The sequence below is a fragment of the Microtus oregoni genome, unplaced genomic scaffold (genome assembly GCF_018167655.1).
Source record: "Microtus oregoni isolate MIOR12 unplaced genomic scaffold, Mior012 000048F_ref0000485, whole genome shotgun sequence".
NCBI lineage: Eukaryota > Metazoa > Chordata > Mammalia > Rodentia > Cricetidae > Microtus > Microtus oregoni.
Genome location: NW_024543222.1, coordinates 10,942,268 through 11,012,468, shown reverse-complemented (window position 1 = coordinate 11,012,468; position 70,201 = coordinate 10,942,268). Strand labels below are relative to the sequence as shown.

The following is a 70,201-nucleotide window of genomic DNA, read 5'->3' as shown; positions in this document are numbered from 1 at the left end:
GTGCCAGTTGATTCGTGTCTCACTGGCTTTTGTGCTCCTTGAAAGCACAGACATAGAAGTTGAGGTGACAAACAGTCTACTCTAGATAAACACTTCTTGAGAAATGAATGAGTGGGTTCTAGACATATTCCTGCAGCCTAGGGTGGTTCTCCCAGTCGCTCCATCTGGTCAAATGTCAAAACACCCGCCACAGGCACAGCCTCCTAAGGGCACCTGCCCTCCCCCATAGTGCTTCCTCCCACCACAGCCAATCCACCTAGCCCCTTCCCTGCACCTAGCCAGTGACCTGCAGCCCAGTCTCACCCTTGAAGATCCCGATTCACATGTGAGCTCCCTAGGGATAGGGCTGCTGTGGGAAGGTGGCCTGCCCCTTTGGCCAGGGGTGATGGCAGTTTCTGCCTTTGAAACCCATTAATTCCATTGTCATGACTTCTGCTGACCTGTGGCCATCCAGAGAAAGCCTCTCCCTCCTTGTACTTTCTTTTTCTTTTATCCTTTTAAGAAACCCATGTGAGCCAGGCAGTGACAGAGCACGCCTTTAATCCCAGCACTCAGGAGGCAGAGGCAGGCAGATTTTGAGTTTGAGGCCATCGTGGTCTACAGAGAAAGTTCCAGGATGGTCAGGGCTACACAAGGAAACTCTGTCTCAGGGAGAAAAGAAAAAGAAAAGAAAGAAAGAAACGAAACTCATGTGGCTTCTTTATTATTTTGTTTGTTTGTTTGTTTGTTTTTCAAGACAGGGTCTCTCTGTGTAGCCCTGGCTGTCCTAGGAATCACTCTGTAGACCAGGCTGGCCTCAAACTCACAGAAATGTGCTTGCCTCTGTCTTCCAAGTACTGGGATGAGAGGCATGCACCACCACTGCCCAGATGTCTCCTCTTTCTTTAACTGATGAGGAAGCTGAGACTTTTTCTGAAATCAAAGACCAGGCTATCTGCCTGTCTCATTCAGCCTTCACCATGTCTAATTTCAGGTTCTTCACCATGCTCTATGTCCCACGCCACACAGTAGACACACCAACCTCACAATATGAAGGACTATGCCTCCCTCAACCCTTTTTTGTATAATAGTCACTCAGCCCCCTGTCCATTTACAAGTTAATGTCTTGAGCATTTGATGTGCCTTGTGATATAGTAAGGCTCAAAGGCTTCACCCTTAGCAGCCCTGGAAACCGTGTTTGTTTGGAAGTATGCTATATGGCAACAAAGCCTAATTTCATAAACCATCTGATAAGACATTTATAGGGGAGCAACACTTGGCCAGCATCCCAAAGAGTCGTATGTGCAAGAGCCTGGTGTTGGGCAAGAGTTTGAAAAATGGGGTGGGAATTGCAAGTGGGGAGTCCTGGCCTCCCTTCCAAACGGTTTATGTCCCTGGTCACAAGCAGTCCCCTTCGGTGCCCACACTCTGGGTTTCCTCCCTGTTCTCTGGAGGGAGGGTCTTCTAGACTGTGGAGAAAGGATCCAGGAAACAGCTGCCACATTCCACACTCAGCCACGGCTGCAGCTGGATGAGGAAATTCTTTCTCTTTGGAATTTCACCTCGTTGCTATTATTTTACCAGGTAAGAATAGCCATCTAGGACGCTCTTCCTTTCTTTGGATGGTGGTAGTGTCTCCCTCCCACAGGTCTCTAGGTGCTGGTATCAGAGGCAACACAGGGAGATGGGAGGTGGCAGGCTGCTTTGTGTAAGCCCTTTATCTCTATCTCTCAGTGCTTCGTAGCTCTAAGAGTGGTGGACAAATCTTAGGCAACCAGTAAGTAGCTAATCTCTGGCAACTGCGGAGTAAAATGTGAAGCGACCCACAGATTCTTGATGCCCAGCCAGTGACACTCAGTGTCTCACACGGGGACATGGCTTCCATATTCCTTCCAGGTCTGCAGAAGGTAGGGTGACTTCAGCATAAACCTGGGGTCCTCCTCTGTCACTTACAAAGGCAAAAATGGGGTTCAAACCATTGTTGAGAGAGTCTAACCTCAGGCACTGGCTAAGTTTACTCTCAAATAACACAAACATAAAAACTTTGTACCAGAAAATGTTCACTTGTTGAACAGTTATGGTGGTAAATAATCCATTTTCAGAGGGCAAATCCCTGTAACAGGCATCCTCACTGTGCTGTTCTGGAAGACAGAACCCACTAACACCCAACGTGGTTCTCTGCTTTCCACACACGTGCCATGACATGAGTGTATGTGCTCACACCACACACTCTCACACACACACACACACACACACATACACACACCCCTTTGGTGGGGAGCAGTGCCCTCTGTGTAACACGTCTGTCATCTGTCTCAGCATGAGAATGAGCAACAGCCTGACCTGCTCCAGTGCCTATGCCAATGTCAGGTACCTGACACTTCCACAGCGGCTCTCAACCCTCCCCACACTGCCACCTTTTAATGCAGGTCCTCGTGTTGTGGTGACCTCCGCAGCCATAGTATTATTTTGTTGTTACCTCATATCTGTAATCTTGCTACTGTCATGAGTTGTAATGTAAATATCTGATATGCAATCCTGTGGAGATAGTGACCCACACATTGAGAATGGCCGCACTACCAAGCTCTGTCATCTTCCCTGTCGATATTTATTGATATTTATCGCTCTCTTTGCCCCTTGCTTTGGAAACAGATCAAACACATCATTAACCGCGCCCCTTCCAGCACACTCCTCCCTGCCCCTTTCCCTCTCTCTCTCTCTCTCTCTCTCTCTCCTCTCCTCTCTCTCTCTCTCCTCAAAAGTTCTCCTATTAAGACAGAAAATTTGCTTCATGTGGATGCTGGAAGACTGAATGCAATACTTACATGTACTATGCTAGGCAGGGTCTAAGACTTGGAAGCCCACCAGAAATGGTGATAGGAGTGATTGACACAAGGAGGTGTGTTAGTTGCTTTCTTGTTGCTATGGACTGCGGATGAGCAGACTGCTGGACTAGCGTACACAAAGCCGTTACTGGGGACTGGGGATGAGCAGACTTCTGGGCTAGCATGCATAGAGCAAACCCCACCCCACAGAAAACCGAGCGTGGTGGTACACATCTGCAATCCCAGCATGCTGGAGGCAGAAGGGCGGAAAGCACAAGGTTATCCCAGGCAAAATAGCAAATGCAGGCTGGTCTTGAACACGTGAGACCCTGTCTCACAACAAACTCTCAGCTGGAGTTTACAGTCTGTAATGATGGGGAGGGGTCAGTGAGTGGCAGGAGCGTGAGGCAGTGTGAGGTCACACTGGTCCCCTGGTCTCAGGAAGCAGAGCATTGAATGCCTATATTCAGCTGGCTTTCTTCTTTGTGTTCAGCCCAAGGGAGAGTGGAACCCCAACTCAGCATGCAGCTTCCTCTTCAGGGGAATCTTTCTGGAAACACCCTCATAAACACGACCAGAGGTGTGTCTCCATGGCAATCCTAACTTCAGTCACGTGACAGTGACAATGAACCTTCACAGGGAGCATTTACTTTTCATTTCCTCCATGTGCTCTGACTCCAGCCTCCCTAGCAAACTTTGACTCTTTCTGCATTGTCTTACTAATAACCAGGCAAGGGCTGAATTCAAGCCCCTGCCCGGCCTATGCCTCCCCACCACTTGGGCTTGTGTGATCACTGGGGTCGCTCCCAGCTCAACCTGGGACTGGTTCATCCATGACCAGGGCATAGTAGGTGCTGAGGAACCTGAGGCACCCACTCTCCTTACCTGCATGCCTGACCATATGACGGGAGCCAGGGCAGCCTACGGATCTGGGCACAGCTTCTACCAGCCCTGCAACCTCATGCAGTGACCTAGTCCCACTGCAGTTAGTCACCTCCTGACGTGGGGACAGAACATCTCCCTGACATGGAACAGCACTTAGCTAGCCCTGCTCTGCCCCCCTAGTATGATACACTACCTCAGTTTTGACAATTACACTGGCGTTTCAAGATGAGGAAAGGCTAGGTCTGCTAAGTAACTATGTCTTGCCTCAAAACCCCCCAAACTGAGTGCCATTGACAGTCCCCTACCAAGCTCCCACCCCAAGCTCTATCTGTCTTCATGTCTACTCTAGAACTCATTTTCCAAATGTAAAGAGTTACTCCCTGGCCTCAAGAATGTGGTGTAACTGACCTCATTGAAATAAGAATCACATTATAGCAGCTGGGGATGGCACTGCACAGCTGTGGTCCCAGCGCTCAGAATGCAGAGGCAGGAGGATGACCATAAGGTAGAGGCAACCTGACAGGGTTACATATCCTGTCTCAAACAACAACAACCATTGCACCATTCCAGCTTATTGTGTCTTTGAATTGACCAAAGGAAGATAAGAGGTTACATTGAAGCTTTTCTAATTAAAAACCAATAGGAGTTTTTAATTTTTTTTGTTTTGTAGAGCAACAAATACTGCATTAGACCAACACTGTATGTAGGTAATTGAAATGCCTCCCCTTCAGTGGGAACATGGTCATGGGTGATGCAAGAATTATAGCAGGTGCCCTTTGTTCCTGTGGAACTGTCCAGTGTGGACATAGGAGTCCACTGCCCTCCAAAGCCCCTCCATGAGTTAATCCCCACTGTCTCCCTTGGGTAACACAGAGATGCTGCTCCCAAAAGCCATGGAAACCAGGGTTGAAGGATCCTATCCAAAGGGACCACAAAATTCCAGGCATCCCCAAGTGTTTCTGTGGGAGGGAGAAGTGATATCATATTTGCAGACAGAAGCAAAGTCAAGCTGGCAGCCTCTCCAGACATCCTCAGACCTGAGCTAGTCAGGATGGCTAGGTGGAAGTCATACCTCTGAACATTATGAAGGAGACATGTTCCCAAGTTCACAGAACAACAAAGCTGCAGCTTTGAGCTTGGGCTGACTGAGAGTCATGGTATGTGGGTTGATCCACTGAATTAGTGAACAACTAAAATCCCCTTTCCTAAAACAAATGACTTAAAAATTTTGATTCCTAGTATTGATAAAGTAATAAAAAAAGAAAGAAATGACTTTACAGTGGGGTGGTGGTGGTGGTACACACCTTTAATCCCAGCACTCAGGAGGCAGGAGCAGGTAGATCTCTGAGTTTAAGGCCAGCCTGGTCCACAGAGTGAGTTCCAGGACAGACAGGGCTACACAGAGAAACCCTGTCTCGAGAAGCCAAAACCAAAAAAGAAAAGAAATGAATTTACAATTGTCAATTCTAATAAGAGCTCTTGAAAGGGCAGTGCAGGGAAAGACCCCAGGGTGAATCAGCTGGGATGGAATCTCTTGATGGTGTGGGTGTTGAGACGATATTGAAAATCAGGGGTTTCTCCAGAGAGATTGCTGGAAGTGACTCGAAGCATGTAGTTGCTGTCCAGTGTGATGTGGGGACTGCAGGCAGGTAACATAATGACCAGAGCTTGGTGGATCGTGACACTTGGATCCCTACTCAGTGTTCCTCGCCCCCAGTGTGTTTGTGATGTGCGCAGCACAGGGGGCACATAGTAAGTGATGGCTTCTTATCCTCCTGTTGTCACTGTCGCTCCTCTGCCACCTTGACTCCAACAGGGATTAGATCTACCTCTTATCCTAAGGATGGGCACCAGGGAAGTCCAGGAGTCCCCTTCCCTGGGGGACCTCAGATCCCGCTGAGCTGCAGCTGACTAACTGACAATTCCTTATGCCAGCACCCTGTTGTGTGACCAGGACTCTAGTCAAGATAGGACTTAACTCAGGCCAAGGTCACTCTGCCACGTCAAGCTGCAGTTCAGGACCCTGCATGAGGACTCACAGGGACCCTCTTGCTCTCTGTAAACCAAAACAAGTTCAAGTTCTTAACAGCGATGAAGCTTGAAACCACCAAGGACCCTAATGATACATGTGAGACCACAGCCATTTGAAGTTGGAGAAACTGAGGCCAAATTATGAGACTTACCTAAGACCACACAACTGGAGTAGATGTACGTCTTGTTTTGTGTATGCAGTTCTAAGGACTGTAAACAGGGTTTTACAGATGTTAGACATGAACTTTTGTCCCTGACGACATCTCCAGTCCTAGGTGCTGTTTTCATGCACAGGTCATTTCAATCACACAGCTGTTTTCCATTGAGGCTGAATCGTTCGTCATAGGTGGCTGTGGTGTTTCTGGATGAACTGTTGTTGCGGCTGTTTTTATGAGCGTGTCGTCTTGGAAGCTCTTTGGGAGCAGGGACGTGAGCTGGATTCAGGTCAAGTCAACAGCTATTGACCTTTCACTCCACGCAACTTGTTTCTTGGCCCTGGTAGCTGTGTGTGGGTGACGTGGTTTCTGCCGTGAAGGGTCCCTTGTGTTTTAGCCCGGTACTATTTCCCCACAAATGCTCGGGAAATTTCAAGTAGAGGCTAGGGAGGTGGTTTGTTTGGCTAAATGCTTACCATGCAAACATGAGGACATTGGGTTGTCCTGGAAAACCCATTTAAAACAAAAAAGCCGAGCATGGTGATATATGCTGTATCCCCAGCTCTGAGATGGCAGTAAAAGAGCCCCAGGGCTTGCAAGTCAGCAAAAATCATGAGTTCCAGTCCAAGTGAGAGACCCTGCCTCACAATAAGGTGTTCATAGCAAAGGAATCGCACCCGAAGTTGACCTCTGGCCTACACACTTGTTAAGAAATGTACATATACCCACTGTCTTAGTTAGGGTTTCTATTGCAATGAAGACACCATGACTACAGCAACTCTTACAAAGGAAAACATTTAACTGCTGGTTTACAGTTCAGAGGTTTAGTCCACTATCATCACAGCAAGAAGGAAGGCAGCATACAGGCAGACATGGTGCTGGAGCTGAGAGTCCTTCCATCTTGATCCAAAGGTAACAGGAAGTAAACTGTCTCCCTGGGTGTGACTTGAGCATATATGAGACTTCAAAGCCTGCCTCCATGATGGCACACTTCCTCCAACAAGACCCTACCTATTCCAACAACATCACACCTCCTAATAGCACTACTCCCTTTGGGGCCATTTCCTTTCAAACCACTACACCCACCCCCCCAAAAAATGTGTACCCAGGAGTCTCTTTAGATGCCAATTTTCTTGCAGCCATCACCTCCACATATGTACAAATAGGCATACATCCAGTCCAGATGTTCTGAGGCATGAGAATCACCTGCATGTCACAACTTGTGCTATTCTCTCCAGTAAAAGGAAGACATTCATTATATAAAAGATTGAGAGTCAAAGACCATGAAGATGGCATCAAGTTCTACTTCCAATAGTGGTAAAGTGCTGTCTGTTGAGTTACTCATCTAATATAACAGTAATAAACTTGACAAAAAAAATCATTTTAACAACCCACAGGAGGGGCTGGAGAGATGTCTCAGAGTTAGTTAAGAGCACTTCCAGAGGTCCTGAGTTCAATTCCCAGCAACCACATGGTGGCTCACAAACATTTGTAATGAGATCGAGGGTCATCTTCAGGAGTGCAGGCATACAAGCCAGCAGAACACTGTATACATAATACATACATTACATACATACATTCATCTTTTTAAAACAAAACACCACAGGAAAGAGGCTAAAGTGGATCACACCCATCCTTTGAAAGCAGGGATCTTCACTGAGAGCCATATTTACATAATCTTTTCTTTGAGAACAGTCTCTACTGCAGGATGCAGGGAGAATAAGAACTCAAGGCACCATAAACAGGGACCTGCTAAACCTATGTGTGAACCTCGTTTAACTCCTTGGGTGACCCCTAAGCTGTTATCCTATGAACTGCCGATGTATAATAATGGAATCCCACAATACAGGTATCTTTCTGTACCTGTCTCTTTTGTTCAACATAGCAGCTATGAGTTTTATCTATATGTTCTGTATTAGTAGCTCATTCCATTTATTGCTATGTAGTATTCTATTGTATAAGTATCCATCATTTATATTGCTTTTAATTATACATAATTATTTGTATACATTTACTCCTGATGAATATTTGAGTTGTTTTCAGTTTGAAACTTTTATGAATATTATTGTACATGTCTTTTGGTGAACATGGGCAGTCATGTCTCCTGAAAATAGTTTTAAAAGTAGAACTACTGGGACCTAGTAGACGTGTATATAGTTTAGTAGATATTACTAAACAAGTTTCTAAAGTAGTTGAACCAATATAGATTCCTATCAACAGTGTATTGCGGGTTCTTCTCGCCTTAAGTCCTTGTCAACACGTGCTATTGTTGTCAAATTTAAGCCCTTCTGGAGGGTGTCCAGGATTAGATCGTTGTGGCATTAATTCACATTCCCTCGCTGAGGAATCGTATTGGACGTGTGTTCCAGCACCTGCTGTAGACTCCGTGTGTGGCAGATACTTGGTGTCTGTTGGATTTGAGGGAGTCTACTTTCTTCCTTGAAGTTCAGTTTTGCAGGAATGTGGCATAGATCTGGAGTCAGAATTGAAAACGGTGTAAAGATGGGATTATCCAAAAAACTACAAAGAAACAAATAAATAATTAAGTAAATGAATGAATACATCAATAATGTCCTAAAGAAATGGAGCTGCCCCCACCATAAAGCTCTGTCTTTGAAACAGAGGCATGCTGTCTCTATCTTTAATCCTGGGGCAAAGGACTGAACACTGTCCAACTGCCCTTCACTGTTTCTCAGGGCGAAATGGCCAGCTGCTCAAAGTTGCCCTTATACATTGGCTCTGAGAAGGGAAGCGGCTGTCCATGGTCATTAAACCAGGATAGTAGCACAACTAACCCAGGGCATGCAGCTGATTCCAGTCACATGGCAGACCTAAGAGGCAGGCTCCAGGGCATGCTGCACTCAACACCGTGGGCTCTGGACCCACTGGGTTGGAGGACAGGACCGTGGGCTCTGGACCCACTGGGTTGCAGGGCAGTAGCTTATTGACAGGTGGCAGATTTGTGGAAGGATTTGCTTGGGCCATGGATTGGAAGGACTGCTTTTCATCCCCACCTCAATATTAATCACTTTGCAAACCGCCAGCCTATTAGGAGCTGCATTCCTTGGCGGCTGCTGTTTGAATCAGGCCTGTGCGCTCCTGGAAGGCTGGGAGACAATGCGCGGCTTCACCAGACAGGATTACAGGGGGCTTTTCTTCCCTGCCCTGGGCTGAGGGGTTTGCATGCATTTCTGCTCCAGTGCAGCATCTCCAAGGATGTTTTCACCTGCTAAGAAGGATGCTACCCACTGAGCTATTCAGAGTGGGTAAATGAGAAAATGGGTTAATAAAATTCATGCCGGAGAAAAGGAAAATAAGATTAGGGGCTGCTGTTTACAGGGAGATGCTTCGCTGGGCCCCAGGAAAAAAAAAATAGAACAAGACAATTTTTTTTTGACCCAAAGGACACCATGCTCAGAATATCACCACTAATCCAATTTCCCTATTCTAACAAGTGTTCTGCCAGGACCTCTTCACAAGTTCACTCCTTAGACCAGCTACTTCCACTTCATGCATGCATGTTCATCCTCACAGGTAGGGCTTGACTGCACAGCACCCACCTGTCCTAACACGAGTGGACTGTGCTGTGTTCAGTGTTGTGTTTCTGTATAACCGTGGTTTTAGGGCCCCTCACGTCCAATGGCCTCAGACCTATGAGAAAGTTCTCAACCTGTGGGTCTCGACCCCCCTCAACTATCAGAAAACACAGATATTTATGTAATGTAGCAACATTACAGTTATAAAGTAGCAATGAAAATTATTTTATGGTTGGGTCAGCACATCATGAGGAACTGTATTAAGGGGTCGCAGCATGAGGAAGGTTGAGAGCTGCTGCCTTAGAGAAACACTGGGAGCTGGATATACTGGTGCATGCGTGTAATCCCAGGGCGCTTAGGGAGGTGCCAACCTGTGCTTGGGGTAGGAGGCGATAATTCATCATCCAGGGACTATGTATGTTCAAGTCAGCAGCCAACACCACATGTCTGGCCCTTTTCCATGCCGGCTTCTTTGGCGAGCAATGATAATAATCTTTCTCCCTAACTCAGGGAGGCAAAGGAAGCCACAGGGAAGCTGAGAACTAAGGGTTTCATCCACTAAGACTTTTCCCCTAAACTTTCAAAACTGGAAGGTTTTTGAAGAGTTCCAAGCATGTTTTTGCAAAGACGTTAAAAAAGAAGAAAGGTTAAATATAAAAATTGAAGCTTGGCAGGCAGAATTCCCCGAACTCAATGCATTGCTTGTGGTATTTTGAAAAAAAGAAAAGAATTCTGCTTTGAAAATGTCATACTCTAAAGAAGTTTAGGAAGTTTTTTTCTGGGGGAGCTGACTCCGATTTAGCTGAATAGATGGTTTGACTGTTCTTTCGAGCCATTTCCAACGGCTCCAAAGGCTGCCTCTTTTTGAGAACAACAGAAGACCTACCCTACAGGACGTTCCAGTAAAACAGGGTAGGTGGGAAGACATTTCCATTTCAATGAAAAAGCGAGATAATAATTACAAAAAAAAAAATGCCAAGACGCTAAGGCTCATACCCAATCGCCTCCTCCAAAGATGTGGGGACAGCTGCCCTTCTACCGCTCCCAGAAAACTCCCCATGTGACATCAGATAACTCACAGGTGCTCCGCAGAGGCAAGGGTCTTGTGGCTAGTGTTGCCATTGTCCAGTCAGTGACTGTTTCAGGGACAGCACATAGCCTGTCTTTAGTCTCCCCCCTCACGTGGCCACACTTCCTCCAACGGCTCCAAAGCCGTACCTGACTTTGTCTCCATTGGTGTCAGGGGACAGGCGTGGCATCAAAGCCTTGGTGTGCTGGCAGCTCTACTAAGTTGCCTGCCAGAAGGGGATGGCACTAGCTGTGGCAAGGCACAGGGGACGCAGGAGCAGGCTTCTTGATAGGCAAGAGGGAGGGCGTGGCGAGCAGGATGGTGGCGGTGGCAAGACTCATCTCTGCTCTTTGGCAGTGTGGCTTATGTCCCGCAACAACACCTGCCCCTCCCTTTCCAGATGGATCAAGATGCCTGGAAGAGCTTTGACCAAAAGGGCTTTGGGGATGATCTAGTCCTCCTTCCTCAACTTAGAGAAAAATCTGGTTGCCCAAGAATTTAAATGGCAGCCACGTGGTGCTGGTGCACGCCTTTAGTCCCAGCACTCGGGAGGCAGAGGGACATGAATCTGAGTTCGAGGCAGCATAGTCTACAGAGCAAGTTCCAGGATAAACAAGGCTACATAGAGAAACCCTGTCTCAAAAACAAACAACAGAAGAATTGAGATGACCTGGCCAAGACCTGGCAAGTAACCAGTGGTGACGCCTACTACTGAACTGCTCGGGTGGCCCTGACACCGAGTGGCAGGTGTGTCCGCTGAGGCACCCCCTTCACTTGAACACGCCCTTCACACACACGAGCCGTGCCCTGACCAGCAGCAGAAGCAAGTAGACAGAACACTGTCTGCATAGCTGTTCCCTTCCAACACCAGGGCTAAGACGGAAGCACGATGTGTACAAGATCCAGCCGCAGCAACGCACAGTGAATCCTGTCTTCCCGGTAGTTTCAATCCCAAGGCCAGATGCACTCTCTGCTTGTGGGGACCTCTCTGACTAGCTGACTCTACTGGAGGATACGTCAAACCCATTTTTTTCGCATGTCCTATTTCCCATGTCCTACCATGAGCTACTAATGTCATTTCATGGATCTGTGAAAGGTCACGGGGTTCTGAACTTCTGACAGACGGAAGCACATTTATGGGCACCTGCCTGGCTAGTCAGATCCCTGGGGCAGGTAGCCTGTGGCACATTCTGTCAGAAGTTGAGACACAGCATTTGACTTGTCCCAAGTAGAAATGTCTCTTTCACTTTCATTTCCTGTTCTGTTGGTTGTAGGGTCACAATCCACCCACCCAGCCTGAACCAGCTTTTCCTCTTCCTTTGGGCTGTCAGCAATGCCTAATAGAATTGGGTCGCATTTCTGGGCTCAACCAGGAGGTGTCGCTATTTAATACGGCCCCCTTGAGTTTGGTACCTCTCTCTGCTCAATAAAACTCAATATTCCGTTTAATGATGCTATTTTTTTTAAATATTTATTATGTGTACAGCATTCCTTCCTTGTGTGCCCGCAAGCTAGAAGGGGGCGCCAGGTCTCATGATAGATGGCTGTGAGCTACCATGTGGTTGCTGGGAATTGAACTCAGGACCTCTGGAAGAGCAGTCAGTGCTCTTAACCACTGAGCCATCTCTCCAGCCCTAATGATGCTTTTTTTTTTTTGTTTGGTTTTTTGGTTTTTCGAGACAGGGTTTCTCTGTAGCTTTGGTGCCCATCCCGGAACTAGCTCTTGTAGACCAGGCTGGCCTCGAACTCCCGAGTGCTGGGATTAAAGGTGTGCACCACCACCGCCCGGCTAATGATGCTATTTTTAACAGTCCTATGAGACAACACTTTTGTAAAACGAAGGACCTGAAGCTCTGTTTCCCCTACCTTCTGTGGCTAACAGCAATTCTTCAGTGGTCTGTTACCATGACTATGTGTTCGTGCCTTGTGTTCCTAGCTAGAACTGATGCAACAATGTGAGCTACTCCTGCTCCCAGAGAACCCACAGTCTCCAGAAATCCAGTCTGACCCATTCTGTTCTCAGAGGAGAGTTAGTAGAAAAACAATAATGAGTGTGCTCGTTGCCTGACTGTGTGCGAGAGATGGTACACACTTCTAAGACAGGAGTTGCCGCCTCTCCCTAACAGCCCATAAGCTTGAGGCCTGGAGAAGCTGAGTGACCTGGCTAAGCAAAGTCACCTTCAGGCAGTCTGGGGCAGAGTCAAGCCTCTGGCTCAGATTACACTTGACAGATAAACCCCGGCCAGGCAAGAGGGCAAGCGCTGTCCAAGGCCCATCTCTGCTTCTGACCTTGGACAGTTACAGCCCTCTAGCAAAGCCACCCTGATGGGAGTCTCTCACACCTCCTCCCATCTCACACAAAGCTTGCTTCTGAAAGCAACAAGAAAGATAAGCCTTTTTCTTGGTTCCTAAGGGAAAAATTCTTTTTGGCCTGCAGCTCCTTCTGGAAAAAAAACTCTTGGTAAATTCAGGTTTAGCTCCAAGTAGTAATCAAGAAATATGTCATATAAACAAACAAACCCTTCCAAGATGCAAAGCGTGCATTCCCAAAGAAACATATGGTCAGTGATATTCAAACCTCTGAGTTCCTAGCCCCCAGCGCACTGTCTTCCACAAAGCTTACCGTCCAGCCAGACCCATAATTGCACATCAGAAGGCAGGCTTAGCCTTTCCTGAGCTGATAATTAAAAATTGTCTTGTGTCCTATCTTCTTGTTGGGAGGAGTGAACACCACAGCATTATCAGAAGCATTTTAGAATAACCCAGGGCGTTTTCAAACCCCCTTTTTTTTAAATCAGTCCCTCCATAATGGTTTCTCCCCCTCCTAATGTAAACATCCCCAAGCATCTTATTTTCCAATGTGCAAATATTCGGAAAGCCCTCTCAAGTGGGAAAGGGTGCAACGAAGAGAAATTACGATTCTGACAAATGTAGCCCAACTCAGGCTGACGGTGCCTTTTAAATCTTTCATTTCTTCCCAGAATGTTGAGCACTTGGACTCTTGGCAGGAAAGCCAATGAAACCCTGGGGTCCAACTCGAAGCTCCTCCAGGGCCTACCTAAATCATATTATGAAGCGGTTTTTATAGATCTACAATAATTACGCTTAATTCGAAGATGTTTGTTTTCTCTTAAGCTAACGTTAGCCTTCACGTTGATTGAGAGCAGACGCATCCCAGACTCCTAAGCACCTTGGACTCACAGGTCATTCTTGAGCACCTCTGTACCGAGAGGGAAATCCTCAGGGCCCAGGACATCCACCCCACCCCACCCCCAACATTTGTCCCAGCCTTTTACATTCCTGAGGCTTCTCATTGGCTGGACCTGAGCACGTGAAGCTTCTCAGCTGACGAGCCCTTCTCAGTCTGTTCCAGTCCTCATAGGGACGGGTGCATCCCCTGGTTCGCTTTGAGTGGTGTGCCCACATCTGTGACCTCTCTGCCTCCTTTAAATCCAAGAAATGGAAGAGTGACCTAAAAGAAATGAGGGCTGGGGCTTTAAAGGATTACGTTCTTGGAGAAAAAGTTCAGTCCCTGGGAGAAAAGAGCCCTAGGCCTTTGGAGAAACTATGAGAAACATTTTGATCTTTTCACATAAACCTCTCTACTTTTCCAAGCCCGCTGCCTTCGCCCCACCCCCCTCGCCAGAGTGCTAGCTAACTCAGTGTGTGGATGAGAAATAAAACCCCAAGACTGGGGCCATTTGGAAGCAAAACTCTAACAGTTTCCAATTGGATATCCTAAGACCTTAGCCTTAGGGTTTCAAAAGCAGTCTGGCCTTCCCAGTGCGGACAAGAGGGCCTGTTTCAAGAAAGTCCCAGAACAGGACCCTCTTCCACAGAGTCCTAGAAAGCCCAGGACCCAGGACCCAGACAGGGACTCTGGGTTCCCAGTTCCCACATCCAGCAGACCTGGGTAGTCCTGTCTGTCTGACTCCTCCCAAATCTCCACGACTGGATATCCAGAGGCCCCACCTCGGTGACACACTGCCGGAGGAGTCTAGGTCTTTGTGGTCAAAAGCCCTGTCAGGGTCCAGAGCAGATGGAGAAGGGCGCTTTCCAGATGTTACAATAAAAGCAGTTTTTATTTTATTCTTTCTTTTATTTTTTTAATGAGGAGTGGGGGAGTCGTAACAGGACAAAACGTGAGTTTGGCAGCCCTCCTCCGGGCTGGCGTGTAGGATGTGTGTGCGGTGTGGGGGTGTGCGGGTGCGGAGCGAGGGGCTACGGGGCAGTTGGGCAGCTGCGCCTCCTTACTGAGATGGTTCCTTTCCCCTTCCAACGCCACTGCAAAACTGCAGAGAAAGGCTCCTTCCCCGGCGTTTTCATCTTCCCTGTGTAGACAAGCGTTCCAAAAGGGATTAAATAAAAGGGAGAAATGAAACACACATTTCCAACGTTAGTTAGCGCGCGTGCACCGTTTTTTCTCACCCCCCCCCCTTTTTTTTTAACAGAGAAGCAGGAAGCATAATGATCCTGAAACAGCCGCTGCCTCCGGGAACCCAGAGTTTGGGGGGCGAGAAAGGGAGGTTGCGATGTTTTCCCTTCTAGCTAGGCTCCATGTGAGTCTGACTTCTCTTCTGGCGGGAGAGATCAGGATGAAAGTTCCTCCTTCTCATACTGCCTCTTGGGGGACAGATCGTTTTAACAAGCCATTTCCTGGTGCGTGCGCACTGTAGTCCCCTGCCCCCTTGAAGTGTCACGCACCATGTCAGACATCAAAGCCCTAATTAAATCCATTCTTTAATTGTGTCTTTTGCTTCATTAACTTTCTCTCCTCCTTTGATGAGGGCTGCACCTCTCTGATGGGGGGTGCAAATTATCGCTTTCTCTTCATTTTCCAAAAGATCTGAAAATTACTTGCTGGATGGTTGTTGTTACACACACACACACACACACACACACACACCTCCTTTTTGTGCCTTCTTTAAGTTGAGGACACAACCTCTTCAACCTCCCCCCGACCCCCATCTGCCCCAGTCGACCCCCAGTTAAAACGGTATTCACACCTTTTCCCCTCCTGGCTCTTCTACTCTTACGAAGTTTCCATTGATTATTGTCCTGAAGTTCCTTGGTCCAGTCATAGATAAAAGGATAATGACTTCAAAGGGAAGAGTTAAGAGTTTAACCCCAAGCTAAGAGAGTGGACAACTAGGTAATTGAGGGTAATAACCCTTCACAGACTTGCTTTCAAAGGATCGCCAGGCTGAACTCTCAGGTGGCTTTAATTTTATTAACATTTGTAGCCACCAACTTGAGAAGCCGGTCTGGAGTCATTATGAGCTTCAGGGCTCCAGGTAACAAGCGCTCTGCCCCTGCCAGCAATCTAGGTCCTAGTGTGGGTCCGAGTGGGCACTTCCCGGATGCAGCATAGCAGCGACGGGATCTCGCCCCAAACTTGAGGGTGGAACCACAGGCCCTAGGCCTCTGGGGGAGGGGAGGAGATCTAAGGTTCCGCTGAGCCCCACCCGTTGGGGATGGCAATCAATGAAGAGGCTTTCAAAACACAAGCTCTGGGAGGGAAAAGCATAGCTTCTTGTTCTGTGGGTGTGGGAGGGCCTCGGTCGTCAGGAAAACCCCCACCCAAGTCCACTCTTTACCCATCTGGGGACAGAAGTGGGAAGAGGAGTTCCCTTCTGCACCCTCCTGCACCTCTGAGGTTCCCTTCATAGAGCAGCAGACCCGGTGAGCAGGGCCCAACATCTTTTTCTTTAAGGATGAGAAGATAGCCAGCAGGCCAAAATCTTTATCTTATGAATGAAAGATAGTGTCTCAAACAGGTGAGAGGACTTGCCCGGAGCCCCAAAATCGTCAGCAAATTGATTGCAGTACAATTCTTACTCCCACAAGCCGATAAGGTTAGGGGGAGGGGTGCAGAGGGCTGCATTGAACTAGAAAATCGCCCCCAGGGAGACCTGACACTCTTGAAACAAAGGTAGCATCCTACACCTGTCTGTGACCCTTCAATAAAGGGTGGAGGGATCCTCCCCGTTGTCATCACGGCTCTTCAGGACCCAGCCCTTGATTTATTGCGTTGTGCATTGACTGCCATCCCCATTCTCCCGGGCTGGAGGGCTTGAGAGTCTTCCAGGTCACTGCAATTGCCCGGCCTTCCCAGTGAATGGCTTCGGGCAGTCCTTTTGGCTGTTAAAAGTTTAACAAAAGGCCTTTGAAATGGACTCCACACTTGAACAGCTGCCCAGGGCAGTTACAGCCTTATCCCCGTGCAAGCTGCCGGGCAGGACTCTCTGACCTCCTTCCTGGCTTTTCTGCTAAGGGAGGGGCAGTTCCTAGAGCTCTTCACCCCTGCCAGCACACCTCTGCCCTCCCATCCTGGGCTTCTGCTGAGCCTTTCCTGAGTCCTCGGGGATCAAGCAGGGCTGGCCCAGTGCAGAACATGTAGCAAGGCTTCATAAATGTTTGCAGAGGGCAGGGGTCTGTTCTCAGAGGCACGGATCCCTTTGTAGGGCTGAGACTACTTTGTAGCCTGGTCCACCTGCAATACCTCCTCCCTCCTCCTGTTCGCTGCCCAAAATCTTCCTTCCTTCATTAAAGAAGTATGAGCGCTGCCCTGGCCAAAGGTTTTTGCGGCACTTCAAGCCTCAATGGACTTGTAATAGAAAACCATGCTTGGTCCCAAGGGGAGGCGAGAAAGGGCCATGAGCCCTCCAGAGACCTCTGCAGCCTCCCCTCCTGTCAAGGCCCACTGGTCTACAGCATCCAGTTCTTTGTTGAATAATGTCCTGGGAAGCTAGTGACTCTTTGGCTTCAGCACTTTCCAGCATTAGAAACTCTTTTGGTTTCTAATCAGCTGGTCACACTTGCTTCTTGCCTTTCTTCTTGCTCTTCTTTCTTCTTCCTCCTCCTCCTCTTCTTCCTTCTCCTCTCTCTCCTTCTCCTCTTCCCCTGTCTTCTGTTGTGGTGCTGGGGGTTGAATCTATAGCCTTGTGCATTCTAGGCCACTGTCCTAGATGACCCCAGTGCTCGTGGAGTTTTCTGGGTGACTGTCTTGCAGTCTTCTTCCCCAATAGCTGGGACTGCAGAGCTGTGTCACCAGGCCCAGTATTTTATTAATATTCAGTAAAGGGCATTTTGATGACTATTTCTGGGTTATCAGAGATCACAGTGTCCCCTGAAAAAGGACTGGTACTCTGTAGCTGGCGAAAGGACTGCCTGGGGCTGGAGAGCTGACTCCGTAGTTAAGAGCACACACACACTCCTCCGGATTTCAGAGGACCCAGGTTTAGTTCCCCGTACCCATGACAGTCAGTCCACAAGGTACCATCATCACTCCAGCTCCAGGATCTGCTGGCCTCTGGCCTCCTTGGGCACTGCACTCCTGTACACAAACCTATACTCACACACACAAACAATTTACAAAATTACCATCATCTTAAAAAATTATGAAAAACTTCTGAAGTCACTTGTACTGTGTGTATGCAATACAGAACATATCCCTCCTTGGTAAGTTACATGCCATGCATCTTCCAGAAATTGTGTGTGTGTGTGTGTGTACGAGTGTACATTGTGCATGCACATGTATATGTTTCTGTGTGTGTGCCTGTGTGTATAGCCATGTGTATGTGGAGGTGAGAGGACAATCTCAGGTACCATCTGCCTAAGAGATCTGCTTGTCTCTGCCTCCCAGACAGCAAGAGTGTGAGCACAGCACTGTGCCTACCTTTAACAAACAAAACTTGGCTTCTGGGTGTTGATCAGGTCCTCATGCTTGAAAAGCAAGCGCTTTACCAACTGCCGTCTCCCGGGCACCACACCTTCCAAATCACACCAGTAACGTTTGTCTGGCCACTTCCCGGCATTTGGTTTGATTATGAAAATTTATCATGGAGAGACAGCAGGGGACTGCGGTGTGATTTGTTCTAGAAGCAAATGTGACTTTTGAAAACCCCAGCTGATGATTTGTATAAGCACAGAAGCCTGTGTACTCGAAGAAGAGACAGCTTGGAAGTAACCAGAAACGTGCTTAGCTTAGCATAGTCTGCCCGTGTTTGCATACACGTGTGTATGTGCACACGGAAGCCAGCGGTCAACTTCAGGTGTCTTCCTCATTTACTCTCCGCCATCATTTTCTGAGGCAGCATCCCTCACCGACTCTAGAGCTCACTGATTTGGCTAGGCCCTCTGGCCAGCATCTTCCCTCTGCCTCTCCCGTGCCATGCAGGTTGCTGTGCGTGACCTTTTGTGTGCATACTGGGATCTGAACTTGGGTCTCATGATTGTGCAGCAAGCACTTTAGAGACTGAACCATGTCCCCAGCCCTCGCATCTTTTTCCCTTCAGAGACAGATCTTGACTGGTCTTTAATTCATGATCTTCCTGCCTTATCCTCCGAGGCACTGAGACTATCTGTCAACTTGAGCCACCATGCTGGTAGACTGTGCTGTCTTCACTGACAAACTCAGCTTGGCCACACTTCAGAGCCTTTAGGTTCCAGCTTGCTCAGAAGATGTGTACTAAAACACAGCCAACCGTCACTAATCTGACACCAAGAAACCTGCTGGTACTGACCCATTTGGCATGGCATTCTAAGAAAGAAACAGTTACACTTTGCCCTTGAAGGTTTTAGGGACTCAAGCTTTTGGCAAAAACAGCTTTGCCATCCAACCAGATGAGAACTTCAACATAGACCCTGGGGAAATCCCAGACAACCTGGAGCCAACCACAAGCCCCCAAGCCCCTCACTCAGTTCCCGCTGGGGCTTGAGAGCTGACAGGTGATGGAGATCCCCTGGACAATTCAGGGGCCACAGTCAGAGTTCTGATTTTTCTGTTGCAAGACAAAATCTTGCAACAAAGATAAACAAAATGTGACGAGGTCATAGACTTGTATATCTAAAGGGATGCGCCACATCTGAGGGCCCACAAGAGTGAGATCTGGTAGGTGTGAGTTGCCTCAAGTCACATCCCCCAAAGTGTTTATCTACCAGGAGCAAGATGGTAGCTTCCTATTCCACCACAACAGGAACGAGATTAACTTGGAAACCAAATGGTCCTGGCTGGCCTGGCCCTGGAGGGTGGGGTGGGACTCGTGGTGAGCACACTGTGTGTGACGTGCTGAGCTGGGTGGACAGGGAGCTGGCTCTTTGAACATTGCCTTTGATGTCTATCCTCCAGTCTGAAGCATAACTCACATGCCTGTGATTAATTGCATTTTGGGTGGAGACCCCATGCCTTCCTGATATCTGTGGCTCCAGAGAAGAACTGAGTCTCTGTCAGCACCGGGCCTTCATACCCAAAGTCCAGTTGTGTCACTTCCCATCCTGTGCTCGAAGTGTGCCGCGGCATCTTTGACCTGCAGAGAGCGGGAGGCGAACATCACTTTTCCTCCCTGCTCGCCCTAGCCTGACATTACTCATGTAGGATGTGGGGTATCATCTTGGTTTACAACATGCCTTGCACATTCTTGGAGAACTTGCCTAGACTGGACTCCCACTTTCATCCTTCTAACAGTCACAGAGATGAGTGGGATGGGCAGAGTCATCCTGGTGGTGGAGATGAGGAACCCTGAGTCACAGATGCCTGGGATTGGACCTTGCCCTCTGCGCACTTAGCCAGTCAGCGGTAGCGTTTGCTTGGGCCCTGGTTCTCAGTGCAAAGCCCTACTGTCACTATTGATGTGGTCCCCAGTTAACTGGTGAGGTCAGTGTGCGGCCAGCATTCCCTTCTTCACAGAGACCCTTGCCCCTTTTCACCAGGGAAGAGGCTCCAGAACTACAAGGTCACCTAGCCCTGGAAATGGAGCTGGTGTAAAAATCCCATTGGGGGATCTTCTTGACATTCCAGAAATGAACCATTCAAGCTCTTCCCAAGCACCCGTTCCTAGCTGGGTAAGTGTGGCTGTGGCTGATGTTCGTGAGCCGTCCTGAGAGGCCCCTCGAGTCTCCTTGGGGTAGTAGACACCTGCAGGGCTCTGCTTGCAGATAACCCCCCATCTCACCGTCATGCTGGGCTCCTGGCTTCTCTCCTGCGTCTCTGGTGGAAGCACCTAGAATCCACTTAGCTCACAACTTAGAGAGCACTGAGTATCTATGCTCTATCATCTCCTCAGGGCGGCAACCAGCGGCTGATAGATGCTAGTGCCTGAAGCCTATAGGTCCCTCATCTTCTGAGGGAATATGATGGTAGGCATTGCTGTCCTGGATCTGCCGATGGGTGGACCCGAGGTGCCCTTGTGAGATGCCATGTCCTCTTGGTCTCCTTCTGGGTTTCCTTCTTTTTCTTTATTCCTCTACAGGTCCTCCCCCACCCCCACCCCAAAAAATATTTTCTGCGAATTCACATGATATCAAACCCCACAGTGAGTTTCTAGGGAACCTAAGTTGCTGCAGTCAAATGTAAATATCTGAATGGCATCCCTTAGAGCAGTGGTTCTCAACCTTCCTAATGCTGCAGCCCTTTAATACAGTTCCTCGTGCTGTGACAACCCTAACCATAAAATTATTTCATTGCTACTTTATAAGCTGTAATGTTGCTACTGTTATGAGTGCAATATAAATAAATATCTAATATGCTACGCAAAGGGGTCACCACCCACAGATTGAGAAATGCTGCTTAGATTATGGTAATAGACTCCCATGGGGTCCCTGCTCCCTAAATCCTGCTCTCATTCAAGTTCAGAATAGATAGCTTTCCAAAACACACCTCTTAGCATATAGCACCCCACCACCAAGTGTAAAGTACGCTATCTGTTAAGTCAAGGCCGTGCATGCCCACACTCAGCCAGCTCTGATCATGCCTTGCTTTTGTTTTCTTTTGTTTTTGTTTTTTGTTTTCTTGAGACAGGGTTTCTCTGTAGCTTTCAAGCCTGTCCTGGAACTAGCTCTTGTAGATTAGGCTGGCCTCCAACTCACAGAGATTCACCTGCCTCTGCCTCCAGAGTGCTGGGATTAAAGGCGCGCGCCACCACCTCTGCAATGTGTTAGCCCCTGAAGTTTGGCTATCTGGCAGTTGCCCCCTCCCACCCCAAGACTGTTTCTAGATGCTGAGGCTTTGCCCAGGTCTAACACCATCCAGAGGTGCCCCTGGGCTGGCCTTGTCCCTTTGTCACCTTATCCAGGGTAGACTGAGGCACGTCTTACCTCCCGGTGCCTAGAACCCATCTCTACATTAGCCCTTCCTCTCCTGCTATCCGTCTGTTTTCCTGGGCTCATCCCCTGCACGAGGAGGACTCCTGTAGGTCACGGCCCACATCTGACCACTGCTGTCACCACCCATGAGCCAAGGCCAGTGCACACACAAGGTAGAAACCTACAAATGTGAGTCGGGTGAAACACGGGGCTGTGGATTGAATTGTGTCTCCTAAATTCAAACGGTGGAACCCCAGTCCTCCACATTTGCAGACAAGACCTTTGAGGGGTAATTATCTTTAAGTGAGAACAGGAGGGTGAGGCCAACATGCGGGGGTCTGTGCCCCTACAAGGAGCCGCATTGGAAGTAGCTCTCTGTGTCTACCATGTGAAGATTTGGCCAGAAGATGGCTGTCTCCACACCAGGGAGAAAGCTCTCACACAGAGCCGAATTGGCCAACACCTTCATTTTAGACTCCCAGCTTCCAAACTATGAGAAATAAATTCCATCTGTTTAACCCAGTGAGGCTATAACATTTTGTTATGGCACCACGGCTGACTAACACATATGGGCACAAACAGTCCCTGATATATCTACACCAACACACCTCTGCTAAAATCCTTCCTTGGGATGTGCCCGAGGCATTTCTGTTGTTGTTGTCTTGTGTGTTACAGAGAGGAGGAACCGAGACATTCCTGTCCCTTAATTTTATCTATCTGTTTTGACAATCCCACCAGACAACTGTCCTAAGATACATAAATCCAGGCTAGTCTAAAACCCATTGGGCTGAGTTGACAGCCTCTAAAACTGACCTGCTGGGCTTCAAGACCCTGGACTTACTGAGGCCCCAAGGCTTCCAGGACAGGTGGTAAGTGCTGCCCGCAGCTCAGGCTTGCACCACGGAACCGGGCTGCAGACACTTCACCATCCCACCTTATGCCTGTTTGGTGTCTGGATTTTATGCATCATTTGCATGTGGCGTGTAAAGTCTGCAGGGAAGGCAGGCATCCCACAAGCAGTATGGTGTGCTCAGCAGAGACAAAGGCAGTGAGACTTTGCAGGCTGGGGACACTAGCTTTACTACACACATCTTTTTCTGTCCTGGGTAAAGAGATCAGATAAAGTGGGATGTCTTGGCCCCTAGCCTGCTCCATCTGCAACCCCGTAGCCAGCATCTCCTGGGGCCCACAGACTCCCTGGTGGCGCCACCCGCCCTCTTTAGCAGGAGCACGCTGGCCTTGCTTTTGCTGCCCCTGCCAGCAGCTGGCACTGTCTTTGCCAGGAACTCTTAACTGTGGTCCCCCAGCCAAGGCTTTGTAGCCTCTTTGCAGAGAAGGGAGGCGGGGCTCTACAGTTTCCTCTGCAGAGAGGCCCAGAGGGCTCCCCTTCTCCCCAAGACCATTGTTCCCTAAAAGACACAGGCTCAGCTTGTGATCCTCACAGAGAACTCCCAGAAGCCGCCCGAGGAAGGACTAGATAGGCAAAGACCTCTTCATGCAGGAAGCTCCTCAGTCTTCCATGCAGAAGAACTGGGAGATAAACAGAAGGGTTAAATTCTGGGCTGAGGCTTCGGCATTCAATCGCTGTGTTTCCTGTCGATGGCATTATTGCCTTCCTACAACCATTGACACATGTTGCTTTCATCTGTTTCATTTCAAGACATGAGAACACTCACTGGAAACTATGCTTAATAGCTAAACTCAAAACATTTGCATCTCCTTCTGTGACTCTCCGCTGGCATGCTATGGTCTCTAGTGAGGCTGGTAGTGGAGATGCATACTTTTGTGGCCACCATTTTCAACCCAGGAGAGAGAAGCCACTGGCTCCCTGACTAACTGCCCCAGGCCTGTCTACCACTAGGACACAAGTCTCTTCCCTGAGGCTGATAGTTCACACCAAGTAAGGGTGGCTGGAAGTGTCTCCCTACCCTCCGCTCTGTCCAGCTCCTTCCCCCTCCTAGCAGAGAAAGGATGCCTGGTCTAACCACTAGATGGTCCACTGAGCCCACACCTATCCTGCTCATGCCCAGTGGTGCCAGATCCTTCACTTGTGGCTGGACCTTCTGAATGGAACCTCTGGAATAGAGAGATGAGCTTTTTAGGTGAGTACCTGGCTGCTATGGAGAGGGTGTAAGCCATGTTGTCCTGGCCCAGACCATGTATGAAAAGCCAGTTGATGACACTATGGCCATCACCACTTCCCTGGACCAGAATAGCACTAATAGTTGACACTGTCTGCAAAATATCATAGCCACCTGTCTCCCAGGCCCATGGGCCATTTACCCATAAAGAGACCGAAGTCAGTGCGGAAGAACAGCATAGCCTTGTTCTACAAGACAAAAAGGAACACACATTTACAAGACACTTACTGTACCAGTTTCCTTATTTCGTCTTTTTTAAAAACAGAGTAATTTATTTCCATTTAGTAGTTAGAAAAACTGAGGTATAGGAAGGCTGAGAAAGTTAGGCAAAGTTTGTACAACATTTTGGTGGTGACGTTGGACCTAAAATAAATCCAAGCTTGAGGTCTCCAATGTCAGTTTTCTCCAGCTACAGAAGAAAGCAAATCCTCTTCCCAGAAGTCAGGGTGGAGACCTGGGAAGAGGGACAAGGTGCACATGCCTGGTTGACCTGCACCTAGTACACACTCCCTTCCCCCTCGTCAGTTCCTAGCCTCATTTGGTTCACGCTCAGCCTCTTATACTCAGAGTGTGGGCAGTTAGGAATAAAGCTCTCAAAGTCTAATGGGCAAGGGCTGGCAAGATGGTCCAGCAGGTAACGGTGTTTGCCACCAAGCCTGACCCTCTGACCCCATCCCTAACACTCCTATGCTGAAAGGAGAAATATGACTCTTGCCTATTGTCCTTTGACCTCCGCCCACATTCTCCACACAGACGTCATCATGCCCACCCACATACAGGAATGAATAAAATTCACAAAATAGCCTGGCTGTGTGTGCTCAGTCTGGAGGAAGAATGTTCAAGGCCACACTCTGCCTCTTTTAAATCCCTCAATGAGGCCAAGAATCTGAGATAGCACACGTGGGGAGAACACAGGCTTCAAACACAGGGAAGCCCACCCAGGAGATGGCAATTCTGAGGTATAGAAAGCTTCCCACTTCTCTGTCCAGGCTGCGTCTGTCCTGGTTTGGGTGCACATATGTATGTGTGTGGGTGTGTGTAACTAGAGAGTATATGAGACCCACGTGTAAATACAGGCTCACCAATGGCAGCCTAAGAATGCAGTCAGTGCCAGGCAAGGGACGCCAAGCTGCCCTTCAAAGACAACAATTTCAAGTGGGGAGAGAGTGGCTCACACCTTTAATCCCAGCACTCAAGAAGCAGAAGCAGGTGGATCTCTGAGTTCAAGAGCAGCCTGGTCTACAGAGCAAGTTCCTGGACAGCCAGAGCAACACAGAGAAACCCTGTCTTGAAAAACAAACACAATAACAATTCCAAGACAGACAGGGCCCCGTTGTCAGGTGCGCACTGACTGGGAGGCTCGATGCCAACACCCTAAAGAGAGGCAGTGGGCTGTGCGCCTCTACACTGCCCTTGAACTGTAGCTCCTCTGAAAGCCTGGCTAAAAGTCAATAAACAAATAAAGCAGAGCTGATTTTAAACACATACCACGCCAGACTCACAAGAGTGGCTTTTCAGCTTTACTGTGGTGTGAAAGTAAACTCATATAACCACCGCTTTTCACGGTGAGCGCAGTGTCCCGTGGACCACGGGAGGCACTCAGAGGTACACACTACAGACAGGCTTTGTGTTCCATGATTCTGACCCACACCGGGCTGATGGAAGTTGCGAGCACCCATAAAAAAGCTAGCCAAAGCTACCATATTAGTAGGTCAGATCCGACCTGACATGGCGACACATGCCCATAATTCTACTACCACTGAAAGGAGGGATTGCAAGTTCAACCCTGCCTGGGCTGTGTAATGTTACAGGTATTTGAGACATTTTTGACTTAGGATATTTTCAGTTTAGGATAAGCTTATTGTGCTAGAAGTCCATTGAAAGTTAAGGAGCAGTCATATGAGCGTATGTGAAAACATCCCTGAGATTGGAGAGACGGCTTGGTAGGCAAGGGTTCACACCGCTCTTTGAGAGGATCCAAGTTCGGTTCCCTGAATCCACATGAGGAGGCTCACAGCTGCCTATAACTCCAGTTCCCGGGAGATCTGGCCTCTGGCCTCCGTAGGTCCCTTCACTCACATATGCAACACCTCCACATGCATACATAGAATTAAAAACAACGGAAATATTTTAGACCCGAGAGATGGCTCCACCTCCAGAGCCAGCGCCCACATGGAGTTCACAACTGTCTGTAGCTCCAGTTCCAGGGGATCTGGCTCCCTCACACACCACACACCGGCAGGCGAAACACCAATGCACATAAGATAAAAATAAATAAATATATTTTAAATAATAGAAATGAATACTTTTTAAAGGTTTTTAATTCAAAAGAACATCACCAACGGTAGGGCCCCCTGGAGGTGCGGTGGAGTCCCGTCTTTCATGATTTCTTATTAAAAACGACACAGACATCTTGGGAAGTGTAAGGCCATATTTCTCACCCGCAAGAATGCCCAGCACTTACTAACTGTTCAGCAAGGGAGAATGGATTGCATTTTAGGAATCAGGCCCCTCAGGGGGAAGGGGGAAACCCAGAAAGACTGAGCGAGGCAGTCACCCTTGGTTTCTCTATCCATGAGTGCATGGCTCCCCCGTCGCCTCTCTCTCTCCCTCTCCTCTCCCCCTCCCCACCTGTTTCTCTTAGCTCCTGTTCTCTCCTAACCTCTCCAAACCCCTGATCCTCCCACCTTTATGCAGGCCCCTTGGAGTAGCATTTCTTTCTTTGCTTTCAAATATTCAAAGTTCTGAGTTCCAGAGAAAAAGGCCATCGACCCAGATCATAGGCTCAGCTTCTCAATGCTACGTTCCCAGCCAGTTTGGGGTGGACTGCTTGTGGGTGACATAACCAAATGTAGTCTGATTGGTTGAGTTTGAGCGGGGGGGGGGGGGGGGGGAGTAGGGGGATGGGGGTGGACCACAGTGAACAATGTAACCGTCATCTCTCGGGAAGGGTGCCGTTCTCTCCCCATCTTTCTTCACCAGCCCCTCAATTCTGTATGTCTTACTTGCTTTGGTATATAGCAGCATCCTGCAGTTTGGATCTCAGGGCGTTTCCTGCATCATGGCTCTATCACCTGACCTGTCACCATAGAACATTCCGCCCCGCAACCTAGGAAGTCTACGTGATTTACTCAGACAATCCCTGCACGTCTATATGACCTGAATACTTTAGAAGTTGTTTAGGAATAGGCAAGATGATTCTGGACTCACTTTTAACTGTGTTCTGGGAGCCTGGTCCTTTTCATAGGGCAATTATGGTGGTTCCTTGGGAGAGGTCACAGAGTGATTGGTCCCTGACTAAATTTACACTGCCATTGTTTGGTTGGGTGGTTGACTGATCAGATTATTTGGAGATAAGGTCTTACTTTTTGTAGCCCAGGTTGCCCTGGAACTCATGGCAGTCTTATCTCTGCACGACAAGTGTTTGCATTATGGGCACAAACCTCCACAATTACACTGTTATCCCTAGTTACACCCAAAGCTCATCCTAAGACTACAGACTATCACTGCTCCCTTCCTGGCCAGTCTCAGGGGACACCAGGGACAGCTCAGGCTACACAACTCATGTAGACATGGGCAGGTCTGCCGCCTCATGACCTTTCTTCTCCCATCCAGTGAACGTGGCCGTCTCAAAGCCGAGCTCCGCCGTTCACATTCAATCCCTTCCTTGTCTGCATGAGGACCCGGGCAGCCTAAGGGGCCTGACTCATGAGGAAGCTGGAGCCAGAGCTGGAATACAGGCCTCTGAGCCCAAGCTGGGTAGTCACTGAGGTTCTCCTGATTATACACTCAGATGGTAGGAACTGGAAAAAGTAATAAAACACCTCCTTACTTTTTTGGCCCTGGTCCTTAAATATAGCAGCACCGGGGCTAGGGTTGTAACTCATTTTTGGGAGAATGCTTGCCTAGCTTGCCCAAAGCCCTGGGTCCCAGCCCTAGAATGACATCAATCGTGTGTTGTAGGACATTATTTTAAGCTGTGTTGCTTTTGTTTATGCTGCATTTGTTTAACTCTGTGAAGCTGTGATTCGTTGCCTGTCTAAAACACCTGATGGTCTAATAAAGAGCTGAATAGCCAATAGTGAGGCAGAAGCAAGGACAGGCACAGCTGGCAGGCAGAGAGGATAAATAGAGAGAGACCCAAGGAGCAATGAGAGAACAAGGAGAGGAGGATGTGAGGGGCCAGCCAGCCAGCCACCCAGCCAGCCAGCTAGCCAGCTACACAAGCCAAGCTAAGGCCGGGTATCCATAACTAAGAATAAGACTCTGTGTGTAATTTATTGGGGAGCTAGGTTGTGGGACCCTCAAAAAGCCAAAAGAGTAAAACATTGCACTACAACCTGTGAAGACAAGAAGCTCAAGAAGTTCTCAGTCATCATTGTCCTAGGCTTGTGAGTGAATCTGAAGTCAACCTGGGATATACTACCAGCTTCGTAGGTTTGCGTCTATTACTCAGAGTAGAACCTTAAGGCTGCAGCAGGGTCTATGAAAGAGGAACTAAGATGGGCAGCGCTGAGCCCTAGACTTCAAGGCAGATGAGCTCTGGGTGGCAGAACTCATCCGTCCATCCATCCATTCGTCTGTCCGTCCATCCTTCCATACACCCATCCAGGAAAGGAAATTTATGCAGTAGCTCTTCCAGTCCTGAATGCTTGCCCTGCCCAAGATGACATCAGTTCACCTTAAACTCCCTGACTTCTGGGAGGCAGTTGGGGAGCCTTGAACTGCTCATGTCCTCTCCTAATCTTTCCGCTGTGGTCAGTGGCTCTTGTCAAACTTGTACAAGTACGGAGAGGAGCGGAGCAACCTACACAGGGTTCTCCGCTTTCCCCTCACATCTGGCCCACTCTCTTCCAGTACCTCAGCTTTGCCAGATGGGGCCTCCGCATGGCACAGGGTGTGAGCAATCACTTCAGCTCCCCGGCACCAACCCATTCAGGGGGCGCAGTGCTGGGTTTAGTACGCCACAGCCACCATCTTGACATTCCTAACGCTGAGCCAGGCAGTCTACACTGTACAATCGGCATTGCATATTGGACCATACCAGGCAGACTGCAGCTAGGCAGTATAGCCTAGGCTACAGCTCTGAAATGTTATTCGACAGTAATAGTGTCTACCTCGGGGAGTGGCTGAGTGGGCAAGAGAATGAGGTGACTGGGTGCGGCCAGCCCACAGGAAGCGCCTCCTCACTGGAGCTGTCCCTATTGGACTATTATCTGGAACCTTTGGAAGCCTGTCTCTGCCCTTGATCAGCACACCTCTGTTCTTTCTTCCACCCCACCCCTCCCCCACTCCTCTTCCTTGATCCTCCTCCCCCAGTGAGCTCTGAAGCAAGGATTCAAATATATTGGTTGGGGGGGTGGGGGGTAGGGACCAGGCTGTCTGCTGGAAGCCCTTGAAGCTCTTATCAGAGACGAACTGTTAATGACTCTGTCTCCGGTTTATGGCAGCTCTTCCCACTCCTTTATGGCCTCTTTTACTGCTCCCTTGGTCCTGCAGGTTCAGACAGGGCCGCCGTTTGTGAGGGAAGATGGCGCCAAGGACAGAGCAAAGATGGCATCAAGGACAGAGGGTCTGTGCTGGTGGATGTGGGTTAGGAGCCTCAGACTCACTTCCCGCTGAGAACCAGATCTGGGGTTGCCTGTGGCTGCAGACAGGTCAGCCTAGAAGACTGTGGCTATACCAGCTATACCCAATACCACACTTCCGCGGCTGCATTTGATCACCGTGCCCAGGGCTCCAGGTAGCTTCCTAGGTTTACCCTCATAGGATGCATGTCTCTAATGACTGTTTTCAGTGCCAGCAACTGGGTGGGCACTATTCCTACTGTAGTATCTCCATTCCCTGGTCAGCTTGGAGGCGAGCAGGGTGTGCATGCAGGAAACGTAAGAAGGTTAAGGGTCATTTCATATAGGCAACCCTTTTTACAAAAGAGTTATTGGTCCTTACTGGTATTTTATGGATTGAGAAATGAATGTTTAAGAGGCCATACAACTAGGCTTGGGTTTAACTCGGTTGGTGTGGTGATTGCTTAGTTTGAACAAAGCCCTGAACTCCACCCTCTGGCACCAGATAAACCATTTGTGATTGGAATCTCTGTGCAGTCTCAACCCCTCGGGAGTTGGAAGCAGGAGAGTCGGAAGTTCAAGTTCATTATTCCTGAGCAACTACTCCTAAATCAAGGCCGTCCTAGGGTACATGAAGACCCTGTCTCTGATATATAATAATAATAATTAATAATAATAATAAAGTGGACATGCCACTTAATACAATGCAAAGAGCATTGCCATGATTATCATTCTGTGGGGCTTGGGGGTGGGTTGTGGGGAATGAGTACAAGAAAAAGATCTTTATGTTTAACACAGACACAAACTTGTTTCCACCCTGGACTATTTTCCACCTGAGATTGGCTCCATCCGGAGTCCAGAACTTAGGCACACTGAGGACTAAATGTCCAACCTGAGGGACCCTGATGAAGCGGCCCGTGGCCATAGCACCTTCGCTCTCGGAAGACTGGCCGTGAACCACAGAAAGATAAAATGAAAGCCAAGATCTTCCCTGCCTTGCCTTAGGAAGACATTTGTTACCAGGAAGCTGAGAATTTACTGCCAGGCAGTGGTGATGCCCGCCTTTAGTCCCAGCACTCCGGAGGCAGAGGCAGATGGATCTCTGTGAGTTCGAGGCCAGCCTGATCTACAGAGTGAGTTCCAGGACAACCAGGACTATAGAGAAACCCTGTTTCAAAACACACACATTTCCTGGGGGCATTGGTATCCATTTGGACACCACTTTCATCACCTTAGGCTACCTATTTTTATTCCCACTTCAAGGAGAGGAGGGGATAAAATAAGCAGCCCTGCCCCCCACACACACACACACCCTGAGGGGGGGGGGCATGCAAGGAAAACCCCTAGTGGGAAATGGGACCTTGCCAGGACGACTCCCTTAGTTTGGGTTTTTTTGTTTTGTTTTGTTTTGTTTTCTAAGATGGCTAACCCTACCCTAGTGTCTCCAGGGCCCCAGCTGCGTCCTAGGCCTTTCAGCGCAGCACCCAATCTAATCCCTACAGCTATGTGCCCAAGCATTTTACACCTGGGGAAACCAAGGCACAGAGGAAGGAAGGAATGATGGCTCTGCGGGGGGAGGGGAGCTGGGGGGGGGGAAACCAAGGCATAGAGGAAATAGAGGAAGGAAGGATGGAATGATAGCTCTGCGGGGGTAGGGGAGAGAGAGCTTCCCCCCGCCCCCCCCCTCTCCAGAGCATCCAAGCTTAACCCTTAAGCCCCTCTCCTGGTCATAGCTTTAAACTTTCAGATAAAGGAAGTACCTCCTGCCAAGTGTGGTGCTGCAATGTGCTGGCTGAAGCAAGAGGGTAGGATCCCCTAATAACAAGGGAAAGAAGGAAAGGAGGGAGGGGAGGGGAAGACCACCTCCTGCGTTCACATTCTCTAAACCTTCCTGGGCCAGTGTGGCCCAGCTTGCCTCTCTCAGTTTCTATGGGATTCTGGAAAGGGCAGTACTTCCTCTGACCTGGGCCCTATGGCCTCTCCTTAGCGTCTCAAGACCATATTGGTGCCCTCCTAGTTCACACCAACCCTTCTTTTGCATGCGCGCGCGCACGCACGCACGCACGCGCGCACACACACACCTACACCCCAAGTTTGATCGCCGGGTTATTGGTACCCTCCTCCCCACTCTGACCCTCGCCCACGTGGCAGGCTGCAGAGGGCAGGGCTCTACCCTTCTACTACGGGCAGGCCTGGCACCCATAACATCAGACTGCATCCTCTTTGCTCCCAGCCCCACAGGCTCCCTGGGAAATGACCAGGCCTCTGTTTGGTAGAGCTACCATCTCAGGAATGTGCAGATCCTCCACCTGGGGTTTAAGGCCGACTTCTTCGCACCTGCACGTTCAGAGGAGGGGATCCCCCTAGGCATGGGGGGGGGGAGGGAGTAGGCAGGAAGCCTGTTTTTGTTAGGATAGAAAAGAGCAAGAGTCGAGGGGTAGGGAGGGTCAAGTCTTTGACCGATGAGGCCAGTTTGGGTGAAGCAGGTGCAAGACCTACACCACGTGGGTGGCCTCCAGCGAAAGCGGAAGTGGACTAAAGACCTCCGACATCCCACCCAGTTCACACTCCCCACCACCGGGTGGTGGGGCTTTACTGGCGAGCGTCTTCCTCGGTCTTGACCTCTAGAAGCGATTCAGCAGCTGGAGGTGTCCCCAGGGTGCCCTCCAAGTATCCACCACCTGGACACCGGCCCGCCCCTCCCCCACCTCCTGGGCAGGCAGCCGTCTGACACTTGGGCCTCTCACCTCTCGGCCTCAGGAAAGGCCTTGCCAACTCTGATCCCACCCTGGACCAGACACGCCCACAGGGAGGAAACTTTCTCGCCACACCCCCGGGACCCCCTGTGACTGTGTTTTCTGACTCACAGACCCTGATCATCTTCTGAGCTGTGAACTAAACCGAGGATTCCGGGTTTTACCAAGCTAGGTAGAGGAAGCGCACTGGGCAGTCAGTTTCGAGTCTTGCCCTGGGGACAGGACGGTAGCCCCAGCTAAGCTTCGTTCCTACCTCACCTTCCTCCGAGGTCAGATTCCAGAACTCCTTTCCTGAAAAGCTGGGCACACTTGTTTATGCCACTTAATTCCCCCCCCCCCCCCAACGTCTCTTTAATGCTGGGACGACTCGTTGAGCAGGGTTTTACAGTTTCAATAATTAGTCTATCTTTTTTTTAATGCCCTAAAGTTATCTGTGAAAGTATTTTTCCGAGGAAGTCCAGGAGGATGGGCTCAGTGCATACCTTTGATTTTGTTTGTGAAGCTAACAATGTTTCTGCTGAGAGAACCAGTATCTTCAACCCCAGTGATCTTGGGACCGTTTCTCCGTTCAGAGGACACGGTCTCAGAGAACTTTCTCCTCTAAAAAAATCATCAAGACTTCCTCGGGCCACTCCCTGCTCCACCGGTATTTGACTGGCATTCGGAAGCGCCTTCCTCAAGATCATCATTCCAGGCACTAGCCGCTCCCACCCTCCAGCCCTGGTTTTAACACTGCATTTAAATCAGAGCTACTCTCTTCGGCATCTTTTGTTAGGGTCTAGCACCCCTCCAGTGAGATCGGTTTCCTTCCTTGTAATCTGTCAAGAGTAGCTGGCCAATATTATCCACCTTCTGAAACAGTAAATCCTACCTCTTCATTTAGTGCAGCTGGGGAAGCAACGTGGGCAAAGGTGGCATTTGAGTGTGATCCCGCCCGCTCTGTATTCAGTACAATCTCATAATGACTCGGTTTTCTTCTCATAATCTCTTTGGAGAGTTTTGATATATTTTTATAAAGGTCCAGAAGCCTTTGAAGAGCTTCAAACGTGCTCTAATTGTGGCCAGTTCACGCCGCGGGCCCCCCTTTCCCATCCCCGGTGTGTTCTTATCTAATGAAGGACAAGAAGGGTTTACGCCCCCAGTGTGCCTTGCAAGAGGAGCTGACAGGGCAAAAGTGTTATCTGAGGGATCTGAGTTTGCTGCTCCCCTCCCTGAGGGATGGGTCTTAATCTGTGGCTTCAGAATCTGGGTTTGGCCTGCATGCTCAGGGTTTCCTGTGACTTCGCAGGTAAACTAGGCCCTGGGCCCTCGGGGCCTTTGCAAGATTTAGCTGGGGACTGGCTTCCAGATCTCTCACCTGGTTGGTGTGAGGGCTGTTTCATAATCCCAGTGAAAACATTGCAGACAGAAGTTAGTTTTGAGCAAGACACAGTCGGGGTGTGTGTGTGTGTGTGTGTGTGTGTGTGTGCGCGCGCGCGCGCGCGCGTGCGCGCGCGGGCTACTGCTACTTTTAATCCCAGCATTCAGGAGGCAACATTGGGTGAATTTCTGTGAGTTTTATGCCAGGTCTGATCTACACAGAGTTCTAGGCTAGTCAAGTCTATACAGTGAGATTGTCATCACAACCTTTTAAAAGCTAATCTCAGATGGGACACCCCATCACCTCATCAGAAGGCTGCCAATCAGTTCCACCTGTGTTCAAGGGATGGGACCTGCACAGGGCTTGGATGCTAAGTAGGGATCTTAGAAACAACCCAGGGTGGATCCTAAGGAGACCCACTAAAGGCTTGGCTTTGGCGTGCACACACACACTTTTGCCCACAGTCTACCTCTGCCATTCCCTGAACCATATTCTAGGCACCCAACTAAGACTCCACGTTCATAAAGCACAGTTGGTTCCTGACTTGAGAGGGGCCCCAACTGAGTAGATAAATACAGAAAAGTACAGGGCCCAAGTGTTGCAGGAGTTTAGAGGGCAGGAGCCACTCCACGCCCACGGGAGCCAGCCCAGGACATGAGCGGAGAAGCTGGAGAGTAGAGAGTAGCGGTCACCCAGAGGATCCCGCAAAGGGGCAGAGGGGGTTAGAGCCACCATGTGGGGTTGTATGGGGGTGAGGATGGGTAAACAACAGAAGGAAGCTGGAGATTGCGCAGAAAGGCCATCTGATGAGCCATGCTCAGGTCTAGCCCTTATGGAAAGTCTGTGGAGGGTCAGGGGAGGATTGGAAACCAAGAACTGACCAGGGCGGCTTTGGGTTGTGGGTGTGCACTAGGATGGCGGTGTGGAGGGGGAGCCGGACCTCAGGCGTGGAGAGCCGTTAAAGGCTGTTGCTGCCCATGCTGGAATGTTGAGAGCTGTGGAGCGGCTGTGGGTTTGGGAAGAAGGACGACGCCAGAGTTCTTAGGATGTAGGGTCAACAGCATTGGGAGAATGAATGGAGCGTTCCAAGGAGAAAGACAGGCCAAGACTTGGACCACGTTTGTAAGGTAGACAGCAGGAGGATGGTGAAACCATTGCCTTCCAGAAAGATGCCTGTCCCCCACCCCCAACCCCATGAGGGACACCGTGGTACAGTGGCTTTGGGTTTGGTGTTCTTTGTTGTGCTGCCACAGAGGGGATATGCAGTGTGAAGTACTGAACCCAGGTCTCCTGAGGGCTAGGCCAGCACTCCGCTAGCTAAACTACACACAGAGCCTAAGATGTTTTAAGCATGCTTAAATGGGAGGGACCTGTGGCTGGCTTAGCGAAATGTGACCATGATGAACTAAGACCGCAAAAGAGGCTGGAGTTACAACCTTAGGAGACCCTGGACTCCACACAGTTCAAGGAATTCCCTGGAGAAGAAGCCCGAGGACAGAGCATCCCCTACCCATGAAAGGAAGATGAGGGATTCTCAGCTAAGGGAGGAGGAACCAAGGACAGAGCTGCTGTCCTGTAGGCTCCATGGCTTCACAAATAGGGGTTTTTCTTTTTCTTTTCTCTTTTTTTTTTTAAAGACAATTTCACTAGCTGGGACTGCTGGGTACACCGGGCTGGCCTTGAACTCACAGAGATGCCCCTGTCTCTGCTTCCTGACACCTGTGCCACCATACTCAGCCAGATTTTTTTTTAACCAGCTTGGAAATGGTTTGCTTGTGAGAGAGACTGTAATGGGTCCCCGAAAGTTAGTCAGACTAGGGGTGGGGGCACAGCTGCAGCTCTGGCAGGTTATGTAAAAGGCAGAACACTTGGGGGTCTGATGTAGAGAAGTCTCTGAAACATGAAACAACATCTAGAAGGTTCTAGGGCAAGCTGGAATTCTGTAGAGCAGTCAATACCTCCACGACGACAAATCCTCCAGTACCCCAGCATGCCGCAATGTTCACAGAGAATCAAGAAACAAGAAAGAAAGAGAGGAAATGATTTCAAGCTCAGCTTATTTTTCCACTTTCCAGGAGCCGTTTTGTTGTTGCTGTTGATGTTTGTTTTTGTTTTTTACTTAGCAAATGGGGCTAGGTGTGGTGACACATACCTTTAGCCCCAGTACTTAGGAGGCAGAGGTGGGCAGATCTGAGTTCAAGACCAGCCTAGTCTACAAAGAGTTTCAGGACAGCCAGGGCTGCACAGAGAAACCCTGTCTCGGGGTCAGGGGAAGCAAACAAAGGCTAGAGGAAGGGCTCAGATCACCTAGAGTTGGAGCTGCAGGCAGTTGCAATTCACTTTACATGGATGGTGGGAATTGAACTTGCATCTTCTGCAAGAGCAACATGGGCTCTTAAATGCCGAGCCATCTCTCCAGCCCTTTTCCTGTTTGGTTTTTGATACCGTTGACTCCTGCTTACAAGTTCAGGTCAACTGAAAAAAGCCAGGCTCTAAAGCCATGATCAAGAAGCTGCTGAGAACACCCAGCAATTTGTAGCTGATAGTATCCTGCGAAGGCCTTTCCTAATCAATTCGATTAGAATTGGGGACTTTTAATGTATCATCTTCCATCGTTTTCAACCTAACGTACCAATGAGAAACTTCTCCAGCTTCCTCAGAGCAACCTCACCTTCCCATGTAACTTCAAAGCCCTCGGCATCCGTATTTTCTCTTCTGCCTGAAGAGGTACTTACTTAGGAAGAGTGACAGGAAGTTGAGTCCAAGTACCTAGATGCCCATGGACATGACTGCTTCCATGAAAGACTGGGAGTTATCCAGGGGAGGCTGAAAGAGTTGAGCTCCCAGGGTCAAGGAACTGAATGAACTGTGCTTTGGAGGGATTTCAGACTGTCTTTTGGGAAAACATCTTGTTTTAGGGTTTCTATTGCTGTGAAGAGACACCATGACCACTGCAACTCTTACCAAGGGAAACCTTTCTCTGGGCTTGCTTGCAGTTTCAGAGGTTTAGTCCATGATCGTCATGGCAGGAAGCATGGCAGTATGCAGGCAGACATGGTGTCTAGATGAACAATAAATGACACCCACAGTGGTCGGGTGACCTTCAGTCTCAGCAATAGTTAGCCACATCTCCCTCTTCTCCCTCTCAACAAAGGAACATTGCTTAGGGTGGTATTTTTCCCCCAAGAAGGAAAAGCCAGAATTCCTGAATCTTAGAGAAATATCCTGAGTCTCAGCAACTCTGAAGTCCCAGCTGGCATGACTTCCCCTCCACAGTGTTTTTTGTGGAAGCTGCCTGGCTCTGAGATCTGGCCAGATGCCTCCCATGGAGCCTTTAGCCTTGTGTTCCGGTATTCTAGGATGTCAGCCCATGATTGAATTCCAGAAAAGGACCCCTCTCTGCTTTATTAAACTTGTCTCCCCTTGGCAGAGGGTACTGTCTATCCTCCGTACAGCTGCACTTTAAAGGCCGGAAGGCGAGTGAGCATGTGCAGAAACCCATCACCTTGCTTTCCAGTTTCCAGGCAACCATGCAGGATTACAACAAGTCACATGATAATGCTGCTGCCAGGGAGAGGAGGAAAATGGCAAACTGCTATCTTGAGAAAGGTTGGGAATAAATGAAGGCTTTCGGATGCTCCTCCACTTATATCAACAAGTAGTCGGAGACCCAATGCTAGAGAGGGCTTCCGGCTTCTCAGCAATCCCCCAGCCTCCTGCTAGATGTAAAGTGTTCCCCTGAACATGAAGTTGGGGGAGGAAGGGGACCAGGCAGGGGTGAGCCAGCAGAGATGGGGAGCGGTTGGCCTGAGGTGACCCCAACACCTGCTGTGGAAGCCCAGCTCTTATAGGGGTTGTTCCTGAGAAGATCCAAGCCACAAGGGACTCCCCAGGCTGCACTGGGCTAAAGAAGGAGCAGGAGCACTCTCTGGTTTAAAGGCAGCCTGCAATGACTGTGAATGGCTGAGGGGCAGTGAGGGGTCAGTGGAGACAACCAGGAGGGAAAGGAAAACCACCCAGGAAGGCCCAGTTTCCACTTCCTTCCTGAAAGTCTCCTCTTTTCTGAACCTTGTTTATTTTGATTTGGGATGGCTTGACTTTTCTTATGTCCTCTCCCCCACCCCCACAGATTGTGTGTGTGTGTGTGTGTGTGTGTGTGTGTGTGTGTGTGTGTGTGTGTGTGACATACATGAATACCCCTGGCTGTTTGCACTGTAGCTGCGTCTATGATAGGCAGGGCTTCTCTCTACCTTGCTGCTTCAGGAACAACACCTCTGTGGCTCAGGACCCCCAGGAGGCACAGTTTTGCTGGGGTTGATTAAGGAGGTGTATTTTCCTAGAGGTGGGTCTAGGGTTCCATATACCATTTCAGGGCCAGCAGCCAAGGGCAGTCAGGAGCGATGGACCCTGCAGGATTCTGGAAGGCAGACAGACTTTCCAGCCACCCAGTTTCCCCATACCTAGTAGTTATCTCAGTGCCCAGATGCATCATGGGAACATGTTTTCTCTGGTCTTTCTGGGAAGAACTGCATTTCACAGCCTGGACTATTGGCTCTCTACAGGTGGGCTCCTGGTGGCAGGGCAAGCTGGGCGTATTGACCATGGACACAGAGGAGGCCCCCCTCATTTCTAGGCTGTTGACTTTGGAGGCTTGAGCCCTGGGGGTTCTTTTGTCCCTTGCCACAGCCCCAGTTCTTCTCCAGTAGAACCTGGGTGGCACTTACTCTTTCCCTTTAGACAGTCATGTTTCTCACCTATTTCAAAGTTCCCAAAGCCGAGTGATTATCCTTCATTCATTTTTAAGTTAACAGGACAGACAAAATGAGTGGTTTGCAAGCAAAAACCCCTGCACAGCAGGGTAGGGCCAGGGCCAGGGCCCTGGCTTTCGCCTCTTTCCTCTTTTTGCATTACTTTTCTGTGGTTTTTGCTGTTGTTACTTTGTTAGCGCTGTTGTTTTGAGACAGTCTTAAATAGCCCAGGCTGGCTTCAAATTTACTATGTTGGTCTTGGGATTCTCATTCTGTTGGTTCTATCTTTGGGGTGACAGCCAGTTGTCATCAACTCTGGTTTACTTGGTGTGGGGTGGGAGGGGGCAGGGGTGGAACCCAGGGCTTTCAGAGTTGTGTGCATTCAAAGTAATAGCTATACCAGGCTACATCCTCACCTCTATTTCCCCCCATAGGATGAAAAGATCATTAGCTCACCCATGAGGAAACATTCTACAATAGATACGTAAATAAATGCTCTGGACTTATGACATATTTTTAAGGGCTCTGCCTTATAAACATTTTGGGGAGAAGATGGGAAGGAATCCAAAGGTGACAATGGGGTGAATTTTTATACTTTAACATTGCATGTGTGTGTGGGAGGCACTCCACGGCCGTTTAATATGTAACATATGGGATGGTGGCAGCCTTTTTGGAAGAGCATATTGGGCACGAATTTGTTGAGACGTCAATGTGTGTACAAGGAAGGCTCTAACTGCCATGCAAGGTTGCAAACTGGGAAACTGATGGGTGTTCTCCGACTACAAAGCAGGTCTCCCCACCTTCACACAAACACGACCGCAAACTGTTCCTATATTAACTCAGATGCTGGAACACAAGAGGGCACGCGCGCGCGCGCGCGCGCACGCACACACACACACACACACACACACAAACGCACGCCCGCGCGCGCACACACACGCAAACATGTGCCATGCCTTATGGGTCCCAGCCAGAGTATGCCCTAAGACACTTGGCCAGCGGATCCTAGGGCTACAGTTCCTTCCAGAAGGCCCTCCCAATCCAAATTTCCAGGGAAACTTGAATAAAGGTAGGAAAGTATTTGATGATGGGGGGTGGGCACGCTCTGCTTGCTTGCAGTTCTTGCGATGGCCAGAGAGCTACAAGGAACTGGCATTCCATAGCTTGAGAGCTCCAGGGCAGGCAGGGGGAGGAGGCATGAGCGTAGAGGCCGGAGAACTTGAAAGATGAAATCAGAACTCTGGCCGAGAGAGCCCCGGGGCCGCCGGGAGCCGGCGGGGGGCGGACAAGGACTGTGGAAGGGTTAACGCGGGAGCGGAGTGTGCGACCGGGGCCGGGGCGGGGCGGGGCAGAGCGGGCTCGCGCTGTCCCTTTAAGGAGGGCGGCGCGGGCCGGCCGAGCGCCGCTGTGATTGGCGCGGCGGGATCACTGGCTCCCTGAGCCCGGCCCGGGGGAGTCGGCTGGAGCCGGCTGTGCTTTGATAAGGTCCTGGCAACTCAGTAACGGCCCAAGAACGGGGAAATTAAAAATAAGCCCCCGATCGCGATGGATTCCGGGGCCACCCGGAGGCCAAGGCGCCCGCCTCCCGAACGGAGAGCTCAGCTGTAAAAGGTGGGGTCGGAGGTTCTGTCCCGGAGCAGCTGCTTGCAAGAAAGCTCGGGGCGGCTGGGGGCGGCTGGCAGCGGGGTACGGGGCCACGGAAGGGGGCAGGAGGGTGCAAGTCGTGGGTAGCAAAGGGGTGTGCGGGCTGCATGGCCCCCAGAGGGGCGCAGGAGCGTGCTGGGCTGGCCCGGGTGCGGCTCGCGTACCTCCCTTCCAGGACCGTGCGCTCGGCTCGCGCCTTTGAAGTGCACAGTTAAATCCACAGCGCAGTTTTTGTTGGAAGCGCCCGGAGGACATTTGGTGCGCCTAGTGACTGCTGGAAACAGGACCTGGGTTGAAAGCCGGCCGGGCGGGGGCCGGAGGGGCCGAGGGGCGGCCGCGGCGGGGGCGGAGGCCCACTCGGATCTTTTGCATAAAAGGGGCAGCGGGGCGCACGCTCCCCTCCCCGGTGCGGAGCTTGCTCTCGCCTCGGGATCGTTGTTTTCTGCGCACCCCCTCCTCCGCCTCCGCGAGATTCCCCATGTTCCCCTTGCCCGGGCGGGTCCGGGGGGGGCCCGGGGCTGCCTCTGCGAGTCCAGCGGGGGACCCGGGCCGGGGCCCTGCCCGCGGCGCCTGCGAGGTCTCGACGAGGAGTGCGCCAGCGGATCAATGGTGAGTGCGGAGGCCGCGGCGGTCGGGCGGCCCGCGCGCTTTGATGTGCGGGGCGGCGCTTTGAAGTTGGCAAGCCGGCTATTTCGGGGCGCGCTCCGGGCCGGCGCGGAGGGGAAGCTGCGGGCTCGGCGCCCAGCGCTCCGGGGGGTTTGGCCGGGCGGCCCAGCGCACGATGCGTCGGAGTCCCCCTCCCCAACGCGGGGCCCGGGGTGTCGGGGGGCCGGTCAGGGAGACTTCTCCAAGTGGCGTCGGGGTCTGAGGCGGAGACGGACATCTCGCCCTCGGGGGTCGAGTCGCCGTGGGTGTGGATGAGTCGGGGTGTGCGTCTGCACGCGAGTGCCTTTGGAAGGTGGGATGAAAGGGTAGCGGCGCCCCCTCTTGCCCTCCCCGCCCCCTCCCACTTCTTTCCTCTCTCGTCTCCCCCTCCCAACCGCGGGTCCGCGCTTAGGTGCCCAGAGCGCTGGTGGAGGCTCAGTCTGAGCGCTGGACCGGCCGGAGTCCGGGGCGCTCGCGCCCCCCGCGTTCCTCCTCGCCGCCCCTTTTGCGGAGAGGCCGAGACTCCGCGCGTCGCCATTTCTGGACTAGGCGGCTGTTTTCCGTGCCTTTTCTACTGGAACCTCTGCGAGGCTTGACGCCTGGGAGTGACCCCCCATCTGGGCTCTCTGGTCCCCGGCCTCGCTCCTGGTGAACTGCGCACCGGGACACTGGAGGCGTTCGTTTGCAGTTGGGCCGGGGAGGGACGGGACCGGAGGGACTCAGAGGAGATGAGAGCCCGGCCTTGGCGGCCTTCATCTTCCAGGTAACGGCGTCTCACCACCTCCTCTGCGCCCGGGTGCCCGGCGTTACCCGCGGCCCCGCCACTTCGCGGGTTTGTGCTCAGCCTGGCGGCCGGAGGTCCAGAACTGGGGCGGGGTGCATCAACCCAGGCCCGGGGTCTCGAGCAGCTGGCCCGGCGTTCCTCCCGGTTCCCCACCCGCCCCTGCCCTTCCTAGTTTGATCCTTCACTGGCTAGAGAGAAAGCAGCTTGTTTATTGGTTAGATAAGACTTCTTTTCTTTTGGAGAAAGAATGGCTTGGGATCAGTGGAGTTTGGGATTCTTGGCACTGGCTGTAGTAGCGTGAGACGCCTTCTGATCCGGTTTTGTTGGGTTCGCGGCTCCAGGAGGTGGATTGGGGGAGCCGGGGGCGGCGGGTCTCGAGGTTTCTCTTTTCTCTTTCAAAGTTTGAAGATCAAAGCCTCTTACATAGTGAACTGGTTTCTGCTTTGGGGAAGCGTAGAAGACAAGGGTTGTAGACTGAACCACGTTCTTGGTGGAGAGTCTTGAGTACAGGCAACATTTTCATCAAGAATCTGGGGGTGCGTGCTGAATTCAGGAGTCCCTGAGCCCCTTTCCGCCGATGCTGGGCGGGCTTTTTTCTTCTTTTTTTTTTTTTTGGGCGAGGATCTTCTGTAAGAAGTGGGACGAGGGAGCGCAGAGGGAGGAGGTGGTGGGGGGAATGGGAACCAGATGCCGGGGAAGGGCACTTTGAGAGCTTGAGTTATCTATGCAGAACAGAGTGGGGAAGTTTTACAGAAATTGGTTTCACCTGCACTCAGCCGGGTTGTGGGAGGGGGTCCAGCTGGGCTACCCTGAGTGTCTCTGGGACCCGCGGTTGTGGGGAAGGTTGTGTTTTATACCTCCCGCGTCCCTCTGTTTTTGCCTCACCTTCCCCTCTCATTCTTCACCCCTCCCCGGAAAAAAAGTGTGTGGGGAGCTCAGATTTCGCCTTTGAAAAAGCTGCGTCGGATACTTGAGATGAGCCCTTCGCGGATAGCTGGGTTGCTTGATTTGAATTTGAGGAGTTGAAAAGCCTGTTTACTTTCTTGCTTTGATGTTGGGTAGATCTGGTTTTGATTAGATCAATACCCTTTTCTCTCTCCCACCTCCCCCTCCCTTCCTTTTCTTTCCAGAGACGAGGCTCAGATGAGCCCCTGCTGACTTGAGAGAGACCAAGCCGGTTGCCGAGAGGAACTGGAAGAAGAAAGAGGAGGAGGAAAAAAACAAAACAAAACCTAAACTCAGTGAGAGGCTTTTCCTCACCATGAATAGTGCTGTGTTAGTGACTCTCCTTCCAGATCCCAGCAGCAGCTTCCGTGAGGATGCTCCGAGGCCCCCGGTTCCGGGAGAAGAAGGGGAGACCCCACCGTGCCAGCCCAGTGTGGGCAAGGGCCAGTCCACCAAACCTATGCCTGTCTCCTCTAATGCTAGGCGGAATGAAGATGGGCTGGGGGAGCCCGAGGGGCGGGCCTCCCCTGATTCCCCTCTGACCAGGTGGACCAAGTCCTTGCACTCCTTGTTGGGTGACCAGGATGGTGCTTACCTCTTCCGGACTTTCCTGGAGAGGGAGAAATGTGTGGATACCCTGGACTTCTGGTTTGCCTGCAATGGATTCAGGCAGATGAACTTGAAGGATACCAAAACTCTGCGAGTAGCCAAAGCAATCTATAAGAGGTACATTGAAAACAACAGCATTGTCTCCAAGCAGCTGAAACCTGCCACCAAGACCTACATCCGGGATGGCATCAAGAAGCAACAGATCGACTCCGTCATGTTTGACCAGGCACAGACTGAGGTCCAGGCTGTGATGGAGGAAAATGCCTACCAGATGTTTTTGACTTCGGACATATACCTCGAATATGTGAGGAGTGGGGGAGAGAACACAGCTTACATGAGCAATGGGGGACTGGGGAGCCTTAAGGTCCTGTGCGGCTACCTCCCCACCTTGAACGAAGAAGAGGAGTGGACTTGTGCTGACTTGAAGTGCAAACTTTCGCCCACCGTGGTTGGCTTGTCCAGCAAAACTCTGCGGGCCACAGCGAGTGTGCGGTCCACGGAAACGGTTGAGAATGCATTCAGGTAAGGCTTTTGGCTGGGGGGGCGGGGCGGGGCGGGGCGGGGTAGGGCGGTGGGGCCAGGGCTTGGAGGATGAGCTTTGCAAATGTTTTCAGTTAAGGTAGGTGGGCGGGTAGATAGGCTTTGGAAGCTGGTAAAGGTTGGTTGAGAGCTAGGACTTCTGGCTAGTAGAAACCCTTTGATCTCGTGTTTTGTGTGTGTGTGGGGGGGGCAATGTACGCACAGCTGAGTACCTGTAGCCTTCCAGTGCTAACTTCAAACAGTGGAAAGCAGTATTTATTAAGGTGGTTACTTATTATCCCGGACTACTGGGAGGGAAAGAGAGGAAAAGAGAAAGAAAATACGAATATAGTAGCTTTTGATGCCCGTGAGTCAGTAGACCCACCGAGCGCCAGTTTGGGGAGGGGTCATCTGACCGCTGGTCATCAAAGTGGAATCACTGGCTGGGGGCGGGGCAGCGGGGTTGTGGAGACACGGAAAATAACGTGTGTACCCGCGAAGGGGTAAGTGGGATCTTTTGAACTTTTCTGTTAAGATAAGAGCTAGCGATTGGCCTAGCCACCTAGTTGGTGGTTCCCTTTGTAGAATTAGGTATTTCCCAGCAAGGAAGACTTCTAACTAACTTGGGGAAAGCCTTGTGACTTCCTCACGCGAAGGAGCCTTTGCCTTAGAGTCTGCTGGGCCATTCACGCAGCTTTAAAATGTTTTGGAGCCCCAGGGTCAGACCTCTGTTGATGGCTTGTTGTTTAGTGCTGATAGGGAAGTGTGGGAGGGCCAGCCCCTCCGGAGCACTTTCTCTTTTTCAATACTTCAAAGACAAACAGACCATTATAGATTGGCCAAGTCTCAAGATTCTTGGCCTTTGCAGGCAACTTCAGACCTCCTGTTGGAATGACTTTTTCTGTCCCTTCGCCTCTCCAGAGAGCCCAAAAGAGAATGCACCTTTTAATTCTAGGCTTGTGCTTCTGATGTGCAGGGCGAGAGGTGGGCTGATCCTGGATTGCTCTCCGGGGGGGGGGGGGGGGGGGGGGGGGGGGGGGGGGGCGGCGGCTTTATTCTGCCTCAGTGTCTGGGACTCAGGACGCGGTCTACGCCTGTTTTCTTGCTATCTTTGTAGGGCGTGGTCTCCATTGTCCCCCAGCTGGAGGGGGGTATGCCCCTAATTGCAGCCCTGGAGCACTTGGGTTCCCATAGTTAGTCCTGCTTGTTGTAGGTAGGAGCTCTCTTGGATTTTGACTGCTTGTAAGAAGGGGGAGGGCCTGCTCTCCAGCCACCAGAGGGCGCTCTTGCAGCTTTGGGAGTGAATTTAACACTTTCAGACTATCTGGTCTACACCTAAAGGGAACTGGCTTGGCTTTTGCAGGCAAGTGTAGGCTCTCAGGAGGGGGTTGTTGCAGTGGCCCTGAGCTTGTAGCGAGCTAGGCTGTTGGCATGAAGCTGTTGGGGCCGCTGTAGCTGGTTGCACCCAGGCACCTGCATCTGTTGCCCTGCTCCATTGCAAGGACATGTAGGTAAACTTTGCTCTTGGCCTCCTTACCCTCCAGCTTTGGCAGGCAGTGATGAGACTCCTTAAGGCCTGTGGTAAGGCTGCCTCTCCAGCAGCCTTTTGACAGTGAGTCTTCTGTGTCAGCCCCAGAGTGTCACCTTTGTGAATAGCACAGTGTGGTTTGGGAGGCTGGCAGTAAGAAAACGCTCTTCAGGCAAGACTCTCTGCTTTGGCTTCTCCTTGTGGGTGGGCGGCCTAGGCGAAGCGATGGCTTGCCTCTTCCCAGAGGCTTCATTTAGGATATAACCAGTGTTAAGTTTGCAAAGCACTTGAGATTCCGGAGCCCTGTCTTCCAGGCTGGGGACTGTGGATGTCATTGATATATACAGCACAGCTCTTCGGGGACTCCTTGAGCCTCCACACCAGAGCAAGTGGATTTTCTCCCAATGCTAAGTTGGAATGAAACGTTTTACCAGCATTTCCACAAAGCCCGTATGTCTTTTGGGGGGGGGGGCGGGGGGTGTTCCGAGACAGGGTTTGTCTGTAGCTTTAGAGCCTGTCCTGGAACTCGCTCTGTGGACCAGGCTGGCCTCGAACTCACAGAGATCCACCTGTCTCTGCCTCCCGAGTGCTGGGGTTAAAGGCGTGTGCCACCGCCACCGCCCAGCCAAAGGCCACACAAGGGCATCCTAAAAGATAATCTAAGACACACCCAGATGGCCTTACTTTTTTTTAACACACAAGGTTTCCTACTATGTGTACAGTGTCTCTGAAGGACGAGTTCCAGCCCTGGCCAATGGCCTTACTTGGTTTGAAACTTTGTAAACCTCATGTTCCCATCTGTAAGATAGGTGGGCAATGTCTCTCCTGTCTATGTTCTAAAGTTGTTTTTAGGATCAAAATAATAAACTTGAAAGCCTTTTGTGAAGGGAAGCATTTTGAAAAGATGTTAAGTGTTATAATTAGTATAATGAACCGTAATGAGTGGCTCTCTGGAAAGGGCTGCAGAGTCAACACATAGCCTTTTTAAATAGCAACTCTGGGGCTTCAGCCCGTTTTTCACTGTAATATTTTAGAGGCGCTCTTCTCCCCGTGCCTCAACATCCTCTGCTCTTTGAACCTTTTCAAGTCTGCCTCTCAGCCTGTTCTTGGAACCCAGAGACCAACCGTGCCTCACTGTCAGAGCTGAGCCTCCCTTCCTCATCAGCTCCCCCATCCTGCCTGGCTTAGGGGATGGGCTGAGGAAGTGACCCAGTAAAGGGGCTGAAGCAGCTGGTACCTGCAGAGGGCCTGTCTGCCTCCACTGCTGGGAGTCCTCCGGGCCGCTGGGTGCCCAAGGCACCGGCTAGTCTTCGAAGCCCTGTGTTTATGTGGGCACTCAGAGGAGCCTGGTTCCTAAGGACTGGTTTGTAGCCTTTACCGATGTGGTGTCGGGTTTAATATAAATAGTTGAGACGGAAGAGCAGAAATTAGCCTCGGAGGGAAGGGCTCTGGTTTGTGCGTGGTTGGTTGAGTGGGATGCTTGGACTTTTGATGGTCTCTATAAATAACCAAGGGCATAAGTGACCTGGTGGTGGGAGCGTGTGTCCTAACCCCTCACACAAACAACACTCCCCCTCCCCCGCCCAGTGCGGAGGTGTGTGGAGCCAGGGGCTGTGATCTCAGGCGCTAGGTCCACACTTATTTTAAGAGGGAGGATACAGTGTTGGGCATACAGAAAGATCCTTTTCTGCCCTGACTCTGGGCAGGGGTTCATCTGCCTCTCCTTGGGCCCTCTTCTCTGGTCTGGCTTAAAATCCTAGGGGCCCGGCAGATGGCCCTGTGCTGGCTGCAAACGCTTCCTGTTCTCTGCAAGAACTCGCTGATGAGGCCCATTTTTGTGAGAAGCCATTGGAATCAAGTTTGGCTTCAATTATCAAAGAAAGTGATGCCATAGGAAAGATATGCCGGGAGCATTGGTCAGAATGCTAGTGACCACAGCTGGCGAAGATAACACTTGTCAAACTGCTTACAGAAGACGCTGAACCCTTACTGGCCAGCCATCCCTTGATCTCGCCTTCCAAAATGCTAGTTGAAGGGAGGGTATTGACCTTACAGTAAAATGTCAGAGGCTCATGCAAAGTCCCAAGCTCAGCTTCAAAATCGGTTTCTTTTGTTGTCCTGTTGGGAGAGGGGCCCCAGAAAGAGGTCCTTGGATAGGATTCTCTAGAGGAACAGAAGTGGCCCCAACATCTAGAGATAAGAGGTAGACACTTCATTCCCTCAAGGACCCAGGAGGCTGTGCTACTTGTTAGCGGAAAGCCCCATGTTTGCTCAATGGCAAAGTGGCCCATGGGTGCACCCCTCACACAGAACGTACCCCAAGCCTGCACACTCCCCAGGAGTGCAAAGTTCCTGCCCAGTTGGGAGTACAGTCCTCATCTGGGTGCAATTAAGGTAGCACGCTCCAGTCCCCCCCCCCCCCCTTTAAGCAATCACAAGAAGACAGCTCTGATTTATTTTCTTAAAATTACGTGGCACTTTGGAGAAAGTTCTGAGCACTTAAAACCTGAGTTTCTGTGTCTCTCCCCCACTCTGCTGCCGCCGGGTCATGACTGTAGGAAAATCCAAGTGCTCGATTGCAGTCAGTTGAGTCTAAGAGCAGCGGATTCCAGTTTTAATTGCTGATCACACAGCAGCCCTCTATTTTGGAACTGGAGGGAGATTAAGTTTATTTTGGGAGCCATGTGCAAAAGGAGCATGTGCACGCACACACGTGCGCACACACCCGTTTGACTTAGGTATTCTTTTTTGTTGCAGTGGTGAGGAAGGAATTTCTCTTGAGTCATTTTCTCCCCGTGGAGGCTAAAGTATAAGTCTTAGATCTAAAACATAGCTGATGTGTTAATACCACCAAGATAGCAAGACCGAGGGGAGGGAAGGTGTTTGAATGCTATTTCAGGCCGCCTTGGCTGTTTTGATCCTGCGCCACGCCTCTTCAGAACCTTTTCAGCGACCCATTTGACGGATGTAGGTCTTTGAAGGAGGCTCAGCCAAGTTTGGAGCTCCTGCCCAGCCCCCACCCCCACCCCCCACTTTTGGTGTTGGGGATATACATGTGCAGACGGGTTGTGCCCCCACAGACCACACAGTCTGGGGCTCAGGATAGGTTTCAGCTGTGAATCCATACTAAAGACTACAGGAGAAAGTAGAAGAGGTTTCGGGAACACAGGTCTCTCTGCTTTTGCTGGCAGTTGGGTCCTGGGAATGTTTCTGGGGTTAAAATCCCCCCCCCCCAATTTCAGTGCCCTTGCCCAGGCCTTTAGAGGCTATGGTGCAGGTGGCCATGTTTGAATTGCTCGTTTTTCATGGCGTGCCCCACACCTAGGGGGGCTGTGTGTTGGTCCAGTAGTTCATCAGCAAAGCCAAGCCAATTCCAGGTCTCTGCCTTCTCCTCCTATCGTGAGTGTACAGACTGTCCAGACCTCCCAAGAACAGGAGGGGACAGGAGTGGTTACCTTGACAGTCTTCTCTGAGGCAGCTGGCCCTTCATAGTAGGGGACTCCTAGTCTGTTTTAAAGTTTTGGTCTACCCAGCACTCGGGAGGCAGAGGCAGGCGGATCTCTCTGAGTTCGAGACCAGCCTGGTGTACAGAGCTAGTTCCAGGACAGGCTCCAAAGCCGCAGAGAAACCCTGTCTCGAAAAACCAAAATAAATAAATAAATAAATAAAGTTTTGGTCTATCTCTGTCCCCTCCCACCTGGTGATCTCTATTGGCCTCATCTTCATTCTGATTTGTGTGTCCTATTGCCCCTGGTTCGGCCTCTAGAGGCGCTGGTGAGCAGAGAGCCTTTCTTTTCTAGTCAGACCCCCATTGGCCAGGATGCTAGAACAACTGGTCACCCCTCAGTCTTTTCTGCCTCCCTATGGTCTCAGTCCCTGCCACCTTGGTTGCCTGGGAACCCCAAATTGAGCACATATAGATGAAGAACAGGCAAGGATGGTTTAGCAGTCAAAAGTTCTCATTAAAAAGCATTGAGAGGCAATAGATCTCCTGTCCTCAGCGACAGGGCAGGGCCAGTGGCCAAGGGCGGGTTTGGAGTCACTTGTCAAAAGCTTACAGCCGGTTTGCATGCAGCACTCCTGGTGTGCACTTCTTGGCATTTCTGTTTCTGAGGGATGCATCCAGACTGGCGCGGAGGCACAGAAGCACAGTCCCAGCTCGTGTCTATCAGTTCTCACTGACTCTCCAGTCTTGATGCTTAGCTCTCTCACCCCCTCAGGGAGGGATGTACTCTAACAGTGGGGCTTCCTCCCACATTCTTTTCCAGCTCCACTGTCACCAGAGTGGACAACAGGTCCATCCCTCCTGGGCCCGTGTCTGCGCTTGCCCCTCCTCGCAGTCCTCTTAGGTCTGTGCTGCTAGTAACTACCATCCATAGTGCTGTCCCCCAGACTCCTGTCCGCTCTCTGCCCTGTTAGGATAGACCCTGGCCTTACACCTTGTACCAGCCTCAGTAGTGTAGCTCACTAGAGTCCACTCTCTTCTTAGTCAGAAGAAGGCTTTCTGCAGTCTCTCCTGTCCACTGTATTCTCCTAAGCATCTTGAGACTTCTCAGATTCCTGCTCGTGTGATGTGATACGCCTGGTTCCCTCCGTCTTAGGGGGTCCTTCCCAGCCAGCCTTGCTAGAAACCTCTCCATCATATCCTGCCTCCAATTCTAGAACTTTCTAAAGTGGCTTGTGATAGGAGGCAGAAAGAGACTGATCGCAAGGCGCACCCTTGCCACACCCACCAGGTTCAGCTCTACAGTGTGGTGACTGTGTGCTGGGGACCACTAATGGCCTTCTCCAGAAAATGGGCACAGCACCCCATGCCTTCTGCCTAAGATAATGCTTGTGATTTGGTAGGCGTTCAGTAGCACCCACATACCTCCCTGATGACAACCCCTTACGTTATGGTGATGTGTCCTGACCAGAACCTGGGTACCAGAAGACCAGAGCCCAGCGACATAGTGCAAGGACAGGAACTCGGCGAACAAGAGCAGATGGCTGGTCATGACCTTTCCTTAGTCCCTGTCCGCTGCCAGCCTCACGGCTATCTTTACAGAGCAGCTGCTGTGGGCTGGTGGAGTGGGGCTCCTCTTGGAGCCTTTCCCCTCCACTCCTGTCTCTTGCCAGCTGAGCCCCAGGAGGACTATGCCAGGGGCTTGGTAAATGAAGCCTCCTGCAACTTCAGGCAGACTGACCCCTGGAAGGGATCCTTCCTGCAGCCCGCTGACCTGTGTCCCCTCCCCCTCACAAAAGTCCTTGGCTGATGACCCAAGTGGAATGCAGCCCAGCAGGAGACAGGCTCACTGGTTGTTCTGAAGCCCAGAATGGGGGACCTACAGGCCACTAAGACAAAGGGGCTGGAGACCCTTGGAGGAGGGGCCTGGGCCTGCCTTTGACACAGCTGCTCAGTTCAGTCCTGGCGCCTTAGTCAGCCCTAAGGGAAGGACAGCCATGGTGGGGGGAAGGGCGCTGCAGGCACTGTGTGGGCCACCTAGACATTATCTGTCCTATCTGCCTGGCTAATGTAGACCTAGGTCAAAGTGGGAAGGCCACCCCTGACTCGTAGATGTTAGTCTCTCTGGAGTAGGCCGGCAGACCTCAGACACCGGAGTTAGGACCTCACAAGTTCTTGGTCTGGGAATTGGCTTCTTCCCTCAGGCTTGGATGTAGAGACCAGGAGAAAAAAGACACCTGTCTAGCGGCTGCTTTTAGTTGGCTCTTACCCTGTCTCAGTCCTAGAATCCAGGCCTAGGAGTCGGTAACATTCATTCCCTGGCAGTCGCTGCAGCATTGCTGTGGTGGCCCCTCATCTTCTAAGGTTTGGGGAACCCAGCTTCCTTCCCTCCAAGGGGAGTCAGTGACGACCAGTCTTCTCTTTGTGGCCATCTGCCCAGGCTTGCAGCTGGACCTGAGCGACAAGGTGACATGGACCAGATGGGGAACTGTGCACTGTATCATTCTGGGGTCACCTGATGCGACCTGGGTTTCTGGTGGGCAATAGTGACCACACTCTCGTACTTTCCCCGTAGGTCCTTCAAGAGAAACGACCCCGTTAATCCTTATCACGTAGGTTCCGGCTATGTCTTCGCACCAGCCACCAGCGCCAACGACAGCGAGATCTCCAGCGACGCCTTGACTGATGATTCCATGTCCATGACAGACAGTAGTGTGTGAGTATCCTGTCTCCCTTCTCCACGTGGGACTGGGGGTGTGGTACCCTGAGGGATGGGGGTCCTGCCTCTCACGCTTACCCAGTTTTGTGGAGCCACAAGTGGACATTGGTCTTCTGGGGTGGGAATATGACGGGCATGCGGCTGGTGAGGGAGAGTGGCATCGTGGTCTAGGTAGGGTTCAGTGAGGGCCTAGAAAGGGAAGCTGGGGTGATGTCATCATAGAAAGAAGCCAGAGTGTATGGTGGGAGGGTAAGATGAGTGTCTGTGGACTTCTTAAGTTTAAAAACCATCTCCTGGTTGTGCTTATGGGAGAATCACTTGACTGGTCCTGAAACCAAGTCCACCTGCTATGGATCCAGCAGGTGGAACGTGGAACCTTTCTAGAATGATTTTCCTTTCACCCTTGCTCTTTGAGAAAAAGACAAGGAACAGAAAGCCAGGCCTTTCTGAAAGGCCAGCATGTGCTATCTACCGACATGCATATGGTTCAGTGGGCATCACTCAGGCCTTAATGTTGGTGGAGTCCTGAGTCTGTGCCAGATGCCAGGGACCCTAGGTAGGATTCTCCATAGTCCTGTCTGGTCTCAGATCTTTGGCCAGCAGATGACTTTGACAGATATTTTCTAAAGCAATCCAAGTCATTGAAGTAGTCGATAAGGTCAGTCGACTGTCAGGTAAGGTCGTGCTTTGAGTGTTGGGTCATTTGAAGTGAAGTCGGGGATCTCTAGATGGCCAGCGTCAACTCTCCGTGAGTCTCATAGTGGGGTGTGGATGTAGTTGAGGCCTAAAGTCCCAGTTTTCTGCCATCCTTTGGGGTTTGATAGAAGTCAGGTATGGGTGAGAACCACCCAAAACTTTTCTCACCCAGCACCCAGTTGAGAATCAGCATTTCAGGAAGGCCTTTCGAGGCTTTCTTCCGGCAAGCATTTTTAGAGTTAGGGTTTCTCCTGCTGAGGGAATGGTCTTGAAAGACAGCCCATTAAGCTAGCAGTGGTAGGTTCTGGGATGCTCTCTTAGACTTTATTCCTGTTAGCCTCTTAAAACCGACCGTCTATTCTTATGTTTGAAATGGTCTGGCTTCTGTTGGCCGCTGTCCTGTAGCCTGGCAGGCTGTGCAGGACTATTTGGAAAGAGAATGGCAGAGGTTAGTTTGGGACTCTGCTGCCTGTTTTTTTTGTTTTTTGTTTTTTTAAAAAACTTTTCCTGGAAGTTTTTATTATGTTGCCCCAAAGTGACAGATATTCTTCAGGGAAAAAGTAAAAGTTTAAGGAAAGACCCATCATATCCAGGCATTGGTGGCACACGCCTTTAATCCCAGCAGAGGTAGACGCAGATGCAGACAGATCACTGTGAGTTCGAGGTCAGCCTAGTCTACAGAGTGACTTCCAGGACAGGCTCCAAAGTTACACAGAGAAACCCTGTCTTGGGGGGTGAAAACACCACAAAAACCGAGAATATCATTTTGGCATTAGTGAGGGTAGGACACACATCCTTTATCCACCAGGAATGAAAGGTTTCAGAGAACTGGTTCCATTTTCATGATTGGCTGAGCTCTTTAACTGCTCTTTAACAGGGAAGGGGGGTGGAAATCATTCTTACTTATTTTATGTAGTTGAGTGTTTTACCTGAATGTCTATATGCATACTACATGTGTGCCCAGTGCCACCCTCAAAGAACCCCCCCAAAAACTCACATTATTCCTTAATAGACCTAGTTGTTTTTTGTTTTGTTTTGTTTTGGTTTTGTGTTTTGTTTGGTTGTGACTGAATCTCGACTATGTAGACCAGGCTGGCCCCAAACTCACAGCACTCTGCCTCCCAAGTACTGAGATTAGAGGCATATATATCTGACCCTAGTTTGTTTCTTGATAGTCCAGAATATTAATAACCAAGGTGTGTTGTAGGCTGTGGGATGTGAGGTTGTGTGGAACTTCTGTCCTCCTGTCTCCTGCCCCATCATATAGCTGGTTGTTTCTCTCTGGTTGTCCCTGCTGTCTTGTTTGGGTCTCAAGCCTGGGCTTGGTATATCAGAAGCTTTATTCCTTCAGAGCACAGTAGTCACGGAATGTGTAGGACCCTCACTGCTGCGTGTGAAATAAGAGCAAGCCGCTTCTGAATGGAGGAGGCATTGAGTGAATCTCTGAAGTCCGGTGCCCTTTTCGGAAGACTTCTGTGAGGCTTCTGTTTAGGTTTCTTAGAGACTATTTTTGGCTTGCGTCCTGGCGCTTGGCTGAGTTTCAGTCCCCATCACGGAGGTGTTATTCCAGGTTCAGGATGAGATAACTTGGGTGTGGCCCCATGCGTGTGTTTCTATTTGTCCTCACAGGACCCAATCAGCAAGGTAGGCAGTGACTGGTGACTGCCATAATAAGAAGGAAGTAGCCTCACATGTCCCTAGCTGTGGCAGAGGCAGAACTCAGACCCAGGCAGACATGGCGGCTGCCCCGCCACATGCATCTTCTGTGTTCGCCGTGAGATGAGATGTTATTGGGCCCAGTTGCCTTTGAGCTTCTTTGAGTTTTTCTTTTTGTTTACTACTGCTCATAACTCTCCTGAATCCTCATTTATTATATGAAAGGGTCTCGCATAGCCCAGGCTGGTCCTCACATAGCCTAGGCTAGTCTTGCATTCATTCTGTAGCCAGAGATGCTTATGGATATCTGGTCCATCTGCCTCCGTCTCCCAAGTGCTGGCACCAAAGTTAGGTGCCACCATACTTGAGTTGCCAGGCACAGACTCTAGGAAGCACAGGGGCCAATAAGGGCCACTTAAGAGCCAGCAACTCATCCCTTAGCGGTTTTCCTTCAGGTTCCTGGCGGTCTAGTCTGTGGGCCATGTAATGGTGTCTTGTGGTGGCTAGATATTGAGGGAACCAAAACGCCAAGAAATGGTCCCTGCGAGACTTAGAGTTTGGGGGTTCAGAGCCTCCCGGCCAAGTGGTCATTCCACTGGATTCCTCGTCACACATATGCCCACAAGCATGGTTGGACAGACTAAAGGGGCAGCTGGCATTGACTTCCCCCAAGGGCTCCTGGGAATTATCTTGGTGGGGGATGGAGGGGTGTCCAGGAACAAGAGCCTACTTATGGGACTTGCTCATACTTAGAGGCTCCTGTGGGTGTCCGGCTATCATCCGCTGCCAAGCATAGGGTGCCCCCCCCCCCACCTGGAGTGGAGTGATCCCCAGTCTCCTGCTTGGACAGACTTGGCTTAAGCTAAAAGCTCCGGGCAGTGTGAAGCACTCTCTGGCCAGCCAGCCATGGGTGTGTGCATCTACCCTGTGTTGGGCAGGCACCCGGGGATTCCCAGGGCTGGGATTAGACCCCCTCTCCAGAGCTCTGCCAACTGTGGGTCTCGTGTAGATGAGAGCACCATGTGAGAAATTGTGTGTGTGTGTGTGTGTGTGTGTGTGTGTGTGTGTGTGTTGGGGAGAGGGGATGAAAAGCAAAGCTGAACCGCTTTCAGCTCATTGTTCGTCTCGGGGAGCTTAGGGGGGATAAGAGGGTAGCAGGCCCCTTTGAAATGTGCTTGAACAAGTGAATAGGAGCGCCCCATAAAGCATGAAAAGAACCCTGGCTGCTTCTCCTCTTCACAATAGCCTGCCTGGGCTGCTGGAGGCTGAGGGGCTGAGGGGCTGGGGAACAGGGCTGGCTGCCCTGCTGGGAGTTGGGAGGGGACAGGGATGAGGGGGGAGCGGGGGACCAGAGGCAGCTTTCAATCCACTCTAGAAGGTTGGAGTCCATTAGGCACAAGTGCAGGGAAGCAATCATCTCATTTGCCACAGAACCAATTAAGTCCCCTGGGCCTTTGCAAGAGGCTTGAGGAGAAGGTGGGCAGGGCTGGGCCCGGCCTTGGTTCTTCTTCCTGGGACCCGCACGCAGTGGCCTAGGTGTATGTGTGGAGGGGGGCAGGCAAGTCACATAGGCCACCTCCCAGAGCCCAGCACTGACTGCTCTTTTGCCATTAAGGAAAAAAAAAATCACTCCTAAAGATGGCAGAGGTATTTGAGTCTCCGTCTTAGGCGCCCTAGAAGGCTGTTTTATGAGCTTGTTACTCCGAAACCTCCATTCTCGGGAGAAGTGGCTCTAATTTTTTTTTCCCCTTCTTTTGAAAGTTAACTGCTAGACTTCCAGCAAAATCCTAAACTCCAATCCTGGGAGGGTTAGGAACGAGAGGGGCATGGGATGGGGCTAGGCCCGAACAAAAGTGATGCAGAGCACCAGGCTTAGGAAGGCTGAGTGTGGGAGCAGAGCTGGTGCTCCGCTACCCAAGTTCACGGACCGTCAGGTGAGGGTACCATGACGGTAGCTTGCTTTTGCTCTCTGTGTCCCCCTGCATCCACACAAGATGACCTTTCTCCATTCCACAGAGTGGGTGGCGGGAATCATCTTACTTAATTATTTTTATTTCTTCATATCTTACATATGGCGGTGGGGGGGTTGGTCTGGACACTAGGGAGTGCCTCTGAGTGAACTTCAAATATTACCTTATCTTACAAACCAGGCTTTTGATGTTGGCTGTGATCGGTGGCTGCTTCAGAGTGGCTGCCAAGTGTGGGCACGCGTACGCTCGCGCCTGCTATTTCAAAGCCACCGGAAAAAGTGACATTCAGGTTAGGTCAGGCCCAGTGGAGTCAAAGGGCTAAGCTAATTGGCTCGGCTTAAATGGCAGCTAAGTGGAGTCTACACTTCAAAATCCGTGCGCCCCAGAAACAGCTGGGCCCGGCAGCAGGCTCGTTAGCTAAAATGTTTATAATTAAAGGAGACCGTAGAGGGACCAGACTCCGGTTATGAGCAGCCAGGATGCTGGTCATAAACTTCTGGAGCCCGAACAGAAGAAAGAAAGGAGAGGCCCCCGTTTGGAATGAGGGGCTGTTTTGGAAGAAGATTCCTGGCTAGGGGGAATTAAAGCCATATTTCCAGAAAGGCGCCTCTAAGCCTCTCTGACTTCTCCAAGCTAAAATTCTGCCTTTTGGCGCTGAGCACAAGTTGCTTCTCCTATGGTTGTGTCCTTCACCTGCCCTGGGTGTTGTGAGAGGTACTTAGGGAATCGTCTATCCCCTTGCCCATTGCTCTAGCTGTCACCTGCACCCCCGCCGCCCCCACTTCCTACTCTCCTCTTTCCTACCTTATATGGAGAAAGCATACAAGATAGGAAAGTCTCACCTGCCATTGATTTCTGCCCCAGGGGAAAGGATAAGTAAGGTCAGCTGGTGGAGACAGAGGGCAGAGTCTAGAAAGGGGTGTCTGGGGTACTCTCCTAGGGCTCCAGTTCTGTGTGCTACAGCATACCTGTAGTGGTCAGCGGTGCAGCCTCTGCTATCTTTGTATGAGCTCTGGGGACCAGACTCAGCTCCCCAACTCTCATACCTACTGCGCCTTCTCACTGGCCCTGCCCAGGACTCTCGAAGCCTGATATAAGTTACTCCAAGGTAGCTCTGGGTGGGTAGCCACCTCCCACTATTACGACCCCAGAGGAAGAGAAGAGTTAGTCAGGAGAGGAGTGTCGTTTTTTACACAGACCAGGGGCACTAACCCAAGGTGAGCCCCACTCCACCTGGCACTTCCATAGCCACCGAGTTCCAGTGGCAGAAGATGACTTCACATTTCCCCAGTTGTCCTTATCACATGACCTTTCAGAGCTTCGGGGATGGGCCCCCAGGTTTAAATCATCAGGGTATTTGGGAGCTTGAAGGCAGGCTTCTGAGTTGAACTGTTCTGCAGTTCATCAGTGACTGAGGTTGGGAGTCTGAGGTACCATTTCTGGCCATCTATAAAATGCATTTCTTGTGAACAAAAGCCGATGGGTCAGGAGTCTGAAGTAGCACCTGAACTTGCTTTGTGGGAGCCAGCGGCCTCGGGCTGCAGTTGCTGGCCTCGGGTAGGGTCCTCACGCTGCTGGTGTCTAGACAGCAGTTCCAGGGTGAGAGCAATGGCACCTTCTTAGTTGCTGGACATAAAACCTGCATACTCTTCACCATCAAGAGAAGCCCTTGGTGAGTTAGATACTTAACCTGGTGCCTGCCGCTTCTGATCTCCCCTCTCCCACCTCCCAGCGCCCCTCAGCGTAGTTAGTCCTCCTATGCTCTTTAGTCAAAGTGGGAGTTAGTCAGGCTGTTGTCCAGGCCGACTCTTCATCATCCTCTCAGGGACCCTGTTTTATGACCTAGGTCAGCCGCCTTCCACAGACAGTTAAGATTCTGGAGCAAACAGTAATGGTCAGCCATCACTCCTGGCCATTCTTTAGACTCAGACGGACGAGATGAAGGGTCTTTTCTTCCTGGGGTAACTAAACACCAGGGAAAGGGGAACAGACAACGCATCTCAGTGACACTGCGGCTCATCAGGGAAGCATGTTACCCCGTGGTCTCTGGAAGGGACATCCGCAGGGAGAAAAGTCTTACCTTGGCCATTGTGCTCCTAAGACTGAAATTCATTTTTGGTTTTGTTTTTAAATGGCCTCGGCCCCTTATTCTTCCTTCCAGTTGCTAATTTGGGTTTGTTCAGGTTTTTGAGGCAGGGTCTCATTGAAGAGTAGGCCTGGAACTCAGTGATCAGCCTGGGATTAAAGCCTTGGGCCCCCATACCTGGCCCATGTTTTCTTTTTTAAATAGCTTGAAAGATATGGGCCGGAAAAAGTACCCAGACCCAGTTGGCCACACACCAATTTTAAATTTCAGCCTCTTCCTCCCCAGTGAACCTCCTCCCTTCTCTTATTTGTACTTTGTCAGATGCTTGCTACTTTTTTTGTTGTTTTGTTTTATTTATTTATTTTTTAAATTATTTATTTATTTATTATGTATACAATATTCTGTCACTATGTGTGCCTGCAGGCCAGAAGAGGGCACCAGACCTTATTACAGATGGTTGTGAGCCACCATGTGGTTGCTGGGAATTGAACTCAGGACCTTTGGAAGAGCAGGCAGTGCTCTTAACCGCTGAGCCATTTCTCCAGCCCCTTGTTTTATTTTTTTGAGACAAAGTTTCTCTGTGTAACGGCCCTGGCTGTCCTGGAACTCCCTTTGTAGACCAGGAGATCCGCTTGCCTCTGCCTCCCTGGTGCTGGGATTAAAGGCGTGCGCCACCACCACCTTTCGGAGCTTACCACTTGTGGACATTGGTTTTTTTTTTTTTTTTTTTTTTGCCTTATTTTTGCATATGACCCCGAGACTCTCTTAGGATATCAGCTTCGTAAGAGGAGTGGAACCTTTTGTCCTGACTCTCCACTGACCTCTTACAGAGGGAAGGTATCTAGGTACGGTCTGGCGTGGTGTAGATGCTTGAATGTTTTGATGAGTTCATAGTGTGTCTAGGAGGGACTTTACTCTTAATGTCCATGTCCCTTCTGTGTCTTTAGTCTCTGATGACTAGGGAAGAGCACCACAAGGCGCTTTATAAAAGCACCTCCAAAGACAGTTGGGCATGATTGGCTGTTAGAACTTACAGGCATCTTTATGCAAGGGGGGGGGGCGAGCCCTTAGGTTGGTTATCAGCATGACCTGACAGCCTTTTGCCTTGGCACGGTTCTCCCAACTTAGATACTAGGCTGCCAGAGGACCAAAGAAGTCCAAGGCTACTTGGGGACACAAGCTCCTCCCAAGCTGATGTCCCTGTGGCCGAGAGAAAGCCAAGTTGCCATTGATGACAACGGGCAGGATTTGATGTTTGGTCTTGGGACAGGCCCTTTCCCGTGGGGACGCAATTGCACTGAAGATGTGTGGCTCCTTCCCACGAAGGCGTGTGGCTGTTCCTGTTGGCAGAATCTCCAGAGGCATGTGTGAGTGATGTCAGTGTATTTTGTCTTTCCTCTTAGAGATGGAATCCCTCCATATCGCATGGGGAGCAAGAAGCAGCTCCAGAGAGAGATGCACCGCAGTGTGAAGGCCAATGGCCAAGTGTCTCTACCTCATTTTCCGGTGAGTCTAGACGGCACGGGGAGTGCTGTTTCCTCAGGTCCTGACTCATGAAGAGAGCTGGGAGGTGGAGACCTGCATGCCTGAGATGGGCTGGGGTAAAGGGAGAGAAAGGAATTACTGGAGTGGAGAACTTATGTGATCCTGGGGGCGTGGTTTTAACAGAGGGACACTTGATAGTTCCTGAATTGAAGAATGGAAAGTTCTCTGAAAAAGAAACCACTTATCACTAGGTGATGAGGTGATGGGCTCCCTGCATTCCTGCTGAACTGGAAGTCCCCTCAAGGCTCAATGCAATCGTGTGTGTGTGTGGGGGGGGGGGGGCATTTGTCTGCTTGTCCATGTACCATTTGAATGCAGTACTCACAGAGGCCAGAGAGGGCATTAGATCCTCTGAAACTGGAGTTATAGATGGTTGTGAGCTGTCATGTGGATGCTGGGAATTAAGCCTGGGTCCTCTAAAAAAGCAACGAGGGCTCTTAACCTCTGACCCCTCTCTGCAGCTCCAGTTTTATCTGTTAGCTTCTGTGTACAGATTTGGCACCGTTCCCATCACACAGATAGTTCATCAAACCTGAAGTGGATGAGGCCAGGAGAAGCTCAGTGTTGTGTCCTCCTGCCCTGCCCACCACAGAAGGAAAGTCACCTCCCTAGGACTCCACTCCTCCTGAATAGCTCAGTCACTGTCTGTCTGTCTATCTGTAAAGGACTGTTTTACTAACCTCGTGTCCCCAGAGGGCAGCTATACAGTCCTAACTTTTCTCGTGTTCCAGAGCTGGGCTCTCACGAGTGCTGATGGGGTGGGGTGTCTGGAAGTGAGGCTTCCTGGGGGAAGCATCCTCCCTCAAGGATGAAGGAAGCTAACAGGTTGCTCTGGAACCCTCATACACTTCCTTGAAGGCAGCGAGCACAGGGTTCACTAGGCTCAAGCACCCATAAGCCAGTTCCCAGGCTGTGGTCTTTCTACGGTAGCCTGCTATCCGGGGGACAGGGAGAAAGCAGGGGCATCCATCCAGTGTAGAGCAGGTGTCTGGTCCGCCATTCTTCCTGGCAGCTTCCGAGAGTTCGGCTGATCCCTTTGGTTGAAGGCTGTTCAGAAAACTAACACGTGGGACTGTGAATTCCAGGTTACCTGAATAGGGCTGCAGATTGTTGCTGTCCTCAGAGACTCCTGGCACAGACGACAGTTATCTTGTCTTAAAATGGGCATATTAAGATTGCTGTAGGGAGTGACTTCTGTGATCCCCCCCCCCCCACATAATATAGATGACAAAGATATTTGAATGGGGGTGGGGGTGGGAATTCTTTTCCCCAAGCCTATAAATCAGCTGATTTTTTTGTCCTGGGGTATGCAAGTCGATTTGGGGGCACAGGTTCATGGAGCCAGCCTTCCACAAGAGCCCTCCGTTCCCCTGCTCACGTTTCTGCAGCTAAGTGATTGCCCTGGTGAGGTGGGCTGGCTCTTCAGCTAGGGAGAGCAAGTTGGCTTTCTGCTCTCCCTACCCCGAAAGAAAAAAGGCAAAACAAGAGAGAGAGGAGGAGGAGGAGGAGGAGGAGGAACAAGTGGAGAGGAGGGGGGTGGGGGGAAGATGACAGGGCAAGGACAGAAAGCCGGGCGGTGGGGGTTCTCCCATTTGCTGCTCTTGGCAGGCTTTCTCGACTCCTCTCTTTATATTCCGTACTTGGTTTGGAGATGTTCCGTTTTCCCTTGATAGATCGGCTTCAGGCAGCCAAGCTCAGCAGTGTTCTGCTACTAGCCCGCAGCAGCTTTCTTCATTTTCTGTACAAAGAGAGCAGGAGGAGGGGAGGAGGAAAACGGGGGAGATGGAGGACGGTGTTGAGACAACACTACCTCAAAGGTGCGCAGTGTGCGGCCAGGAAATAAATTACCACTTCTTCTCTGATCTGGGGCCGGTGACTTCCCTCCCCCTCCCTCCCCCCTGCCTCTTTTCCAATCTTATTTTTTTTAATTTCCAACTCCCTTTCTGTTTAGACTCTACTTTTTATTCCTTGAGTTGGTTTCTCTCCCCTCCCCATCTCAGAGGGCTGCCTTTTTTTGATGTTTGACAACAGTCTTTGAAGATTTTCTACTTCAGAGTAGCTACTGATGGGCTGGTTGTACTACAGAGAGAACAAGCAGGGCCTCTCGGAGTGCGACCAACTGCTCCTGCCCAAGGCAAATGCTGGTGGGGACCATGGCTCTCCATGAGGCCACAGAGCCCGCGCATAAAAGTCCTGAGCCGTGCAGCCTGTTTCGCCATCCACTCTCCACCCAAACACGGGGACTCAAGAGCGCACACGGATGGGCCCCACAAGCTCCATCCATGCTGCTGTGGCCAGCGCCTGCCTGGCCTGCTAATGGTGCCTCCTTCCTTGCTTCCCACACCTTCAGAGAACCCACCGTCTGCCCAAGGAGATGGCGCCTGTGGAACCTGCTGCCTTCGCCGCAGAGCTCATCTCCAGGCTGGAGAAGCTGAAACTGGAGCTGGAGAGCCGCCACAGCTTAGAGGAGAGGCTGCAGCAGATCCGGGAGGTAGGGCCGGCCGCAGCATCCTCCCGACCCCTGTGCATGAGCGTGCAATGTGTGCATGCGTGTGCCGACCTGTGGGTGCATGAACTCGGGGTGTGGAAGGGTTGCTTCCTTGTTCACTTCCCCCTTGGGGCCTCTCTTTCCAGGATGAAGAAAAGGAGGGGTCTGAACAAGCACTGAGCTCACGGGATGGAGCCCCGGCGCAGCACCCTTTGGCCCTCCTACCCTCTGGCAGCTATGAAGAGGACCCACAGACCATCCTGGATGACCACCTGTCCAGGGTTCTCAAGACCCCTGGCTGCCAGTCACCTGGCGTGGGCCGCTATAGCCCCCGTTCCCGCTCCCCAGACCACCACCACCATCACCGTCAGCCGTACCACTCCCCGCTCCCGATTGGGGGTAAGCTGCCCCCTGTGGCTGCTTGCCCACTCCTCGGAGGCAAGAGCTTCCTGACCAAGCAGACGACGAAGCATGTTCACCACCACTACATCCATCACCATGCTGTCCCCAAGACCAAGGAGGAGATAGAGGCAGAAGCCACGCAGAGAGTACGCTGCCTTTGTCCTGGGGGTACCGAGTATTACTGTTACTCCAAATGCAAGAGTCATCCCAAGGCCCCAGAGCCCCTGCCTGGCGAGCAGTTTTGGTAAGTGGCTAGCACCCCTGTCTCCCAGGGGAGGGCTTTTCTCCCTGCCTGAGTCCTGAACAGGTGTGTGGTGGGGCCAGGGTCACAGTTAAGCTTCCTGGAGGGGCCTGGGCATGGGTTTAAGTATGGAAAGTGACATCCTGCCCTCTCTATACCCTTGTGGGATGGCCACACTCCAGGAGTCTTGGAGTTTTAATGAGACGTCTGGATTTGTGTTCTTGGTTCTCTACAGTAGCAGCAGAGGCAGTACCTTACCAAAACGAAATCCGAAAGGCACAGAACCAGGTCTGGCCCTGCCGGCCAGGGAAGGAGGGATGTCCAGCGGACCTGGGGCCCCTCAGCTCCCTGGGGAGGAAGGAGACCGATCACAGGATGTCTGGCAGTGGATGCTGGAGAGCGAGAGGCAGAGCAAGTCCAAGCCCCATAGGTAAATACCACGCCCTGGGGCTTCGACACGGAGGCTGTGTGGGGATGGCTATTTCTGCAGTCTGTGGAACGCCAATGTGACTGCCATCTTAGTATTAGACACTGGGCTGAGGAGACCGCAAAAATGTCATGTTTTGGCATTGACCCCTGCTCATGTTATGGTAGAGTTATTTTCTTCTCTCTCTCTCTCAGAATAGACAAGTTTCTACTGAAGTCACATTTTCCAGTTTTTCTAACCCAGTTTCTCTCCTCTTCATGTCCCGTTCAGTGCCCAAAGCCTAAGAAAGAGCTACCCATTGGAGTCTGCCCGCACATCCCCAGGCGAACGAGTCAGCCGGCACCATCTGTTGGGGGCCAGCGGACACCCCCGCTCAGTGGCCCGGGCTCACCCGTTTACCCAGGACCCTGCAATGCCTCCCCTAACCCCACCCAACACTTTGGCGCAGCTGGAGGAAGCCTGCCGCAGGCTGGCAGAGGTGTCAAAGCCCCAGAAGCAGCGGTGAGTGGCCCTGTGGAAGGCGCTCAGCAGGGGTTTGGGGTGGAGAGACTCCTCTTGTCTCTGGCTGAATAAGTCTCCTTTTCAGCCTCTGGAAGTCATTCTCTTTGGTTCGGTTCATTTGTCAGAGTTCAAGCAGGGTAGGGTCTTCGAGGCAACTTATTCCTCCTACAAGTGGGATGGTTCCGTGTAAATCCTTACGCATGTCCTTACTTCATGTGAGGCAGGTTAGATGAGTATATGAGAAGCCATGACCAGGGGAGAATCATGAGCCTTGAGCCCTTTGCCGGCAATGAGATGGCCCTGTGGGTTCTTCCAGAATGTTCATGAACACAAGGCCTTGGTCGGGTTTTTACAGGAATGGAGGTTAGCTTGGGTCTACATCTCTTTAGGAGGCCAGCATGGTTTTCTCTGCTTCCCCATTGCCATGGGGATGTGAGTTTACCTCTAACCTCTAAGCCAGTGGTCCTCAACCTGCAGATCATGACCCCATTGGAGGGTCAAACAACCCTTTCACGGGGGTCGCCTAAGACCATTGGAAAACACAGTAACAAAATTACAGTTATGAAGTACCAGCGAAGAGAATTTCACAGTCAGGGGATCACCACGACATGAGGAACTGTGTTTAAGTGCGCTGTGTTAGGAAGGTTGAGAGCTGCTGCTCTAAGTCCTTGATTCTGCTTTGTCCTCAGGTGCTGTGTGGCCAGTCAGCAGAGGGACAGGAACCACTCGACCACTGGACAGGCAGGAGCCACACCCTTCTCTAACCCAAGCCTGGCTCCCACAGAGTGAGTGTCCCCTCTCAGGCATGGCAGGGATGCTTGGAATGGCTTACACTTCAGGGCACATCATTGTCTGGAGTGACGTGTATGTGGAACTCCATGGTGGAAGTGGCCTTGGTAGAAGCAGATGTTGCCATCAGCGAGGATCATGGGAAATCTGCCTAGTGAAAATGCTGCACCCCAACCCAGGGTATCCGGGGCTCACAGGAATCAAAAGCTAGTGCTGAAGCCATTGTCAGAAGGGTAGGAGGGTTGACTCCAGATGCCCAAGTTGTAGGACTTGGAAGCTCACAGGCCTGGACAAGTCTTTGTGCCTGTCACCCCGAGCATGCTCTGCTCTGAGAAGATAAAAACCTTGTCCCAGGCTGGGCCCATGATTCTTGGGAGACTGGACTTTGAATCCTAGACAGAATTCCCAATGTACCAGTTCTAGAATGCTCTTCATCCTGAGCAGTGACTAATGTCTGAGGTCCTGAATAAGCCGCCTTCCTGAACCTTTTCCTTGTTTTAACTGGCTAGCCTCAAGTCTGCCAGCTGCTACCCTGGTGACTGTTATAGCCACTCTCCAAACAGTATGAATGGGACAGTTAAAATGACGGTGGGACTGGGGGTGTAACTCATTGGTAGGGTGCTTGCCTAGCAAGCAGGAAGCCCTGGGCTAGCTCCTCCTCAGCACCACATAAACTGAGGCAGAGGCGGGGTGAGCAAACACCAGCTATTGCCGCTCTCTGGAGCTGCAGGAAGGAAGGTCAGAAGTTCAAGGTCAGCTTTGGCTGCCCAGAAAGCTTGGGGCCAGCCTGGCATATATGAAACAGTGGGCTATTATCCCCCTGTGAATGTGGTTCTGTGGCCATGATGGGCAGGCCTCTTAGGCATTTGAGCTCCCTCTGGCCATGGAGGAGCCCTGGCTGGTGAGCCTCGTGCAGGCAGTTCCTCAATACTGTCTCTTCTCTGGTCTTCATTGTCGAGTGCTCTGTTGTGCTAGCCTCTGAGAGAACCCCAATTTGAAGGCATTTGAGGGATACGGTATCAATTTCCAGTCAGGACAACCACCCCTTCCCTCATGCTCTGCCTGTCTCTTTAGAGGTTGCTACCTCTGTCGTATGAGGGCCCCCCCCATCCTTTGTAGACCCCATGTATATGGTTATGAGTGTGCATCTGCTTTGAAATGCTGAATTTGTGGCATCCTGTCTTTTCAGTCACAAAGAACCAAAGAAACTGGCAAGTGTCCACGCGCTCCAGGCCAGTGAGTTGGTTGTCACTTATTTTTTCTGTGGAGAAGAAATCCCGTACAGGAGGGTGCTGAAGGCCCAGACCTTGACCCTGGGCTACTTCAAGGAGCAGCTCAGCAAAAAGGGAAATTATAGGTAAGGATCCCACCGCCTTTCCTGCTCTGGAATTTGCCCTGAGCACCTGAGTCTTTGTAGGCCTCAGGTAGATTTTGGGAGTGCTGTGGGAACAGCACTGAGTGGGCCTCTGGACATCTAGGGTCCTTGTGTTGACTCTCTCCCTCCACTCTAACAAGAGCAGCCATAGGGGAGCCATCCAGAGGGGCTGGTTCTCTGGAGGACAAGGAGTTCCAGTTTGTTTGACCAGGAAGCAAGGCTCTGCTCTGTGGTAGAGGCTCTGCGTGAAATTGGAGGCCCCCTTGTCTGTTGGGGTGGGGAGTGATTAGGGAGAGCCCAGCGCCACTCAGGGGCCGCCATGTTGGAGCTGCAGAAAAGCAGACACCAGGCTTTTGGAAGCCACCAACCCCTTCCTTGCTCTGCCTGGTGAACACGCTCCCTGGGTTTGATCGGCCACCTGTAGCAGCCGTGTTTGACTAAGAGCTGGGCCTGTGGGCAGTCAAGAGGGCCAGTAGGCTGGCCAGTCTCCTGCTTGGCCCTGGGCTTCTCTGTCCCCCTCACTGCCGCCTGGCCTCTTTGCCTCCCTGGCAGAGTGGAGGAACCCTTAACAAGGCCCACGCTGACCTTGACACGTCCTTGAGAGGAACCCAGGAGCTAAGCTCGATGAAGGCCAGCTCAGAAACATTTCTTAGCCTTCTGAAAGGCAGGAGGTGGCCATGTCTGTTCATTTAGCGCTAGACCTGCCGGGTCTCCCCCTGGAGGGAATGCAGTGTTGTGTCCCAGGTGCACAACACCAAGCCTGGACAAAATGAGGCAGACAAGGCACTCAGGGAGGTCCCCCTTCTTCACTCCCCAGTTGAGTGTCCTAGTTGGGTGTAGAGGCTCAACCCATGCGGACTTCCAGAGCCCAGATGTGTGTAGGGGGTGGAGGCTGAAGGATGCTCAGCTTCCGGGATGGGCCCTGGCCTCTGGATGAGCAAACCTGTGGCAGGATGCTGAGTTGCCCCCACCTTCCCTGCTGGAGCCTATCCTGTGTGGCTGCACCAGCCATTCTATCGTGGAGTTCTTTTGGTGGTCCCAACAGTGACCTTTAGCCGGGAGAAGGACCAAGACCCTGCAGGTGACAGCGTACTGGGGTTGGCAGGTGTGTAGTTGAGCCTAGGCTATTCCCCATCCTACCTGAGGAAGGAACCTTTCTCAGTGTTATCAAAGGGTCTGGGGAGCAGGCCTGGCTGCCGCCTTTAATCTTGATGGAGACACAGGTGAAGCTAATTACACCAGTGTGCCCCTCCAGGGATTCATTTTGATCTTGGCTTTGACTCTGCTGGACTTGGAGGGGAACCGCAGGTGACCTTCAGGGGGCGAAAGTGTCACAGCACATCGCAAGGGGCCCACAGGGAAGGGCCTCGCTCAACCACTCCGGCCACATCTGGCTCTGATTTTTTTCCCCCTAAGGCACATTTAATAAGCCTGGCTTTGAAGCTCTGGCCTCCCCTTTAATGCGCAGAGACTTGCATAAATGGTCCCCTCTCAAATTCTTTCCTGATTGGATCAGGCTGTGGCAAGGCCCTCCCACCCTCCTTATCTCCACCTTGGTGTGTCCTCCTGGAGGTGGGGGTTGGGCAAGAGAGTTCCGTGCCTCCCTCCCCAAACCAGGGCCTTGACCCCCTACATTGCAGTTTGTACCCCTAACCCCCACCCTGATGAAAGAGAGCCCAGTGAGGCTGGGGTTGTAGAGCTGGGACCTGGGCCGTGTTGAGTAATCTCACCATGGCAGGAGATCAGAAAGCAAACAGCTCTCCAGACATGCCAGGCGCCATTGGTGCCAGATGTCGGGAGAAGGCAGAGTTTGCCACATGAAGCCTGGTGCTGTGGAAAACCCGGTTCTTGGAGAAAAAGGAGGGTGAGGCAGTGTGTTTGAAGTCCTGGGGGTGGGGGTGGGGTCGGGAATGTTGCCTCTCTCCCTGCTGGAAGAGGTTGTAATTACGGAAAAGGTCAGCGCGTGTTTGCCCAGAGGTGCCATGAAAGCCCAGCGTGGTAACTGCTAGAGGGTCAGAGCTGGAGGCCCGGAGGTATTGGAGGTCCAGGCCCTCTTGTTTGGGAAAAGGACGCCCCCTTGCTGTCTCGACTCCCCTCCCTATTTTCTTTCCCCTAAGGCTTCACTAAGCATTTTGACTCCTGTGCAGTGTTGCACCCCTTAAATAGCTGTGGCCCTAGACAGCCAGCTCAGCCACAAACGCCCTGGCTGGACCCGGCTTCCTTGAGCTTAACCTGCCCCCTTAATTCAGTTCACCTGCTCTAACAAGGGAATGCCACAATTAACTGAGGAGGGGTCACTTTTATTTATTTATTATTTTCAAGAGAAGGTACCTCAGCCCTAAACATGAGGCAGAATTTTATGTTTTAGTGGCTCCATGGTTCCAGGGGGTGGTGACCTTTTACCTGATCTGCAAGGGCCAACTCACAGGGAAAGCGTAATCCCCTTGAGGGGGGTTCTCTGTTGCTGGGGACAAGGAAGAGGCGTTGTTGAGGGTCCTCTTCAAGGCTTGGGCAGGCCTGACCCAGGATGGTTGGTTGTACAGAGTATGAGGACCCAAGAGAGGCTGTCATTTGTGTCTGTACAGTTAGACAGTCTGAGAAGGGGATGTTGGAGAGGAAGAAGAGGAGCCTTTAAATAAAGGCAGGAGGAGGGAAGGCTTTAGTGTTGGACCCTAGCCAGGTGGGGAAAGCAAAGGGAGGGATCCGGGGACAAAAAGGGTTCCATGCCCAGCTTGGAACAGGTGAGTCCTAGGGTTGACTCGCCTCTTATGCTGGGCCAAAGACTTGGGTGAATGGCCGCTGACTGATGCTGACAGCAAGGCAGCCTTCTACTTTTTGAGACTGAGTCCTGGGTCCCTGAAGGATCTCCCTGCCCTACCATCACAAATGAAGCCCTGGCACTTGCGCTTCCCCTTCTCCTCCCTCAGAAAGAGGTGGGGGGAACGAGAGTATCCATGTTGGGTGGGCAGGTGGCAGCAGTTCTGGCTAGAGGCTGAAGGCAGGAAGAGCCTGGCCTTCCCACCCGCACAGTGCCTCTGCCTGGCCCATCTGGCAAGGTGGGCTGCCCTCATTCATCTGGTACGGACTGTGGTTTGCTCACCAAGCCTTCCCGTCTTCTCTTAAGGTATTACTTCAAAAAAGCCAGTGATGAGTTTGCCTGTGGAGCAGTCTTTGAGGAGATCTGGGACGACGAGACGGTGCTCCCCATGTACGAAGGCAGGATCCTGGGTAAAGTGGAGAGGATCGATTGAACCTCAGCCTCAGTGTGTGAGCCCCGTGGACCTGAAGCTCAGAGACCTGTCTCAGCCCTGCGCGACAGCCACGGAGTATTTTGAAGGAAAATGAAACCAATTAAAGAAGACAAAGTTGAGGGAAGAACTGGCCCCTGGGCCTTCAGGAGGGGTGGGGCAGTGGCTGCTTTTCAGTGTCCACAAGCTGGGGACTGAGATCAGAAAAAACCTGAACTATTTATTCAAAACATGACCACTCTGGGCTATTGAAGAGGCTGACTGTGTTTGAGAGACTGCCATACATAATATATGACTTCCTAGGGATCTGAAATTCATAGGCTAAGAGAAAACTGTGTATAGCTTGCCCAAACAGGAGTCCTTATTGATATTTATTGAACAGTCGATCCCCCTCCTCCCTCCTCCCCCCGTTTATGCTGCTTTAAACATGGAAGTGGAAGAGAGAAGTTTGGATTGCTGTCTACACTTAGGAGCCGAGCTGGGAGTGCACTAACCATTCTTCATGAGCAGACTCTGCTCTGCAGGGCATTTCTCCAGGTGAAGACAGGCTTAAAAAATAAAAATGGTGCCCACGTGCAGAAATCAGTCCCACCCCCCGCCATGCTGCTGTGCTCGTCACAGAGGTCTTGAGGGTGGGTTGTGACAGATTCCTCACTGCTTTGGAAATGTCATGTTGGGTAGAGGCCATCCAGAGTGGAAAGAGCAGGGAGCCGCCTTACCCCCCCCCCCCCCCCCCCCCCCCCCCCCCGCCTGGGGACCAGAGGTTAGCCCATCTGTGTACCTTCCCCTCTGAGTCCTGGAATCCCTATGGCTGAGGCTGCTGACTTCACGGCCTTGTGGTTCAGGCTGGCTTTTTTTTTTTAAGGAAGTGAGAGTCTCTTTTCCCTTTGGTTAGTCTGTGGACCATGGCCATCAGGACCTCGCCCTTGTCCACCCGACCGTGTGAGGACACGGGCACCTAGCAGCACCTCTCCTCTGTTACCTTCCCCTCGGCGCTCGGGTTTGTGTTCAGTTAACCTGCACGTCCTGTTCGCCGTCCTTACTGTACTATAGGCCTGTGTATAGTGTAGGGCAGAGTGTTAACCCACTGGCTAGTGTTTGACTTGGGAATCGGTACAGTACCTGTACAGACACGGGGACCCACCCCGTGCACCGCCCTATATTCAGGGCTCAAGCTCTCCCTTGGTTTTTGAAAGGGGTTTATGTATAAATATATTTTATGCCTTTTTATTACAAGTCTTGTTACTCAGTGACTTTTGTCATGGCATTTTGTTCTACTTAGACTGTAAATTATGCATTATAAAGAGTTCATTTAAAGAAAATTACTTGGTACAATAATTATTGTAATTAAGAGATGTAGCCTATATTAAAATTTTATATTTTTCAAAACATCAGCCTCATCATTGGATCTCCCGGGGTGGGAGTGGGACCAGGGACCATATTGCACAGGACTGTCTGGATGTGGCTTCCCCTCGCTTAAGCCGTGTTCTGCTTGCAATGAAGCATGGTTACCTGACCTGAGTGGTTTTCTCAGTCTTGGGTAAAAAGCTTCTGGAAGTGGGTTTGTAGCAAGGGATAGCCAGTCGAGGCCAGTGGGCTTTGAGGCTAATGCCATCCACCCTTTCTGTCCTGGGATCTGGCCTTAGATCATCTACAGCCATCATCCACGCTCCAGGTGGGTCAAGTGTCGGGAACAAACCATGGGTCCTCAGTAGGAGTCATGAAGGGCAGCTTGCCCTTTGATGGTGTGTGTGACCTGACCTTAGACATCAGCTAGCAGTTGCTCACTCTGTCATGTGGGCCTC

General features: G+C 51.1%; 1 protein-coding gene across 7 annotated transcripts; it reads left to right on the top strand.

Moving 5' to 3' along the window:
* The first annotated feature begins 39,083 nt into the window (after positions 1 to 39,083).
* On the top strand, positions 39,084 to 69,785 carry Axin2 (axin 2). 7 transcript variants are annotated; one of them, XM_041636038.1, is made up of 11 exons: positions 39,084 to 39,203; positions 42,338 to 43,283; positions 50,829 to 50,969; positions 58,784 to 58,886; positions 61,276 to 61,416; positions 61,560 to 62,059; positions 62,292 to 62,486; positions 62,754 to 62,984; positions 63,674 to 63,769; positions 64,963 to 65,130; positions 68,273 to 69,785. In XM_041636038.1, exons 2-11 carry the CDS (start codon positions 42,469 to 42,471, stop codon positions 68,397 to 68,399), a joined length of 2,517 nt encoding a protein of 838 aa, XP_041491972.1. In that variant the 5' UTR covers positions 39,084 to 39,203; positions 42,338 to 42,468; the 3' UTR covers positions 68,400 to 69,785. The 7 variants fall into 7 exon arrangements, with proteins under 7 accessions (XP_041491972.1, XP_041491969.1, XP_041491968.1 ...); XM_041636035.1 differs by lacking the exon at positions 39,084 to 39,203 and adding an exon at positions 39,610 to 39,745; XM_041636034.1 differs by lacking the exon at positions 39,084 to 39,203 and adding an exon at positions 40,115 to 40,387.
* The last annotated feature ends 416 nt before the right edge of the window (positions 69,786 to 70,201 follow it).

Bases quoted from the DNA above. Each gene is read 5' to 3' on its own strand.
- Axin2 (XM_041636038.1), top strand. From the start codon at position 42,469: ATGAATAGTGCTGTGTTAGTGACTCTCCTTCCAGATCCCAGCAGCAGC. The intron at 63,770-64,962 runs GTGAGTGTCCCC...CTGTCTTTTCAG, and splicing joins CCAAGCCTGGCTCCCACAGA to TCACAAAGAACCAAAGAAAC. The intron at 65,131-68,272 runs GTAAGGATCCCA...TCTTCTCTTAAG, and splicing joins AGCAAAAAGGGAAATTATAG to GTATTACTTCAAAAAAGCCA.